The sequence below is a fragment of the Pyxicephalus adspersus genome, chromosome 3, assembly GCF_032062135.1.
Source record: "Pyxicephalus adspersus chromosome 3, UCB_Pads_2.0, whole genome shotgun sequence".
In the NCBI taxonomy this organism is placed as follows: domain Eukaryota; kingdom Metazoa; phylum Chordata; class Amphibia; order Anura; family Pyxicephalidae; genus Pyxicephalus; species Pyxicephalus adspersus.
Genome location: NC_092860.1, coordinates 152,710,693 through 152,782,781, shown reverse-complemented (window position 1 = coordinate 152,782,781; position 72,089 = coordinate 152,710,693). Strand labels below are relative to the sequence as shown.

Below are 72,089 nucleotides of genomic sequence, written 5' to 3'. Positions count from 1 at the left end.
ATTACACTGAATGATGATCTTTTCCTGATAAGAGTGAATGTCTTTATCCTGGAAGGGGGGAGAAATAGACAACCAAGTGATACAGATTATGACTTGAATAGATGAACACACACACATTAGACAATTGGGAAGTTTGGCTCCCATCCATCTTTTCCAGGAACTTCCAGGTTTGGTGGCTTTAAAAGCAATGCACACCATGATACTTTTAGCAAGCAGAGAGGAGACAGCGACTGAGAAGATGACACCGAAAGACGTAACACGCAGCATGCAAGTTACATCTAATGGACGGCCAAGGAACAAGAACACACAGAGGAAGCTCAGCATGATGGAGGCCAGGAGAACATAGCTCAGGTTACGGTTATTAGCTTTAACAATGGGGGTGTCCTGGTAACAAACAAATATTCCAAATATTATACCAGTCAGAAGACAACATAGAATAGAGAGAGATGTACATGCTGCAGCAATTTTATCAGCAGTGTAGGAGAGAAATTCCACCAGTTTTGGAACACACCGATCTTTCTTCGCATTTGCCCATTCTTCATGAGGACATTTTATGCAGTTTTCACTATCTGAAGAAATTGAAAGAAGATCACAATGGGTTAATTAAGATATTAGTAGAATGTATTGCTTTACACAAACAGAATCTTTCTAAATTAAGACATTTTATCTTAGCCACCACTTATATTGCATGGTAGCACTGCCAAGTTGAAAAAATCTAGTTGCTGTGAATTTGTTTATTTCTTTATTCCCGGCTGCCAGTTTTATTGTAGGAGACATCAAATCATTTTTAGGCACTTGTAATCTGAAAAGCTCATCCATTCCATCTTCCCTTTATGTATTCCAGGATTCGATCTACTATACACTATCATTCAAAATGTTTACACTTTAACAAATTCATCTCAGGAAGGAACATCTTGTAAAGTAGATGGACACTCTGACCTAGAGGAAACCATGAAAATACACAAATATTTGAACTCATATATTAGGAATGGAATCCCTTTATTATTCCAACAGGATCTATCCATCCCAAGAATTACCATGTGAATGAAGACTACAACCGCTGAAAGAAAGACGATGCAGAACTGAAACATTTAAAAAAAATCGATTCGGTATAAAAGAGAGAAAACGATGAATTGGCTATAGGGTCCCACCAATGTCACACAATATTCTGAACCTGAGTTTGACTTGGGACAAGTTCAAACTTTACAAAGGGTTAGGAACATGGCTCTATAATTTTTTGTAGTAATGCAATCCAAGGTGAAAATAAAACCAAAACATTTAATTTAGGGCTATTGGGGATAACAGGGAAACCTAATTAAAAACTTGATTGTTCTCTGCTATGTGTTGTAGGAAATTACCATCTTTAATAGGTACATTTTATTTAGGCTAATAAATGAAGTAAAGCTAAGCTGAAAGAAAAAAATAAAATATAATCTTATTAATTCAATAAAAATCAATTTGTAGGTTCCATGCTCTACTCTTTTAGTAAGTCAACTGTATTGACTGTGTGGGGTAAACACATCATTCACCAAAAAAGCTTTGCCCTATAGACAACGTCTTCCCATTCTCCACCTTTGTGCTAGTTTGTCTTACACACAAGTCAATGTGTACATAAACACATCCATTTATATAGAATAAGTGTAGAGGAGGATGAGAAAATTGGTGTAAATCTTCAGTCGCCTTGGTCTCCTTGGTGGTTTCCTGACTAACTATAAAAAAACAATTTAACACGAAGATTAAACTCTACCAGATGCATTGGATATCTCTCCTTCTGGACATATGACACAGTCATAGCAACATTTATGAAATGAAGATCCAAACATTTTTCTGCTACCAGGAAAACAAGGTCCTGAGCATCGAGATTCCGGAACCTGAAAAAAGATACATACAGTCCATATATGTTAAAATGCAGACCATTATGAGTGTGATTTTTTGCCACATTAGAGTAATGTCATCTATGAAAATGATATCAATCTGGAAAATGAATGCCTCCACTAGGGATGGCCAGTCAATTTTCACTAAGTTGTTTTTCCTTGAAAAAATTGTGGCAACATTTGAATTTGGATGCATCTTGGATTCATCAGTCTAGAAAACTTTTCTCAAGAAAGTAAGATCTTTATCCTCATGTTTCATTTTTATTGCCACTTTGAGCCATGGGTTCTTATTTTCTGAGCAGGCTGTTAGGACATATTGATAGAGGACAGCCATCATGGAACATATAACTATTTTCATGACTCTTTTGTGAAGTATTAAACCGAAAGTAAACCCAAAACTAACCCAAAACAATAAAATCACATTTACATTCATTCCTGCAGATCAGTCTATCTGTCAGGAGGTTTCTTTCATCGGGTCCCGCGTCGTCCTGGTATCCATCTTAGACCCAGAGGGAGAGCCAGGGACCGCCATCTTCTACTGTCTTCTTCCGTGTTATTTTTCCTACATCACCCGATTTTGCACTGCGCTGATGCTCTGAACTCCCATTCATTCCTGATCGCCTAGGCGATCGAGAGTTAAGAGGACAGTGCTGTACGCTTTTTATTGAAAAAAGAAAGGGGGTTGCACTTAAAAAACACTAACAAACAACATTTTTATTCTAAATAAAACGGTTGTCTACCCTTTTATTTAAAGTAAAAATTTTGAGTTTAGGTATGCTTTAACTTTTTCATTTCCATGATACTTCAGTTAGGGATGGACAAGAAATTTTCACAAAGCTATTTGATAGCAAACATACCCAAAATCTCAAAATATAATTCAACTTCTTGTAAATGTGCCATTAAAAGTTTAAACATTTTCAGAAAAAACAGTTCATTACTTTCAACACCTAAAACTTTACCATCTATTGAGGAAAAAACTTTGAAAAATATATGCAGAGCATTATGAGTTTCTATCTATATATAAAAAGTTATATCACAAATATTCTATATATCATCAATATTGAAATAAAGACACGTCTTACTACCAAAGAAAACCTTCCTATTTCCAGGGATACTTGAAAAATTGCTATTAATGGGAACTGATGAATTAGGTTCTGAGTATATTTAATTTCTGTAAACATAAATATTTTTATAGTATTTTATACATTAGGCCAGATTGATCAATAAAATGAGCGTACGCTCGATGCGCGTACATACACGCTGATAGGCAAGTTCTATTCCCGCGATTCTAGCGAACTCGACTGCCAGTTTCCTGCAAGGATGAGCAAAGATCTCGAATATGTCAATTAAGGAGATTAATTTTCAGCTGCACGATTCAGGAGGAGATGTTAAACTCAATGTATATATGTATATATAAATGTATACAAATACATATGCATTTTTATTAGTACTATTTTAACTGGACTGGTTTGTTGGGTGGTGGTGGGGGGGAGTCAGGTAAGTTTGCTTGGATGGTATTCATTGATGTGATTTTTTGTAATCCTCATTATTATTAGTTTCACCTGTTGCTGCAATGTTTTTGTGCCTGGTTTGTAATGCCAGTTTCTGTTGTTTAGCAATTCTTCAGCAATGTGTTGTCATATTTTCCACAAATGTATGCATGGTTTCCACTCCAAAGTACTACTTGACCCCCTTCATTGCCTTTGTCCTATTGTCACATATTTGTATTTGAATGTATTATGTACATAGTCCACACAACTCCTGTGTTCATTTGTAGTTGTGTTATCGGTTTGTTATCATTGTGCTGTGCTGCCTGATCTTAGCACTATTGTATACAAACACACTTGCACTTGCTGTTCAAACTGGTTGTGAATTAGTTGTCCAGCTGAGTTGCATACTCATTCTAACACACCTGATGGTGATGGAAGGAGGTCCAGGTCCAGGAAGGCAGAATTTTGCAATCAAACAATATGGCCACAAAAAAATAACATAGCATAACATTGACTTCAAAATTGCAAAATGGACATTAAAACTTTCAAAGTTAAAAAACAAAAGCAGCGGTTGTGCTAAAGGGTAAGCAAAGTATCAAATGCAGCAACATATAATAATTAGGATAACACACAAAACAACAGCCCCTCCAAGAAGAAAAAAAAAAAGAAGAAAGGAAAAAGCAAGTTAAACAATACCCTTATATATGCTAAAATTTAGGCACATAGGTTTCTAGTTGATAGAAATTTGCTTGCAATTAGCACTTGCGCAGTCTGTCAAAACTGGCTGTTTGATTCCATAATTTATTATTTACATATCATTTATTGATCCTTTAAATTTGTACACTAGTAAACAGATAATAAATAGATGTAATTAAATTGAAATAAAAAAAATAAATAAAATTGATTAGGATTTACTAATTTAGTATTTTCTACATATATATATATATATATATATATATATATAAATATTGAAGTATATAATTATATATATATATTTATACTTATGAAAAAGTTTACATATATATCTGTAGAAGCAAACAAGAACGTGTGTGTGCTTGTGACTTTTATGGGAAAATCTAGTCTGATGGCAAAGCCGAGGTTTAACCTGAGGAAAGTTGCAGTATTTACCCCCAGGCGGCTGCTCCGATCAGGCATTGTAAGCGATTAGATAGGCGCCTATGTAGAGGAGCTGAACTCTGGTAACTTTTGCCTAACTGGAAAATATTAAGTCATTTTAAAACATGCTTATTTCTTAACATTTCTAAACAGTTGAACAGCACAAACATATTTGAGACAAAGATTTCCTGCTTTATGACCTTATATAATAGTTTAATTTCCCCAAACTGAGAACACCCAGTCTCCAATTACCTTACAGTTCAGTACAAGCTAGTGACCAAGCTAAAATGAGGTTGACTCTTGGACAAATTGCTCTGGATTTGGGCTGAATTAATGCTAATATTCATTGTTGCCCAACTTGTGTCCCGAGGACAGCATGCTGCCCTTTTTACACAGCCCTGTAGCCCAAGCAAGCACCAGTCAGTCAGACAGTAAGCAGTGTATTACGTATCTAGGCTCTAATGTATTTGTTGCTCACACCTTATTAGTAAATTTCCAGGTAATGGCTTCATTGTTGATGTGAAGCTGCTTTTCTTCTGGGCCCCAGGGTGTAAAATTTCCAATATCGGTTGTCACTAAAAAGTTAACTTCATTTATTAACCACTGTGTTATTTTGTAGTAATAAACAAATTCTCCATTTTCATTGAAGAATGGCACCAGATTGTTTGATTCAAAGGAATACTTAATTCTTTTCAGTAGATAATACAGCTAAAAAAGAAAGCCAAAGCCAATGGTTTCAAATGATTTTTTAATGACTACATACATATCATCTTTGTTTCTGCTATAGCTACTGTGTAACTGTATCAAAAAGAGGAGATGGCCATGGACTAGGAAAGACAGTAGGAAGAATCAGTTCTGAAAATGGACACAAGCATGCTGAATGTAAGCGGTTTATTGGCCATTTAGGGTTGAGTTGTGCTCATAATCATGGCTAAGTAAGATGGAGGATGTGCAGGACTTACATATGTGAAAAGGAAAAAGGAAAGTGGGAATAAATGGCAAGGAGAGAAAAGTGACATAATAACAGATCAGGAGCTGGCCAGGGCCTATGAAGAATGAAGAGTGATAGGAAGACCCAGAATACACCTCGATTATGGACTTGGATTTTAAAATGGTTTCAGATCAAGAGATGATTATGTTTGAAGATAAAGTAGGAAAAGAAAAACATGACATGACTAGAGATCTAGGAGGGTGGACAGGATTGCATATAAAATTGGCAGTGGAGTGCAAGGTGAACATGGTTGGAGGGAAGCAGACATGGAATTGATTTATAGCTGGTTGAGTAAGCAGTTGTGTTTCCAATCTCAAAAGATGTAATTAAACCTAACGGATGGTCATGGGCATTGTAAGAGAATGTGCAGGTCTGCTTGTATACCTGCAGCATTTGGCACAAAGATTTCCATATGCAAAACCACACTTGCATAGCCTCACTGTCCCTCAGTAGACTATTAAAACCCCACAATTTACTCCTACATTGTTGATGGAATAGTCTTTGGCCTGTGATTTACCTGACTGGAGCCTTGAATCGCTTGAGACTCAGATTTAGCTTCTGACCAGATTTTAGGATTCCCCTTGGTTTTGATGCTTAGATCCCTACTGCCTAATCTGACCTTGGCTTGTTATTCTACCCTGCCCCTGCTTATCGCTTAATTCTGCACCTCCCAGATATTGGTGTCAAGTTTGGGTCAATCTCAAATTCATCCATAATATTAATTTTTTGATCCAGATAGAACAAATGTAAACCTTTTTAAGGGTCATCGATTGGACTTGGCACAGAGCTGCATTTAGAAAAAAAGCCACTCCATATAAAATCCAGGCCCTTCAATAGGCTCAGGACCTTCCTGTATAAGAAGGGGGCAGCGAAATTGTGTGCCCCCTCTTATATCCATAAAAGGTCCTCTGGAAGCTGTTGTTTTCTAAAAAAAAAAAGAAGGGGAGAAAGTATCCCCTTTCCCTTTGGAGAAAAACAGCCCATGTCTGCCCCTAAGAGTGCCAAGGGCCATCATTGGGGGAGGGAGGCTTTTCCCCACAACCTATCCCCAGTGTTGTGGAAGTCTGCAGGTGAGGGGCTCATTTAGAATCTGGAAGCCTCTTTATTATGAAGGACCCAAAATATCTGACCCACATTCAGGGGAATAAGTACAGTGGTATATATTAGCCCTTATCTATTGCCTGAAGGGGTTAAAAAATCCCTAAAAATAACCAAAACCACACTTTTGTAACGAGTGCTTATCTGTTCAGGGTCCTATGCTGCATGGTGTAGTATCCCCCAATCATGATAAATGATCTAAGGGCAGGTGAGGATAAACTTCCACTACCCCAAGAATATGGGTGGGTCATATAGAATCCAACAAATGGATAGGACAGATGCATCTTTGTGGGAAAAGTGAGTTCAGTTCTTTGCTGGATAAAAGAAGCTTCGTAGGACATCAGACCATCAATGGATGGAATATTTTTTATGTGATACTGACAGCCATTGCAGGATGTATCTATCATCACGGCACATGACAGATGCTTATGGATGGATAAATCTTCGGGAGACACTACATATCAGCAAAGGTTCCTACAATGGTAGGCATTAGTTTTAAAAAGAATAAAGAATTGTTTTTGTATGGTGTGGTTATTTAGGAATGGGTAAAGAGCACAATGGGCAGGTGGAATCTAATTTGTTTTCCAAAAATGAAGCAGGCAACATACTTTTTGCTACTTTTTTTTTTGGGAAAACAAGATTTTTAGAGGATCTTTTATGAATAGGAGAGAGGGCACACATGCTCACTACATGCATGCAGAATGGTTGCAAAGCTAATGAAGGGTCTGGTTTTAATATTGTGGGGGTATCCATCTTGTTTTTTATTTGAATTTGAACTTTAAGGCTCAAGTAATCTAACCAGCAGACTATGACAACTTTGCAACCTGCTGGCTGAATTAACTGAGCCATGTACTCTGTGTAATGTCTGTTGAATTTAATCTGCCAATCATTTCAATAGGATTTGAGTTTGGCTACCAATAAATCCATCCGTCATTAGCTAGCAAGTTACTGACTTCATGCCAACCTATCTTCCATATGACATTTGCCTGCCCTCTAGATTGTCCTTTGCCTCACCTCTGGACCTTGGGCTCTCCCTTATGCACAATGTACCTATATATGGTACATCCTTGACACCCATGTATAGCCTTTGGCAATGTCTCTTAACCTGTTTTTTCTCTGTGATTCAGCCTTGAGGTCACTCCTATCTGCCCTTAACCCTGTCTAACTCAGTGGGTACCTGATTCTTTGTTGTTTTTTCCCTCTCAGATGCCATTCTTTGCTCACTTAAGTCTTGGACAGCCAAGGGCAAGGACGACATAACTATGCTCCCAAGGCTTTTTCAGGGAGTTTAGCTGTAAGTGATGAACGCAGGGATTGGTGCATAAGAACATACTGTTGCTTGACATGGATTCCACACTGGTACTAGGAATAATTCCCGCATTCCTGCTCGTGTCTACTCCTTTTTTTAAAAAAAAAAATAAATGATAATACATTTTTTGCATATTATTATTAAAAATGCCAAGGTTTGCTATGTACTCTACCTTATGCTTATAATTAGTGTATTGCTTATCACCAGGTTTTTCTTTAAGTAACATATTCATATGGTGAAGTGCCTTAGCCAAGGCTTCTACAGCGTAATAAATTCGTGGGGAGACTCCTTGATTGAGAAGTCCATCTATAGTTGGAATAATTTCATGGTAGCTCTTGACTATTGTACACCTAAATTCCTTCTCTCCCTTGTGTACAGACCAGCACTTCGCAATTGTTAAGAAATATTGAGAACCTGGTGAGTTATTTGTACTATTCATCTTTTCAACGCCATTAAAAAAATGTTTTTTGCCCGGGAGAAATAAAGGGTATAGTTCTACTGCAAAACTTCCATTAAGTCCAATGAATGAAAAAAAGTGTACTGAAGATTTAGAAACCCAAATCGGAGGAAAAATAACAATTTTATCAGAGAAGGCTGCTTCAAATATGAGGAAAATTGTATTAACATAGAAATAAGATCCACATACTACAATAACCTTGGAAGTGAATTTTTTCGTATGCTGAGTAATTTTTATGTGAAGTTGCTCTGACATTTCATCTGAAATTGTGTCAATGCTAAGTGAAAATGTGTGCTCAATACAAATCCCATTAATACTCATGTACTTGGTTAAAATTTCTGTTTCCTTCTCTCCGGCATCATCATTTGTGGTGAGAATTACAACCCACGTCCAGGCAAAATGTTTTAAAATCCTAATTAGAGCCAAATAATTGATGTGGTCATTCTGGACTGTTCGGAAAACATGCGGATAAAGACGCCTGTCAGTAAGAGAATAGTCTGTAGCTCCATAACTGATCTGTAGAAAAGAAGAATTGTAAGATCTATTATACCTGTCACTACCAGGATTATGGCATACCGTACCAGCTATTGGTAGGTATATCAGATAGGTAGATCAAAATTTAGGTTTCTCAAATTTTTTAATTCTGACCCAGAATTGGAAAAACCTTTGATCCAAATTATAATTGACTCTGATTAGAACTACTGGACCACCACTATAAATAAATAAAATTTTTGTTCACTCTGTGTAAATAATTAGTAATGGCAATTAGCACATGTAAACATTGGGCAGTGTATTTTTACACTTTTGGGAGAAAAAACATTGTTTAATTACAGTTGAACATGGCCAATCGCGTTCAAGCAACACAAATAGTAAACAATTGTCAAAATAAAATTTTTCAGCTTTTTTGATGTTTGGTGGCATCTTAGTGGCATCTAATCCCCTATTGTCTCCATGTATCTAGTTCCCATCTGCATTTATTCCACGAATGATTAAACAGCATTTCTCAGGGTTGGTTTCCTGATGGTGAATCAGAGAATCATGCCTAAATAATTTGTTTTGAAATGACTACTTGTAGTGTCCCATCAGAAACCATTGTAAATCACTGACAATGTAGCAGCATAATTGTCACGCCAAAATAGAAAATGACTAACCAAAGACCTCCACAAAAGGACAATCTGATATTATCTATTTGAAATCTGCATATCTGAAACTAATAAAAAATTATTTATGAAAAAACTTAAAAGACTGTATCAGACTTTAGTAATTGGTTTTAAATTTTCTTAAAATAGTCCTTTTAAGCATTTACATATTCATACTACACTTACGCATCTCCAGCACTATGCAAAGCCCATACACATATCACAAATTTTCTTGCAAAAGGATCTCACAATCTAATCTGGGCAGCATGGTGACTCAGTGGTTAGCACTCTGGCCTTTGCAGTGCTAGGTCCCAGGTTTGAATCTCTGCATGGAGTTTACCGATTCTCCCCGTGTTTGTGTGAGTTTCCAATGGGAACTACGGTTTCCTCCCAAACCAACAAAAACGCAGTTAGGTTAATAGGCTGCCCCCAAAAGTTGCCCTTAGATTATAAATAATGATATATGATTATGGAAGGGACATTAGATTGTGAGCTCCTTTGTGGGACAATTAGTGATATGACTATGAACTTTGTAAAGCGCTGTGTGATGTGTCAGCACTATATAAATACTGGATATTATTAATGCCCCTAGTTCTAAGTCATTAACATAATCTAAACTCAATTTTGGAATGAAGCCGAATAACCTACCAGTATAGTTTTGGGTTATGTCAAAATTTTAATCTTGAACCCTAGCCCTAGTGCTTAAAAGGATTTTTTTTCCTTTTTCCTTTTCTAATCCTTTGCATTAGGCTTAAGTGACTTGATAATAATACCATAATATCAACATCAAATGGTTAATTCGAGGTGTAAAGGGGATAAAGCTGACTGATGTGCATGTGATTTATTCCTATATTATTTTTAATTGGCTTGGGGAACACCTATAGGTATATCTGGAAGTTAGAACTGGGACATTTGTATAGTAAAAAATACTTTTACCAAAATCCTTGTGGGGGTCAGGGGAACCAGTGGGAACAAAAGGTGACAAATTAAAAAATGTCCATTTGAGGATCCACTGAAGATAGTATTGTCACAAACATTTCTGCAGGGGTCTGGGGAACATGTCCCAATTAAAAACAATCTAAAAAAGTGTTTCTTCTAAAAACGTATTTTTTGACTATATTTTATCTTTGAATTATGAAAAATGGCCCCTCCCCAACACCAACAATTGTGGTTAAAACACTTATGTTCAGGGACTTTACATTCATTAAAAATGTGGTGACCATATTTTCTACAAAAAAATGTGAATTTTGAACACTTGTAACCAAAACAATCTTAGTTTCATCCATTTCTAGTTACTATACATATATTGGCATGCTAGGATGAGTTTTTTCATTAAGAACCTACCTGTGTATATCCATAAATCCCCAATATTTGGGCCATTGGAATTGTTGTTGCTGAAAAATGATCACCTATAAAGCCCAGCAGTTTGGCTTTTCCTAAACACGAGTAATTAGGAACTGTCTTCTGTGGCCCAGATAAAATTTCTAGAACATTTCTTACAGCCACTCTGGGTTGTAAAATTGAATCAGTGATATGATATCCCAGTGTAATATTGGGTAAAATGTCCAAGTCCTGATTAATATTGTGTATAGCATGACGAAAAACCAAAATATTTACCAATGACCGGAGATCATCACTGTGGAGGCAAAAATATTTATTTTTACAAAATTGTAATGTAATGATACTTTATTGTGACATTTCTATTTAGTATTGCCACCTTTGCTAAGAACACAGTAAAATGCCACCCATGATTGGCTAGTAATATCAGGATTAGAAGAAAACATTCACATATAATTTAATTTTATTGATGACGGGCTTCAGTATATAAGCTAAAAAACCTAAAATTTTCATTTTTTTCAGTTTTTTTATACTTAGGATACCGTATCTGTAGTTGACACTTGGAGGGTGACTTCTGTTTCTTTGTTAGGTGGAGCCTAATTCTAGGAAAATTGTATTTTAATAAGGAGTGCAAGAAATAATTGTTATTATTTATATCATATCTTTAGATACAAATCCTATGAGCTTTATTAGGGTAAAACACGTAAAAGAGTATTCTTGTCTTGAGATGGATTGGTAACTACTAATTAACTCAATAAATGAACTTTTACATATAACCTGGAGTGCAGCTTCATTTGTGAAATGACCTATAGTTTTCAAGATTTGCTCATCATCTTCCTCCTCTTACACCTCTGTCACGTCATCTTCCTCCTTCTCCAGGAACACTGCATTTACTTTCTCATCCACAGCACCCTTTGTTTAGACCTACAAAGTTTCACGGAGTGTACTGTGATATTCAAGAGAACTCTGCAGGCCCAAACGGATACTTGGTTGACCCCACACAAGCTTCAAACAGGAGAGATTATAACTAATCCTGGGTCAATGATTTGGCAGCCTTTCACCCTATTCATCTGAACCTTGTATGGTTCATGTTATGACCTTGATAGTTCAGCATTTTTTAACCAACTACCCAGGCTTACTGCCACTTCTGGATAAGATCAGAAAAGGTTGCTTTCATTTTCTGCCTTGGTGTTACCCAGGCACCACTACCTAAACAAACTACCCAAAAACAATTTGATTTGTGACATCCCTACACATAGGAATTCAACTGTTTAAATGATAATGAAGCCATTCTATCTGCAACAAAAAACATTCATAGTTTATGTGATGAAATATTTGAACATACTATGCTAGGTAGAGCTTGTGTACTTCATTCATGAGGAATAGCTTCAAATTCACTGTGATAAAGCAACCAAAAATATCAATCATAATCAGATAGTCATCTTTGACAATATCCCAGTAATCTGCATGCTGGAACAGACATTCATGGGCCACGGGACAAGGAAGAGGAGAATAAGAAGAAGGAACAGAAAGATCTGGTATCGTTCCAAAGTCAATAATGGCTGAGTAGTACCCAACAAGGCCGGTTTAGCAACCTTGGAAAATTAGGGAAGGACTCCTCTTTCATGGGATTCTGTGAGTGGAGTAAGAGGAAAAGGCTATGTTAGTGACATGTCTCTAGAACTCCGGAGATGGATGAGGAAAAAGCCAAGGGAAACCATTGTGGTGCCTGATCCATATGAACATCGGTCTATATTGGTAAGAAGTATCAGCCACATGAGTGCCTTCATGTTGCCTTGTTTACAAATGTCTTTGAACACATAAAATCAGAAACATTTATTACTAAGTCACCACCCTCCTGCATCCACACTACATGGCCCAAATCATAGAGCTCATTCCAGCAGTGGGAGAGGTCAACATCCAATAGAAAAGTATGCTTATGCATAGGATTTGCTGCTGGCAGCAAAGATTATTTTACTATGACTGCAGCTCTGTTATCTGTCTAGGACATGTAAAAAACAGCAAACCCAATACCACAAACAGGAATGTGGTCTAATAATATTAATTACAAAATTAGTTGTGCAGGCTCACCTAACAACGCATGTGCTCCTGGCATAGATTCCTCCTCATCTTTCAAACCCATTACCCTCTCCTCTTCTTCGTCTACCCCATCCCCCCTACACAAAAAATACATAAACCACATTTTTTTGGAAACACCCCTCCAAAGTCGTTTTGTCTTTATTATGAAACCTGATTGTTGATTAAGGGTGAACTGAAAACCCTGACAACTGAACCTCGGGTAATGTTTAAAACCAACAAAAACACAAACTCACGGTAAGAGAAAGATGTAGAACTCATCACATGTTTTATGAAAAGTTTAAAAGATTGCAAATCATACAGCAGTGTAAAATTGGTTAGCAGCAGGAGGATTTTAATCAAGGATAACAGGCTAAATTGTCCTCGAGACAAAGAGTACAGGCAAGTGTTTTACTACACAAGATACAGTAGCGTAAAACTAACAAACAACAGGATAATTTTACTGATCAAGACTGGGCCCTAGTTTGCTTGAAAAAAAGTATAAAATAATTATGATACTGCAGAGGACACATAAAAGTAAAATTGGCCAGAACAGTGGGGGAAATAGTCATAAGGGGGTATATGCCTAAAATTTATTTTATCAATAGGAATAAGGGAGTACAATGATTACGACTGATATGATGTGAAGTGAGTAAATACAAGCATTTTAAGGTAAATTGCTGCAGAGATACAGACCTCCACAAACAGATAGTAACAGTAACTTCAAATCCAAAAAATGAAAAGGTTTGACTTTGATTATAGACGGGACAACAGTTAAATCTAACAGCTGACCTCAAATCAACAACAAAAAAACAATCACAAATCAAATACTAATTACCCCAATTTCTATCAGTTTGACAGTTTTTTATGCTTTCCCTACAATAGCTCCCAATAAACCACAGGTGCTCTATGCCCCCTTTTTATAGGAAAGGGACTTTTGATTAGGTGAGCCTCCATATTGAATATTCTACGTCTGCTAGTCATATGTAAGGACATTCTCTGTGACACACAGGTTATTTATTTTCTTACATATAACACACTGTATTTTACAGTATGTAGTGACCATACACAGCCTCATGCAGCTCTGGGGTCAGACAACCTGGGACTTTTTTGTTGAAAGTGAAATTAAAAAAATAAAAAAATAAATGAAAATTAGTTAAAGCAAAACTCCTACTAATACAATTTTCCTAATACATGTCATTGAAAAGGTTGCACCTCATTTCATCCATTGTCAGTGTTATCTGCTATTTGCTGCAAGTGTCACCCAAGCCTTCTCCCCCCTCCTAACAGTTCTGCTAGAGTTCATTCCAACATTGTGGACAAGATGCAACTCAAATGCAAATTCAATACTGTAATAGTAAAAAACTGCAAAAATGAATTTTTATGACATGGCACAGTGATACAATTATTTACCATACTAGCAATGATTTTACTGTTTTAATTTATATTTATCCAGATGCTCCATCAATAGAACAGTTTTGGGTGATCTGATACCCATACTTACTTTTCAAAGGCACAGAGACTTTCTAATCATTAATTCCCTGACTATACAGAATATAAACTTGTAAAGCATAGAACATTACAGTGTAAAACAGTATAGTAGTTCAAATTGTTACTTACTCCACAGAATATTCTCGTTTCAGATAATTCCTCGATGGCAATAAATCTGTAGTACCTGAAATGATAGTGAACACTCCTCCTATAATAAAGTCACCATTTTGAAAAAAAACAAATTCATCATTTCCTCCTTTTAACCTAAGGTCACAGACCGGTGTTAAACATTGATTGTTGTGTGTGCAACATGTCATCCAGAGGATGATCCAACAGAGACCGGCTTCATTTGCAGATAGTGCAGCTGTAGATTTAATTTTTTTATACATTAAGAATTAAAAACAAGAAAAAAACAAAATCACCTTGTTAAGAAGAATACACCTTTGTGATTTTGTGATATGAAACTTCAAATGGGTTAGTTGCATCTTCATAGTATGTGGCAGTACTGTTATCTCAGCTCTTCCCACACTTTTTATACTATTTCGCATCATGTATTTCTCATTGAATGTAGCTACGTCAGCCTAAATCTAAGTTTAGCTGGCTGTTTCTAAACCAATTTTTCGAAGTTATAAATGTGCACATTGATAACAGTAAAGATGGAAATTATTTTTAAGGTACTAAAATAAATCAAACAAATCACAACTAACTCCAAGCAGTACTTTCAACAACCTTTATTGCGTAATCCAGATACAGGCTGAGTTCAAACACCAAAGATCAATCCGATAAGAGAGGTACAGAAGGATGAGGCAGAAGGCGTAATCAGGGGCAATCCGACTTCAGGGCAGGCAGATATCATGCAATAGTAATTAATCAGACTGGGTTGCTGTGGGTAATAAGTCTGAGCTGGTAACAAGACACGAGGGAAAACACGGAAATCCAACAGAAGAATGCACCCTAGCACACTGTAACACAGAGGCTATAATGGGCATGGGTGCAATAGACTGGTTCTCATAAATGGGTCTTATTGCGCCACCTGGCACTATTGGATTGTGGAAACATACTGAATATTGAATCCCCTGTGGCTGATTTGGCCGTAGGAAATTCAAACTGAACATGCCCCGCCTGGCGGCAGAGCAGCTGGCTGCCTTGCTCCCGAGGGGTACAGGAGGCATGCATAGAGCGTGCCTCTTACAACAGGACTCCTGGGCCGTGCTGTGCTGTGCACGCCCACAGGAATGCTGAGAGGTTTGCAGCACTGTGCACATCTGCAGGGATGCTGGGGATGCTACTACTGTTCGGCCAGGGCCAGGGCGGATCTCTCCACCAGAGAGAGGAGACACGCTGGGAGCAGAGCAGCTGCAGCCCCAGTCACGCTGCCTGCTGCAGAGGTCTCCTCTATGCTGCCCGCAATCTCCGGGGTCGTCACGGACAAAATACAAAATTAAGTACACCCTTACCACCTCCATAGGAATTAGAAGGGTAAGTAGCAAACAGTAGCTGGTAATCAAGTACACTTTAATAATTGGTCATCAGTGTGTGACCACCCCTATACTGCTAGGGAACTTTGGCAGTTAACTAGTCAGGAGCATTTTGGTTTGTATATACACAATGATAATGAGGAAAGATAACAGCAATGAGCTTAGATGAAGCAATTGTTGTTGCCCATCAATGTAGGAATAGTTATACGGCCATTTCCAAACAATTCAAAATCCACCATTCTACGGTAAAAAAAAAAATATATATATTTTTACAGTGTGTAGTGGAAAACATTCATGACAGTTGCAGGAATAGATATCCCTGGTAATTCACCCCAGGGCAAGACTGTTCAAGACCTTGTAATGCTCATAAATTGCAAAAAAATCCCAAAAGTTACATTTTAGTTTCCGCAAGTACATTTAGAAAAATACTAATCAAGTATGGCTTGTTTGGAAGAGTTGCCAGGAAAAAAACATCTTCTACCTAAACAGATGAGGATGGCAGTATGATTTAGGTTTGCAAAGTTGCACTTGAACAAATTACACAACTTTTGGAACAATGCCCTTCAGACAGATGAGACCAAGGTTGATATATGTGGTTATAATACACAGCACCACATTTGATGAATACCAGACATAGCAAATCAGCACAAATAACTAATACTAACCATCAAGCATAGCAGCCACAAAACCTATGCATCTTGCATTATTTAGAGTGAGATATAAGGTTATCTGTACAACAGCTAATGCTTTGCCATCGTTGGATCATATCCCACCATCCCAAGTACACCACCAAATCCACAACAGAATGACCAAAAGAAAAATGAGTCAACATTTGAACTTGTGCAAGGGTACATAAGCGGGTGTCACTTATGTGCAAAGTGCTGTGAGAAGGTTAATTTCCCCACATGATGGTGCCTGCTAGAGGCCCTCAGAACTATGAAATCGCAAATTATGCTTTGTAATGGTCCCATAATCCAGTTCCAAGGTAGAAAGTTGGAATTCAGATTTTATAACAAAAATTAAAATACATATTTTGGAAGAAAATGCATTAGGACTAGTTTATTTGCCCATTTATTTACGCTTTAGTAACTCCTACTCAGCATGTTGCTGCTGCTGAATCTGAGATGGCTGGTTCAAACAAAGGGAACTGATTGGAGTGGGAGAAATGAGGAATAGCCTGCTAAAAAGATGAATAACTTACATGGCCCTTAAAGGAAAAGGTTGTCCTGGAGGGCATGAAAGGAGATGTTCCCAGATAGTATTTGTTGAAGATCTACATGCTTATCAACATCAAGATCTTTGGTCAATACTATTTTGTGACCCTGTGTTCTACCATCACTATGGTTTGGATGAACACGTAGGGAGCTGGGTTACTATAGTTAGAGGGAGTGGTAGGGGCTCCCAGAAAAGGAAGGTCAGCCCTTTGTTTGAGAAAATTTGCCCAAATTATGTGAAGATGTGCATGTGGCAGAACCAGAGGTGGCAACTCTAGATGTTACTGCTACCCCTAACAGCCAGGCAATGCAGGAGAAGGCAATGCAGGAAGGTGCAGACAATAGATTGTCATAGAGGATTCTATGATCAGGAGGACTGATAGTTTGAATAGTTTGCTGCCCAGATCTCTTCAACTGGTTTGCTGTCTCCCTGATGTCAGGGTTGGGCATGTGGTGGATGGAGTGGACAAATTACTGGGAGGGACTGGGCAGCTGTCTTTAAAAAATTAGGTTTAAAGTTGAAGGAAAGGACCTCCAAAGTTATATTCTCTGGAATATTGGCTGTGCCATGCACAACACAGAAGAGGGACCTCACACAGCTAAATGCATGGCCTAAGTCCTGGTGTTATAAAGAAAGGTGTGGGTTCGTAGAGCACTGGGCTGACTTTTCATTGGAGTACAACCAGTTTGGAAGGCTTTCTGCTATGCTAGGGGAAAGATTTAGGAGAATGGTGGAGGGATATTTAAATTAGGACAGAGAGGGTGGGACAGTTAAATAAAAGGCAGAAAGGTCAGACAATGGTCAGCCACTGGTGAAGGGTTGATTGGGGATAGTTGGGGGGAGGGTATGGATAAATATAAGGAGTTCCCCATGTTACACACAAACATTTGATTGTGCAGTACTAATTGTACTGAAAAACAAAAGGATTTGGCAAACAGTGCTGGTAAATGCAGCAATGGTTTAAAGAGCCTGTTCACCAACGATAGAAGTCTGGCAAACAAAATAGGGGAGTTGGAAGCCTTAATAAATGAAGAGTTGGTATTGCTGAATCTTGGCTTTGTTCTTCACATGACTGGGTTGTAAATATTCTTGATTATATGATCTTTCGTAATGACAGAGTCAAACGAAAAGGTGGTCTGTGAATGTGAAAGAAGAAAATGTTGGTGGAGCAAGCGATGAGGTTGAGACATTAGAGTAGAGTTGAATGTTGGGATGAATAACACTCAACTAATTATTGGAGTCTGCTCTAGGCCCCCCAGTGCTAAGGAAGAAACTACTAGCACAGATTGAAAATGTTTAAATCATGGGAGATTTCAACTACCCGGACATTGTCTAGAGTAATGGCATTACAGGAACACCAAAAGGGAGGAAATTTATGAATTTACTAAAAGATAATTTTATGGTACAGTTTATTGAAGCCCCAACTAGAAATGATACTCTGCTAGACCTAGTTCTTTCTAACAATGCAGAGCCTATAACAAATGTGCAAATAAAAGAGAATCTGGGTAGCGTTGACAATAATATGATTTAATTTGATGTAAGCTATAAAAACATACAAAAGCTGTAAACAGGAAGCAAAAACCGGAAAGAAAAAAACATTCAGTTTTAAGAGAGAAAATTTTCCATTATTAAGGGTGGCTCTCTGTGACTTAGAGTCGGAGACAATATTGTCCTCAAAGAACACAGAACAGAAATGGGAAATTTTCAAGTCTGTTATACACAAGAACACTGAAAAATATATTCCAATGGGTAATAAGATTTTAGAGGCCAAAATTAAAACCTATGTGGCTCATAGCTGATGTTAAAAAAGCTATAAAGAACAGGTAAAGAGCATTCCAAATAAATAAAAATGAAGGATTACCTTCATCACTTGAAAACTATAAAGAACATAACAAAAGATGTAAAAGGGAGATACAATGTGCAAAATTTCAAAATGAAAGACGGATTTCAAAGGAAAGTAAGGCAAACCCCCACATTTTTGTTAAATATATTAACCCCACAGATGGTTAATATATAGTACCCCACAGATGGTTAATATGTAAGTTAGGGTCAATAGGCTTAGAAAAGCCAATCTGTAAATGGATAGAGAACTGGCTTAAAGATCACTTCCAGAGAGTTGTAATTAATGATTCATACTCTGAAAGATCTAAGGTTATTAGTGGTGTACCCCAGGGTTCAGTGTTTGGGGCCTTTACTGTTTAACATCTTTATAAATTATATAGAGTTTGGGATTAAAAGTACCATTTCTGTGTTTGCAGATGACACCAAACTATGTAATGGAATTAGGTCCATACAGGATGTCATCACAGCTGTTCTGCATCTTTATGTTTACTATTTGCTTTATGTTCTTTGTACTGTTCATATTTTACTCATATTTACTATTTGGCACGTTTTGCTTGTTTTTTCGATACTTTATCGAAAAGAAAAAAATAGCAAAATAGTTTTGTCAAAAAAATTGGATGTGTATAATGTATATGTATACATGGGGCATACTTTTATACTTATGTGGGTAAATCATTATTATTATGAAATTTAGGAGCATATTATTATAACTGCTATGATGACTTATGGAAGTAGATTATTATTTTTATTACTATTAATATTAGGTATGGGGACAGATAATCATATTAAAGTCAAGATGCAGTTTATTATGATGAAGACACATAGAGATAAGGTATTATAAATACGTTTTGGGGCACATCCTGTATAAAACTGTATACAATGTAATGATGCCCAATAGATAAGCATTAGTGCTTCATTCAAACACTACCTACATCCACTACCTATCTTCATTTCCTCTTTTAAATATTTAATATGTTAAAATGATCGTTTCACATCCATCAAGGACACTTTGATGTAATGCAAGACTTATAGCTAAATTGATGACTGCAAGCTGCCCAGACCTTGATGCAGCAAAACAACCTTAAAGTTCTTCTTTTGAAATACCATAATTAGCTAGGAGGCCACAAAGTGGCACAATGACATAGTGTGGAGGTGGCAGCAGCATCAGGAGGCCACAGAGTGGCACAATGACATAGTCTGGAGTTGGCGGCAGCATCAGGAGGCCACAGAGTGGCACAATGACAGAGTGTGGAGGTGGCGGCAGCAGCAGCATTAGGCAGAGACCAGAGAGTGGCACAATGACAGAGTCTGGAGGTGGCGGCAGCATGAGTAGGCCAAAATGACAGAGTGTTGAGTGGCAACAGCATGAGGAGGCCACAAAGTGGCACAATGACATAGTGTGGAGGTGGCAGCAGCATCAGGAGACCACAGAGTGGCACAATGACATAGTGTGGAGGTGGCGGCAGCACCAGGAGGCCACAAAGTGGCACAATGACAGAGCGTAGAGGTGACGGCTGCAGCAGCAGGATCAGGCGGAGGCCACAGAGTGGCACAATGACAGAGTTTGGAGGTGGCAGCAGAATCAGGAGGCCACAGAGTGGCACAATGACTGAGTGTGGAGGTGGCAGCAGCATGAGGAAGCCACAGAGTGGCACAATTACAGAGTGTGGAGTTGGCGACAGCATCAGGAGGCTACAACGTGGCACAATGACAGAGTCCAGAGGTGGCAGCAGCATCAGGCGGAGACCACAGAGTGGCACAAAGACAGAGTGTGGAGGTGGCAGCAGAATCAGGAGGCCACAGAGTGGTACAATGACCGAGTGTGGAGGTGGTAGCAGCACGAGGAAGCCACAGAGTGGCACAATGACCGATCGTGCCGAGTTGGCAACAGCATCAGCAGGCACAATGACAGAGTCTAGAGGTGGCGGCAGCAGCAGCATCAGAAGGAGGCCACATAGTGGCACAATGACAGAGTCTGCAGGTGGCGGCTGCAGCAGCTTTAGGAGAAGGCCACAGAGTGGCACAATGACAGAGACCGGAGGTGGCGGCAGCAGCATCAGGAGGATACCACAGAGTGGCAAGGTGACATAGTGTGTAGATGGCTTGGCTGACATCAAAGTTACACATGGGAGTACTCCTATCTGCTTAGATCATCAAGAAATCGTTGATGACCTTTCTCTGTTCGTATAGTCGGTCCAACATATGGGGGTTGGAATTCCAACGGGTGGAAACGTTGCATTTCAGCCTATGTTGGGGTATGCCGTTTTGCCGCTGCAGCTCAAGGAAGGTGAAGTGGCTGAAGTGCATGCAAAGTTTCCTGGCCATTTTTATGGTGTCTTGCAGATGGATGGAAGACTTCAGGAACCGCTTGACAACCAGATTAAACAGCAGGGCGCATGGCTCAGCCTTCCTTGACGCAACCCCGACACCATGTTCTTCCCGTTGTTGGTCACCATGGTTCCGATTTTGAGTTGTCGCGGAGAAAGCCAGGATTCGATTTCTTGATGAATCACACAGAGCAGTTCCTTCCTTGTGGCACTCTGTTCGCCCAGGCAAACAAGGTGCACAACAGAGTGACACCGCTGAGCCCTGCACATGTGGCATGCTGGAGGAGCATTGAGAATTGTCCCTGCAGTGGAGGCTGAGGACACAGTGGAGGATGAGGAGGCAGAGGCGGACTTTGTCGCAGGACCAGTGGCGTGAGAACGCAGAGGCAGAAGCGGTGTCACCTAGCCAAGTTGCGGGTGTGGCTGTGCTGAAACCAAATTCACCCAGTGGGCCGTAAAGGACATGTATTGTACCTGACTGTAGTTACAGCTTCATACGTCGGCGCTGCCAAATACCTTGGCAAACACCGACAGGCTCAATTACTGGCCCACCTTCTGTTCTACATATTTGTGCAGGGCTGGTACTGCCTTTATCTCAAAGAAATGACCGCTTGGGACTCTCCACCTCGGCTCAGCCATCAGTTCTCTGAAAGGTGCAGAGTCCACCACTTGGAAAGGGAGGGACTTCAGCACCAGCAACTTGGACAGGAGCACATTCAGCTTCTGCGCTGTTGGATGAGTGCACGCATACTGTTGTCTCTTGGCAATCGCTTTGGTGATCCATTGCTGACAAAATGACTGACAAGGAGTAGGAGGAAGGGGGGCAGGAGCGTCTGGACCAGCAGAAGGTGTAAATGACATACAGCTCCCTTCGTCTGAGGTGGTAGAGCCTTGACTGCCTGAAAACCATTGCATGCCACTGGGTGATGCAGCGGTTGCTGCGGCAGGCTAGACCACCACATCGGAGCCACAGTTCTCCCAGGCCACTTTATGGTGATGCTGCATATGTTGACGCAGGGCCGTGGTGCCAACATTGGCACCCTGGCCATGCTTCACCTTCTGCCCACATATTCTACATATGGCCATGTTAACCTCCTCCAGCGGCTTAACAAAAACTACCACACCGTGATTTTTCCTCCAACACTCCACACTGACTGACTGCTACCGCCGCTGCCTCAGTGAACTCCTGCCCCACTACTTCCTGGGCAGGTAGGCTCCTGCAAAGCAGGTGGTCTACCCTGGGCAAGTTTGGCTCCTGATCTCCTACTGCTGCCACCCTGCTGACTCCAAGCCATGCTACCACCTTGCTGGCTCAGCCGCTGCCTCACGAGCAATCTGCCACCCTCTTCTCCTGATGATGATGAAGCCCCTTCTTCACCCGGCTCCCAAGTGTGATCGGTTTCATCATCATCGAGCAGTGTCTGCACGCCACTGATGTCATCCTCAACAGTCTCTGGGTCAGGAGCCTGACCGCTCGCAACACCACCTCCCACGCCACTCTCCTCATAGCGGAGTACTCTCCTGTATAGCGGAGCTGAGCCCACAGCATACAATATTTCTGTGGCTGATGGAACAGCAAAGGACAGAGGCAGGTTGAGGACAGGTAAGGGCACAGGGCCTGCTCCCGGCCATGCCAACTATGGGTTGTGTCTGATGAACCAACCGACTGTTGGCTGGGAGTGTCTGGTGTCACTTGAAGTGGATGACCGAGTTAACCAATCAAGAATAGCTGGGTTGCTGGTCAAGACACGACCGCTAGATGACACCAGGAGCTCAGGCCTCTCTCTGCGGCTCCTTCTGACACGCCCCCTTACTCTGCTGCGACCTCTGCCTGCGCCAGAAACATTTAGGCCTCTGCCACTCCTCTGTGCATGGCCTGCCACTTTCTGTCTGACATACTTTTACTTGAACTAAATAAATGAAAAGCAAATTTAAACACACCTAAAAGCAACGACTATATTTTTATTTTTGTACAGAAGTAGGCCACTGAACGCTTTCACCACAAATAACTGCAACAGTGAAGTGCGTATATATTTTTATTTTTGTTCAGAAATAGACCAATAAAGGCTTTCACCACAAATAACTGCAACAGTGAACTGCGTATATATTTTTCTTTTTGTACTGAAATACGCCACTAAACGATTCTACCTGCAGAAGTGAAATGCGTATAAATTTTTATTTTTCCACAGATATAAGCCAAGGCTTTTCAACATAGCAATTGCACCCCAATAACAAGAACAAATTACTGGAATGACAGAGCTGTATAATGGCTATTTGGATCCCCAAATAACCTTTCCCTGCACTTGTAAATCACTTTTCTAGCACTGCCCCTAGCGCCTTCTGAAATCTCTCACTGCACTAAGATGTTGTGAAATGATTCCCCCCTATCCTTTCCCTGCACTTATAAATCGTTTTTTCAGTTTTTTTTTTTTACAATGAGATTTTTTTCTATCACACTGCCTAGCGCCTGCAGACGTCTCTGCCTGCACTTAGAGTGCTGTAAAATATCTTAATCCAAGATGGCTACGGCTATTTATAGGGCTGTGACATCACAGGGCTGGCTGGCTGCTGATTGGCTGCATGCATGGCATTGTCTCTGTTGTCTCGGGGACAACTCAAAATCGGAACATTACATCATTTTATAAAAAATCATTTCATAAAAAATTGCCATTTGTTATAATGAAGCGTTAGGAAATTTGCATTCGTTGTGAATCTAATTTTTCCTGAAATTCAGATCAAATTCCACTTCATCAGCTTCGATTCGTTCATCTCTAACCATAGTTATAAAACAACAATATATATAAAAACAACAATGTAATTTATAAAAAAAAAAAAAAAAACTATCCAAATTTTTTTCACTGAAATTTTCCAATCAAGGGTGCAATATTATTGATAAATAATAATATAACTTAAATGCAGATTTTAGAAAAAAAAATATTTACATTTTTAGTAGACATCCCGGACAGCAGGGTGCTGCACAAAGTCCAACATCACACTCAGGACAGTAGAACCTGGTTTCCTTGCGTTTCTTCTTTCCTTTGTCATCGGTCTTTGAGCAGCAAACCACGCACATCCTTGTAGGTGCGGCCTTTTTCGGGGTTGGTGGGATGTGTTTAACGAATGGACGACCGGTCAGGAGTTCTGGGTTGACAACGGTGGAAGCACGACGTCCAGGTCTATTCATAGCCACTGATGGTGTTTGGTGGTTCTTGGCTATGGATTCAGAAACTTGCAAAATGAAGTGTGAATGATTCACAGGACTCTGACTATTTTTTTTTTGTACAGTATGTGGGCATTCCGTAGGCACTGCTCAACTAAATGCCTGAAAATCTTCTTGTAGTACTTCCTTTGCTGTTTCCTCATTGCTGGGTAAAATGTCATGGCTTGGTCAGCTCTGCCGACACCTCCCATGGTGTTGTTGTAGTCAATCACCACCTGTGGCTTCATCACGCTTTACCGCGTTTTGTGTGAAACAGAACGGTGGAGGCATCATGGACATTACTCATCAGGCACACATCTTTCTTGTCACGCCATCTCAGGGCCATCATCTTGCCTTTCTGCCAGGCAACAATTTCTCCTGTCTTCAGCTTCCCTTTTGCAAACAGTGCTGGCAGGTTGCGCCGGTTAGCCCTAACGGTTCCATACGCATCTGCTGACCTAGCAATGGCTTAATGAGGGATAGCACTGAAGATGTTGCCAATCCATATTGGCTGTATTTGGGGTTGAATTGTGTCCCTTTTCCAGTGTACAGTACTGTATTCCAAATGTAGCCAAATGAGGATTCGCACAGCATATAGGTCTTCACGCCAAATCGTGCCCTCCTTGACGCAATGTACTGCACCCAGCTGAGCCTCCCCTTGTAAGCCATTAGACTTTCGTCTGCTGACATCTGTTTCTGGACTATAGGTTTGCTGGAAATTTTCTTGTTGTCCAGCGTACCTGCATAAAATAAAAAAAAATGTATTTTAGGATATGTTCTTTTATAGTATGGCGAAGGTTGCAAGTAATATGTTAGCAAACACAGAGCAGCATATATGTTTGCATAAAAAAAAAAATAGCAAAAGATTTTAAAATGTTAGCAAACACAGAGCAGCATACATGTTTGCATAAAGGAATTAGCAAAAAAATTGAAAAATTTCAAAAAGTTAGCAAACAGAGCAGAACATATGTTGGCATAAAAAAATTTAAAAAGTTACCAAACACAGAGGAGGACACATGTTTGCATAAAAAAAAATTAGCAACAAATTACAAAAAGTTAACAAACACAGAGCGGCTTACCTGTTTGTCTCTGCAGCAATTTTTTCGATAACTTCATCAGTCAAAAACAACTTCAGGTATGCCAGGGGGTCTTCGCATTCAGTCTTAATTTTCATCCCCGGTGTGGCGGTGAAAAGAAATCTTGGCGGTGCTGCCTGTCCCACATCAAGGTCAATAGGACATCATGTGCGCACAGCACTGACCTCAAATTTCCTGGTGAATCACTATCGCTCGATTCCACAAGGGAACATTATTTCTTCTTCTGAAATGCCATTATTAGTTTAATAATTTCCTGTACAATTACTTGTGATTTGTGTCCTAGTGATGTGTTGAATCAAAATTGCCCTTTTAGTATATGTAGGATTTTTTGTTTTCATGATGACAAAATGCATTTATAAGCTAAATTTCCCCATTTGGATAACAGATGAAACTTCGTTTTAAATCATTATAGCTTTATAAACTCTTTTTTTATTATAGTTTTATAAACTTTATAGCTGCCAGAATTACTGAGCTGCCAGATTCCACAGCCTGGACTTATATCTGAGCTGCACAGGAAGAAGATTGTGATTGGCTGCATGTCTAAAGAGAGAACTCCGCCCACAGGAAGTGAAAAACGGTTTGAGGAAAAGTATGAAATGAGAGAATGAGGTGGAGGAAAACTTATAAAGTGAAAGGCAAGGGTATGAGGGGACCGGATAAAGTAAGATAAATAGGTATGAGGTATGTCAGTGTGAAGGAGGGTAAAAGGCCTACATATATGGCTGTGGGTGCTGTGTGCTCTATGTGGAAGTTCTGCTGGTGAGGACTCCTCATCTGTGTAAGTAAGACCAGTGACTGAGAGATTGTGTACAGCCCCAAATTGGATTTTCAATTTTTTGTTTGTTTACTTTCTTTGTGTATAACAAATATTACTTTTAGGAGTTTAAATGCTCCAACCAACACCCAGGGCCCTAACACAAGCTTCGCTGGGTCTTGTAGCACCGCTGGCTAGTCAGGTTAGACAGTACATTGTATTCTTTGTCAAATATTAATAATTTGTTGTGCATTGTTGGTGATTTTTAAGACCCGGTGTGTCTGAGGCATAGCATTGTAAAGGTGGTATTGAAAGAAGATACCACCCTTGCTACATATATACCTTTGAGAATTAGTGATTTATAGTTGCCTATTACTACTCACTTTCCCTTTCAGGGCCTGTAGCAGCACGTCATTGTCACATACATACGTAATATCCAACACAATAAAGGGTGTAAGCCCGAATACCTGTTTCTGATTGGTGTTATAATAAGCCTTGTTTTTATGTCACCATAACAGTAAATCAATTCAGAGACAGTGACATCTCCAAGAAAACTTGTAATATGTTCTTTGTCGTGCAATGGAGTATATTTAAACATTACTTGAATCATTTCCAGTTGGGGAAACGGAGTGGCAAAATCACAAGTCCTTAGGCATTCCTACATCTGGGTGTTAGTACTGTAATAGTTGGTATAGAGAAGTTGTGATATCCTAATATATCTTCCTGTAGAGTCCATTGCATACTTTCCTATGGCATGTTGGAGCAGGTTGTTTATTCAATGTTTTCACAGCTACAAAGCTAGAATAAAGAGTCATTGGGAATGTCCTTGAAGGTGAAGTGGTGGATGTGGTGTCTGATAGGTATGATATTGATAGTTATACCATTAAAAGAGTTACCCTTATCTCTAGTATCTAAGTCTAAGTATAAAATCCAGGGTTGTATGTCGCTTTCTGTCTTGTTAACATTAGTAAGCAGAGAACAATAAATCAGGGGCATAGAGGACAATACAAACCCATATGTTTAACCTCCCTGGTTTTATGATTAATCCTCGCACCTCCAACATTTATACGCCAGGATGTGAGGCCAGGGGACACAGATGGTGGGCATCACCAATGTGACACAGATGCTGGATGGGTATTGCCAAGTGGACACAGATGCTGGGCCAGCATCACTGGAGGATGCCGCAGGCTCGTGAGGACCAGGTAAGCCCTAAATTGCACCCCGAGTGTGACTCGGGGTTACCACTTTTGCTAATGAAATTTCACCCCGAGCAGCACTCGGAAGGTTAAACCTTTCCTACTCTATTCAATGTTGGACAAATAATTCAATGTCTGTGTAGCCATTTTATTCATTGTATGAAGGCTACTAGTGTGTAGTGACACTACCTCTGAGGTAATAAGAAGTCAGGGAACATAATACCTGTGGGATCAGGGTGTATTCTCTAAAAACTGCCAGTGCCTCCACTCAAATGGGTCTTGTGGGTAAACAAGTGCACTCCCAATTTGAAAAATATGCAATAGACAACAATCCACTTTGCATTGTTAGAAAGTCCATGTATTGAAAGCAGAAACAGATATCCCCCATCAGTGATAACAAATTTGTTCAAAAGGAGCATAAACACAGTGGACCTGGTTTATTAAAGCTCTCAAAAGTCAAAGAAGATACACAAATTTCATCAGTAAACTGGTGTGATCCATCACACCTGGAATTTCCTAAAAGAAATTTGTTAGCAAATGATTTCAATCCTGGACCAGATCCATTCCAGGTTGCTGGATCACCAAGGTTCACTGATGAAATTGTATCTTCTCTTGTCCTGGAGACCTTTAGTAAATCAGGCCCATTGCATAGTCCTTAGATCATGTCTCAGTGACGGGAATACTGTATAAACGCACAGTCTATTTTCCTCCACATGGACCGCATGCATCCATGACTGTGTCCTCTCTCCTTATCCAGGGCTATCCAGAAATCACACCTCCTATTGACCTCATCACTGACTTCTAAAGGCACAGCAGCCATATTTAAAGATGGCAAAACAAATTACAGATCAATAAATATGGAAATAAATAGGCAGAGTATTCATTGTACTACAGATCTAAAAGTGGTGTAGGTGTGTATTTATTTTTAATTTTTTTAAACGTACATAATTCAAAAGTAAAGAATTTATTTTATTCTATTTCCAAGTAAACATGTTTTTGTATTAAGGTCTGGTCTAAACAGAATTAGATAACATTTTGGAAAAAATATACAGCTTAGAATTCCAGAACTTGATGCCATAATTGCAAATATCTCCACAGCCACCATATATCTTCCTTTAGTGCTCAGATAGGCCGGGATCATGGCAATCCACACACTGCAGAACACCAGCATGCTGAACGTAATGTACTTGGCCTCATTAAAACTGTCCGGTAATGTCCTGGCTAAAAAAGCTGTAATGAAACTCACAGCTGCCAGAAGCCCCATATATCCCAGGACAGAGTAGAAACCAAAAACTGAACCCTCATTACACTGAATGATGATCTTTCCCTGATAGGAATGAGTGTCCTCATCATGGAAGGGAGGAGAAATAGACAACCAAGTGATACAGATTATTACTTGAATAGATGTACACACACACATTACACAATTGGGAAGTGTAACACCAATACATTTTTTCCAGGAATTTCCAGGTCTGGTGGCTTTAAAAGCAATGCACACCATGATACTTTTAGCAAGCAGAGAGGAGACAGCTACCGAGAAGATGACACCAAAAGATGTAACACGCAGCATGCAGGTTATATCTACTGGACGGCCAAGGAACAAGAAGACACAGAGGAAGCTCAGCATGATGGAGGCCAGGAGAACATAGCTGAGGTTACGGTTATTAGCTTTAACAATGGGGGTGTCCTGGTAACAAACAAATATTCCCAATATTATACCAGTCAGAAGACAACATAGAATAGAGAGCGATGTACATGCTGCAGCAATTGTATCATCCTTGTAGGAGAGAAATTCCATCAGTTTTGGAACACACTGGTCTTTCTTCGCATTTGCCCATTCTTCATCGGGACATTTCATGCAGTTTTCACTATCTGATATTTTGAAAGAGTAACACAATGGAATTTTTAAGGTGTTTGTAAAATGATTTGTTTTATACAATCTGAATTTTTTCAAATTAGTTTGTTTACTTGTTTATTCCCAACTGTCAGCTTTATTGTAGCGAACACAACAATCAATTTAACACACTTAAAATTTGAAACTCCCAACCATCCCATCCTCCCTTTGTGTATCCCACTGTTGGATCTGCTATAGGTTTTTTTCTTCATTTAATTGCAACTATCCCTTAAAATCTTTACACTTTCATTCATTACCAAATTGAGCTTAGGAAATAACAATTTGTAGAGTATATATATACTTGCAGCATAGAAAGAAATGGAAATACACAAATAACTATCAAGTAGGAGGAAATAGTAATGGATTCCCTTATTAGCCTAACTAGCCCTCTTCCGAGATGGAGATTAGTAAGCGTTCGTCCTTCTTCATGTACATACAAGGCCTTCTTCCCTCAACAGAAAAGAGAGAAGGTCTCCTTATAGAACCTGTCATTTCAATGGTAAAATCATGAAGCCCCTAGCTGACCCTGCAAAACAGGGGAATTAAAATAGACTCACATTAGTACCATTTACACATTCCTCAAATGGATTAAAATAGAAATAGTAATCACCTGTTAAATAATTACATTATTTTACATATTGGTTATTTTGTCTAAACATTTTCTGCATTGAAATTACCTTTACAACAAAAATGAACCTCATTAATGCAATAAAAATCTAATTATACGTTACATGCTATACTCCTTTTGTAAATCAATCCTATTGGCTGTGTGGGGAAAACACTCACTTACCAAGTAAATGTGTATATAAACACATCCAATTGTGTAGAATAAGTGCAGGGGAAGGGGGAGCTGGTATAAATCTTTAGTCTCTTCAGTTTACTTTCAATGCAGAATAAATAGTGCTCTTTAGTCTCCTGACTGACTAATAATACACAATTTAACACAATGATTAAACTCTACCAGATGTGTTGGATATCTCTCCTTTCGGACATATGACACACTCATAGCAGCATTTATAAATCGAAGATCCAAATTTTTTCCTGCTACCAGGAAAACAAGGTCGTGAGCACCGAGCTTCCGGAACCTGTAAAAAGTTATATACAGTATATTTATATATATATATTTATATATATATATATATATATATATATTGAAAAACAGACCATTATGTGTTTGTTATTTTCCCAATATGTCAATCAAAAGCAACTGTAATATAGTCAATAAAAAGAGAAGTAATCTGAAACTACTTTTTGCCCTGCACAAAGTAGATGTCCTAGTGGTATGCCAATTCTATATTGCTTTCATATAAAATCTTATGAGTGGTATAAAGTGAGCTTTAAATACTAAGAGTCTAAATCACTAAGAGTATGTAAATTTCTGACTTTAACTGAGATGTGTTCTCACTGTGCCAGCTCCACGAAAACTTACTATTCATGGGAACAGATGAATAAACTTCTGAGTATAATCCTGGAAGAATACTAGTTCCACAAGTACCCAAAAAGATCAGATTGTTCATAACTAATTACACTGACTCATCCACTACATCATCCTGGGCAATGAGCCATGTATGTGTGTATATGTATAATACACGCCATGAATTTGTCATTGGCAGTGTCCGTAGCCAGTTCTGATGTAAATGAAGATTAACCCATGCAATTTACAAAGCCTCAGTAGGGTATCTGTAATTTTGGAGCCAAGAGTCAGTAAATTTGTGTTGCTGTCAATTCTTATTGTTAATTCTTATTGCTGACATTGGAAACAGTTGGCATTGATTTACAATTCTGGGTGACATGATTGACAATAAATTACCTTTTGAAAAAATATTTTTTATAGTTTAAGGGTTTAATTATTTATCCAGAAAATGAAAGGATGTCAGCTACTTGGAATATATAAACAAAAACTGTAGGAGAACAGAAAATCAATGAAGTATCTTTCTCAATGGTCTTCTTATTTATTGCAACATTCACTCCATCTTTAAACACATTGATTATTAATAGCCAATATTGAATGTCTACCAATCAAATATGGCTTGGTGTCTGTACATCTACTTTCTTCAAGGGTGACATAATCCTCATTTCCTTTTCCTCCAAAAATAAGATAAATGTTTACAAAAGTGTTTGTGTTAGTTATGTCTTTATGCCTTCTGTGTACATTCTCTTCTAAACAAAAATATGTTTTTTTTTGGGACAAGTTACCCAGTTTAATTTTACTATTTTTTATCATAATCAGTTTTTTTAACAAATGTTAGAAAACTCTGCCTACTTTTACCTTACAGTTTAGTACAAGATAGTGACCATACTAAAGTCTGGGGATATAGGAACAAATTGCTCGGCGTTTGGGATGTATCTATGCTATAACTCATTGTTGCCCCAATCAGCCAGGCAGTAAGCAGTATTTAACTTATACATTTTAACAAACACATAAAAGCCTAGATAAGTTGCTCCCACCTTATTTGTATATTTCCAGGTAATGGCTTCATTGTTGATGTGTAGCTGCTTTTCGCCTGAAGCCCAGGGTGTAAAATTTCCCACATCCTTAGCCACCAATAACTCCCCTTCATTTACTAACTGTGTTATTTTGTAGTGATAAACAAATTCTCCAATGTCATTAAGGAATTGTACTGGCTCCTTTGACTTAATAAAAAACTTAGTAGCTAGTAGGTAATGCAGCTAGAAAATTGAAAAAAAAAAGAAAGTAAATAGAGTAAGAAAATTGAGTAGACAGAATGAGATTTGACAATGGGCAAGGCATGCTGAATGTAAACGGATCATCGACCATTTGGGGAAGAGGTTGGGCTCATAGTGATTGCTGAGTGAAAATTAGGCTTTGCAGGACTTATGGACGTATGGACAAGGGAAAAGGAAAAAAAAAAAAGTGGGGCTAATGGCAACAGAGCTGTGGTAAACCACTGCCGCAATATTGAAACCAGGCCCTTACAATAGGCTTGAGACCTTCCAGAAGAAAGGAGGCAGTAAACTTGTGTGACCCCTCTACTATCTATAAAGGATCCTCTGGAAACTGTTTTTACAAAAAAAGGAGGGGGAAGAAAGTATGTATCCCCTTTCCCTTTGGGAAAAAACAGACCCCTGTCTGCCCTCAGCAGTAGCAAGGCCAGCATTGGGGGAGAGGGCCTCTTTCCCACAATCTATCCCCAGAGTTGTGGAAGTCTGCAGGTGGGGGTTTTCCTAAAAAGGGCCCCAGATATCTGCCAACTCACCCTGGGGAAATAGTACAAGACCCCTTGTAGTACCTCTTACCCATTGCCCAAAGGGTAATAATCCCTAAAAAAAAATAATCCCTAGAAATAACTACATCCACACTATGGTTCTTTTTTTTAAATCAATGCTTTCCTTTTCAGGGTGTTTTGGAATGTGTAGTAACCCCCAGTTATAATAGATGATCCAAGGGCACGCAAGGCCAAACTACCCCACCCCTGGGAATATGGGGGTCATATAGAATACAGCAAGTGGCTTCATGGGACATCAGACTATCACTGGATGAAAGGAGGAGATACCAGCCATAGCAGGATGTATCTTTCTTAATGGGACATGACAGATCCCGTTGGATGGATGAATCATTGGGAAACACTACATTTAGAAAAGCTTTAAGGCTTAAGTAATCTGGTCAGCAGACTAGGATATCTGTCCAGCCTGTTGGCTGAAATAGCTAAGCTATGCTCTCTGTGTAATGTCTGCCGAATTTGCATCTGCCATTGACTTGGCATGGGACGCCCTAGCCTTCCTAACGCCCAAGATTCTCTTCCGATATCAGCCCGATTGTTGGACGAGAACCATCTGACATGTGTAAGTATCCTAAGGCATCCAGTAAAAGTATATACTGGCGCTTGACATGGATCTCATACTGGTACTGGACATTACTCTTGCATTCCTGCACTTATTTACTGTTTTTTCAAAAATGTTCAATACATTTTTTTAAATAAAAAATTGCATTGTAACATACTGACAAAAATGAACATCAAAACCCACAGAAGTGATGTGTCACTTTGTATAATATTCAAAATGCTAAGGTTTGCTATGTACTTACCTTATGTTTATAATTAGTATATTGCTTATCACCAGATTTTCCTTTAAGTAATAAATTCAGGTGGTGAAGTGCCTTAGCCAAGGCTTCTACAGCATAATAAATTCGTGGGGAGACTCCTTGATTGACAAGTTGGTCTATATTTGGAATTTTTTGACTGTGGCCCTTGTTTATTCTACATATATAATACTTCTCTCCCTTGTTGACAGACCAGCACTTTGCAATTGTTAAGAAATATTGAGAACCTGGTGAGTTATTTGTACTATTCATCGTTTCAATGCCATTAAAAAACAGTTCTCTGTCTGGGACAAATAAAGGGTATAGTTCTACAGCAAAACTTCCATCAAGTCTAGTGAATGGGAATAAATAAACTGAAGATTTGGAAATCCAAATAGGAGGAAAAATAATAGTTTTATCAGATATGGCTTGTTCAAAGGCTAAGAAAATTATATTAATATAGAAATAAGATCCACATACTACAACAATTTGAGAATTTGATTTTTGCATAGCATGAACAAGGTTTTTATGAGACTCCTCTGTCAATTTATCTCTAAGTGTGTCAATGCCAAGTGAAATTGTGTGCTCAATACAAATCCCATTAATACTCATGTACTTGGTTAAAATTTCTGTTTCCTTCTCTCCAGCATCATCATTTGTAGTGAGTATTCCTACCCATGTCCAGCCAAAATGTTTTAAAATCCTAATTACAACCAAATAATTGATGTGGTCATTCTGGACTGTTCGAAAAACATGCGGATAAAGACGCCTGTCAGTAAGAGAATAGTCTGTAGAACCATAACTGATCTGTGGAAAAGAAAAATTGTATGAATTGTTAAATCTATTATGCCATACTAACCAGCTATTGATAGATATATATCATTTTATATTTTTATGCATTCAACTACCACACTACCCACTTTCAGTACAATGCAAAGCCCAAATGCATATCACAAAATGTCTCTTTAAAGGGCTCACAATCTATTGCCTCTGCCACAGTTATAAATCATTGACATAATCTAAACCCAATCTGTGTGTGAAGACAATTAACTTACCTGTATGAGTTTGGGTTCTTTGCAGGTAGTGCCTAGGTCAAAATGTTAACCTGGCTGCAACACCAAGAAATAAGACTGACTGGGAACTGAACTCATCTCGGATCAGTGTATCCTAGCCCTAATAATTATAGTATATATTTTTTTTAATATTCATTTGCTTGAGGCTTAAGTGATGTGATATTAATAAACTATAGTACAGGTAGTCCCTGGGTTACATATAAGATAAGGACTGTAGGATTGTTCTTAAGTTGAATTTGTATGTCAGAACAGGTAAATTATTTTAATTATTATTTTAATGTAATTAGGAGAGGTGTTTCATTCAATATATTATAAGGCAGCGTGGTGTCAGTTACTGTACAAAATCCTCATTGTGAGTTAATCACAAACAAAGCAAAAAAAAAAGCAAAAAACTTCATTGAGTTTAGACATTTATTAACGTCTGGAGCAAGCTGTGATTTTATATGCAAACAGAAAACACTGCAGAGTTTGCCTTGGTCATTAAAGAGTTACAACCAAAAGATTTGATTTGCAAGTCATGCAAACTGCCCCCATTCCCCCATCAAGCCTTCATCCTGCACACAAGCAAGCAGGGAAGCCCCCTTCATATCTAGGAGTCGTCCATATGTTGGATGTCCGGAGACTACCTGTATCAACATCAAATGATTATTTACAGAGGTGTAAAGGGGATAAAGCTCACTATGCATGTCATTTATGCCTATATTATTTTTAATTGGCTTAGGAAAACTTAGAACTGGGGCATTTGCATAGTGAAAAAATATTTTTACCATAATTGTTGTTGGGGTCAGGGGGAGCAATGGAACATACAAAAAGTGAGAAGATCAAAAAAATGTCCATTTATGACAGGTAAAGCATGATTGATTTTTAAGCTGCCTGCCAAATTTTAGATTGTGTAAAAATTAACCGAATATAGTAATGTAACAAAAATTGCCATAGAGGTCAGGGGAACATGTCCCTAAAAATTTCCAAAAAGTGCATTTTTCGTAAACAAGTATGTTCTGTCTCTATTTTATCTTTGATTTAGGGTAAAACTGCCCCTCTGTCAAACATTAGCGGTGACAACACTATGTTCAAGAATATTACATTAATTAAAAATGTGGTGACCATATTTTCCATTATAAAATTAATTTTCAAACTATTTGAGGAAAAAAATGTTAACATTATGCATTTATAGTAAGTATATTGCGATGTTAGTTTTTTCATAAAGGACCTACCTGCGTATATCCATAAATCCCCAGTATTTGGGCCATTGGAATTGTAGTTACTGAAAAATGGTCACCAATGAAACCCAGCAGTTTGGCTTTTCCTAAACACGAGTAATTAGGAACTGTCTTCTGTGGCCCAGATAAAATTTGAAGAACATTTCTTACAGCCACTCTGGTTTGTAAAGTTGAATCAGTGATATGATATCCCAGTGTAATATTGGGTAAAATATCTGTGTCCTGGTTAATATTGTGTATAGCATGACGAAAAACCAATATATTTACCAATGACCGGAGATCGTCACTGCGGAGGCAAAGATAATTCTTTTACAGAAAAGTTATGTGATGGAACCTTTGTAGAGACCAAAGTGAAAAATCCCAACTCATCCAGTACAGCTCACTAGAATAAAACACTCACATATATTTGACTAAATATAAAAGCCGAACTTCAGGATACCAACTAAATATAAACACAAGGCTAAAATACATCTATTTGACCAGTCCTAAAATACTCAATTTTTTCCAGTCATTTCTGTATTCCAAATACTTCTGTAGGTGACACTTGGAGGCTGGCTTTAGTTGCTTTGTTAGTTGAAGCTTAACTCCAGGCAACTTTTATTTTAAACAGGACCCCAGAAATGTTATATCATATCTCCAGGTGCAAATTCATCCTATGAGCTTTTTTAGGATGGAACACATTAAAAAAGGGGGATTTATGTCCGGGGATTGATCGGTAACTACTAACTCAATAAGCAAACTTTTAGTTAAAACTTTAGTTTCACCAAGCATACTGCCCCTACTCCACCTCTACCTCATCTTTCTTCATGAACACTGTTTTTTCTTTGTGAACTACAGCATCCTTTGCTTGCACCTACAAAGCATCACTATTGTGCTGTTCAGGGAAAAGGCTCAAACTACTCTACTCTACTCTGCTTTATTGATTAAAGCCACACAGCATAACAGCTCCTGAGAACCCCACAGGCAGAAGCTAACTCTGACCTGACAAAGATAATAACAGCTGAGTAGTGCCAAACAAAGCAGGTGCAGTGGCTTTGGAAAAGGGATTTTCTTTCATGTCTATATCTAAGAAAATTCATGGGTTGAATAACAAAAGGTTATGTTAGTGGCATGTCTTTCGAACTCTAGTTATTGTCCATGAAGGAGGGAAAAGCCAATGGTCACCATTGCATTGCCATGACCCACATGGTGATGAATCTTTAGGGGTAGAAGGTTTGGACCACGTGATTGCCTTCATGTTGATTTGCTTACAAAATGACTATTTTGCACTGCTTCCTGTCTAAGAAATATACTGTAGAAAAAAGCAATTGCATCACCACCAACAGGGAACATATCCAATCAAAAAGGTTGCACACAATAGCATTCTGCAATCATTTTGATTACGAAATCAGTGGTGCAGGGCCACCTATAAACCCATGTGCTCCTGGTATAGCTTACTTCTCCTCCTTTAAACCCATTACCGTCCCCCGCCCCCCAAAAAAACCACATAAACCATATTTTTTAAATGACCCCCCCCCCCAAAGGGGGTTTGCTTTGAATCCTGAATATTTGAAGAAAACTGATTACAACTGAAATCCTGGTGTCATTTATTAAACAACACAAACTCATGGTCAGACAAAAGTAAAGAGCCCATCAAGTGTTTTACTAAAAGGTGTGAGACTGCAAATTATTCCTAGATGCTAATTTCCACGAAATAAAGAACACAGGATGGGCTTTTACTATAATAATTAGGATACTCCAGAAGACACAGAAGACACAAAAATGTAAAATTGGCCAGCACCAGAACAGTTTCAATTTGGGTAATAATCATAAGGGGTAAATGCCTAACATTATTTCACCAAAGAGGATAAGGGAGCACGATGAATGTGTTTGAGTGATATAATGTGAGGTGGCTTAGGTACACAGTGTTTTCCTGCAATTATTTTTAATTTGCTGTGAACAAAACCACCTCCAAAAACAAATGGCCAGTAACAGGTAAATGCTGTGCTTTGGACACCCCAAACTTAAAATGAAAAAGAAATGAAAAACCCTGAAATACCACTCCCTAAAACAAGAGTCTGAAAGGGACAGAGTAGGCTAAAAATAAGGACCTTAATGTTTTGAAATATAGTTTTACATAAACATTTCTGAAATTTGTGTTAAAAAAGTTTGACTTTGACTATTGACAGGACAAAGAAGTAAAAAGCTGACTGAAAAAAATTGAGGGACAATAATGTAATAATAATAAGAACAAAAACAGAACCAAGAGTTTTTGTCCTCAAAGAGCTAGCAATCTAAGTTTTATAAGACTTATGCTAAGTCTCCTTGTCAAACAGCCCCTCTGTAGACGTGGGCTCTGGGCTCAGGCAACCCATAACGTTTTTGAATAAACGTGAAACGAATGAAAATGGAAATCTCCTAATGATATAATTTTTCTAATATATTGAAGAGGTTGTAGTGACATTGTAAATAACATTTCCCCTGATATCTGAATTTTTGACATGACTCAGCATTACAGACAATTTTTTAACACTAACTTTTAATTTTATTTTTATATTTACCAGATGCTGGGTCATGTGAGTTATGTGTACTTAGTGTTCTGATGTCCAAACTTCCCCTTCATGGGATCATTCACACTTTTTAATCATTAATATTTACTCAACTATATACAGAATGTAAAATTGAACTTGTAAAGCATAGAAAGTTACTGTGTAAATTAGTATAGAAGTTCAAAATGTTACTTACTCCTTAGAATAGGAATCTTTCACATAATTCCTTTCTGACTTTATATCTGCAGTACCTGAAATGATAGTGAACACTCCACCAATAATAAAGTCACCGTCTTGAAAAAAACCAAATTCATCATTTCCTTCTTTTAACCTAAGGTCACAGACCGGTGTTAAACACTGATTGTTGTGTGTGCAACATGTCATCCAGAGGACAATCCAACAGAAATGATATTCATATGCAAATGATGCAGCTGTAGATTTAATTTTTTTATACATGGAGAATTAAAAGCAAGAAAAAACAAAGGAAAAAAGTTTACCTTATTAAGAAAAATTATTCCTTTGCAGTTAAAGGATTCTGTGATATGAAACTTCAAATGAGTCTGTTGCATGTTCATAGTATGTGGCAATGCTTCTATCTCAGTTCTTTCCAGAGTTTTTATACTGTTCAGTGTCATCAAAATCTCATTTTCTTGAATGTAGTTACGTCAGCCTAAATCTATATTAGGCTTTTTTACGCTTTTAAACCAACTGCTCAAAGTTATAAATGTGCAAGTTGTTGATAACAGTAACACAGAAATTATTTATAAGGTATATATATATAATCTTGTCCTTAGCAGGTCTTAAAATTAGGTAAGTACAGTCACACATTGACAACTACACACAACAAAGTTAAGTACACCCTTACAAATTCCATGGAAATTAGGGGGGTAAGTAGCAATCTGGAGATGGTAATCAAGTGCACTTTAATATTTGGTCATCAGAAAGTGTGTGTGCTGGAGCATTTGGGTTTGTGTTTACACAAAAGACAAGGAAAGATATCACAATGAGCTTTGATGAAACAATTGTTGTTGCCCATCAATCTAGGAATAGTTATACGGCCATTTTTAAATGATTCAAAGTCCACCATTCTACAGGGAAAAAAATTATCTACAAGTGGAAAACATTCATGACAGTTGCAGGGATGAATGTCCCCAGAATTTCACCCCAGGGCAAGACCTTGCAATGCTCAAAGAAATTGCAAAAAAAACAAAAAACAAAACAAAAGTTACCTCTCAGATTTCATGCATTCTGTGTGTGTTGATTTATCATATTAACTTCTGTTGTGTCATCACCAATAGCGACCTGGTCTGATATCTATTTTGCCTGAACCAACATATGATAAACCAACACACACAGAATGCATGAAAGCACACTGTTACACAGAGGCTTTTACCAGGCAATGGGGAAATGATCTGCTTAAATGGGCAGAATGCCCAATCACCTTGCGCCACCTGCCACTGATTGGGTGGACAACTATACGGAATTCCCTGCAGCCGATTGTCCACAGGAAATTCAAACTAAACATGTCCCGCACAGCGGTGCATCAACCGACTGCCTTGCCCCCAGGGGGGTACAAGAGTCGCGCGCACATCTTCCAACAGCACCCCTGGAACGTCCGTGTCCCTGTCTATGTCCTCAGGGATGCTGGGGATGCCGCCTGGTCGAACAGTGCTGAGACGCGCTGTGAGCAGGGCAGCAACGGCATCCTCCTCACTGCCTGCGAACCCCAGGGACCCCACAGGCTCACTGGACAGGTAAGTACCATACATTACCCACCCCTTCAGGAAGGGCCTCATCTCTGGGTGATTTTGGTGAAACTCCGACACAAGTTCCTCCACATGTACGCAGTAGGCCGGCACCCAGCACTTCACTTCTGGTCCAAAACCCTTCCAATCAATGAGATATTGCAGGGAGTTACGCACCTTACGACAGTCTGAGATTCTCTCTGTCTCGTATTTGGGTGTTACCTGCACCTCAAATGGATGAGGAGATTCTGAAAGGAGACAAGAGTCGTCAGCAGATTTTAATAAAGAAACATGGAAGGTGTCTACCCCTCTCAAGGAACATGAAAGCCTAAACCTATAAGTTACTCTATTTATTCTCTGATATGGGCAATGGACCAATAAACGTGGGTGCTAACTTGGTTGAGGGTTGGCGGAGAGGAATATTGCAGGTAGACACTAGTGTTGGTCGAATAGCTCACTATTCGATTCAACCACTATTCGGTCAAATGATGCATAATCATTCAGGTGATCGACCGTCGAATTCGAACTCCATTAAAGTCAATGAGGGAAAAATTTGGGTTGTTTTTCGGGACTGTGTAGAGTTTCTACAGCCTATAAATATATTTAAAAAGACATGTCAAGACTCCCCCAGCTCTGCACAACACTGTACAAAATATATTTAAAAAGACATGTCAAGACTCCCCCAGCTCTGCACAACACTGTACAAATAAAAAAAAAAAAAAAAAGGAAGTCTTTTTTCTGTTGCTGGCAAGGCCATTTTATGGGGCAGTCAAGGGAACATGCCGGATTTTATACGCCTGCCCACTGCCCAGTACCCAGCTCTAGATGCCAGACTAGACTCAAGCTCAACTGGGTGTTCTTTCCCCGCTGATTCCGCCAAGCCCGTTCCCTTTTTATGTGGTTTCGCTACATAGTAGGTAGGGACAGATTGGAATCTCGTTCATCCATTCATGTCTCCAATAGCTACAGCTTCGACACTGTCCATATAGGTGATCGCCTCAACCTCTAATGCCCTTCTTGCTCCTCATGCTGTTACTGCTGCCACCTGCCCAGTACCCAGCTCTAGATGCCAGTTACCAATGCTGTCCGTGCTCTGTCTCAGAGCCCACCGCCTCCTCTTCCTGCTGTTCCTGCTGCACGCCCCAGGCTTAATCAATATGAGCCATCAGGATGAAGGTATACTCCCAATGAGCCAGCTGATTTGAGTGGGTGGCATCTTTTACCCTGGAGCGCAGCTCGAAGCGTAAGTGGAAGTGCATGTCAATCACATCCAATTGGTGCAAATCTGCACCAATCTGTGGCGCTGTAGAAATTCCCTTCTATGATGTCCCAGCGCACATTAGGAATTGGGTACTCTAGCACTTCACCAGCTTTGAATCCAACAGAAATGGACAAGTTGCATATCACCAGATATTTGGGGCTCAGCATTCCAGTGAGCCGAATAAACAGGTGGTCCAGGTTGGTTTTGCACATTTGCAGTGATTGCTCATGATACCTGATAACATCCTATATACACGAGTTGATGATGACAACTTCAGGCTGAGGTCCATGCTCAAAGTTGGCCAGAATGCTTTCTATGTACTCTGAAGAGACCCGGGTCGGGAAAGTTGGTGGTCAGTTCTGTAATGACGCACTTGGCGGTATATTATAGCTTTGTGCATTTCACCCAGAGATCCCTCAACGTGTTGTTTGCAAATGACATCTCACCCTTCCCTTTCAGCTGCTTCTCAGTCCGAAAGTAATCATTCTGCAGTATTTTCACAAGATGCTTGTTGACGGATCTTTGAATGGAGTCTCCCAGAACGGCCACATACTTGTTGTGGAGAAGTCTCCGGACGGCTGCTGAGGTCAATAACTTCATGGCTCAATGTGGTCATCCAGGACCTCTCAGTTCCTGTTAAATATACCGCTGTCTCCCATCTCATCCCCCCAACATATACAGAGGGACGGCTGTCCCACTTCCCAGTTCTGGGGTAACATACACAAAAATTCAGTCCGATAAAGCGTAGTACCGATGGATGAAGCAGAAGATTTGGCCTTCTACATTCAATCACCAATTTCAGATTACACACTTCAGGGTATCATTAAAGATGCACTACACCTAGCTACTAATGCCTCCCACACTCCGTCTCAGGGCCTGCTATCAAGTGAAAGCACATGAAAGGAAACAGTTCTTGGCAGAATCAGTGGGGAATGAAAATCCTGTTGAGCTTGAGTCTAGTCTGGCATCTAGAGTTGGGTACTGGACAGTGGGCAGGCAGCAGAAGTAATAGCAGTAGGAGTAGGCAGTGGGCCCTAAGTAGTGTGGATGGCATTGTTAACTGGCATCTAAAGATGGGTACTGGGAGGAGGAGGCGGTAGGCCCTGAGACGGAGCAAAGACGGCATTAGTGGTTGAGGCCATCACTTCATATGGACAGTGTAGAAGCTTTAGCTACTGGGGACATTGCTGTGTAGGGGACTGCCTTTTCCTATCTGCTAGCTGTAACTTTGTAAAATGCGACATGGACAGCATTGTTAACTGGCATCTACAGCTGGGCACTGGGTCTTGGGCAGGCAGCAGTAACAGCAGGAGGAAGAGGTGGTGGGCTCTAGAACAAAGTGTGGACGGAATTAGTAACTGGCATCTAGAGTAGGGTACTGGGCAGGCAGCAGCATCAGTGAAAGCAGGAGGAGGAAGCGGTGGGCCCTGAGAAGTGTGGATGGCATTGTTAACTGGCATCTAAAGCTGGATACTGGGAGGAGGAGGAAGTGGGCCCTGAGACGGAGCAAGGACGGCATTAGTGGTTGAGGCCATCACCTATATGGACAGTGTAGAAGCTGTAGCTATTGGAGACATTGCTTTGTATGGGACTGCCTTTTCCTATCTGCTAGCTGTAGCTTTCTAAAATGCGGCATGGAGAGAACTGTTAACTGGCATCTACAGCTGGGTACTGGGCAGGCGGCAGCAGTAAAAGCAGGGGAAAGAGGTGGTGGGCTCTGGAACAAAGTGTGGACGGCATTAGTAACTGGCATCTAGAGTAGGGTAATGGGCAGGTGGCAGCATCAGTAACAGCAGAAGAAGGAGGCAGTGGGCCCTGAGACGAAGTTTGGACAGCATTAGTAACTGGCATCTAGAGTTACGTACTGGGCAGACTGCAGCATCAGTGAGAGCAGGAGAAGGAGGCGGTGGACCCTGAGAAGTGTGGATGGCATTGTTAAACGGAATCCTGAGCTGGGTACTGGGAGGAGGAGGAAGTGGGCCCTGATATGGAGCAAGGACGGCTTTAGTGGTTGAGGCCATCACCTATATGGACAGATATGGACCTATGGGTAGAAGCTGTAGCTAGTGGAGACATTGCTTTGTAAGGGGTTGAATTTTCCTATCTGCTAGCTGTACCTTTCTAAAATGCGGCATGGACAGCCTTGTTAACTGGCATCTACAGCTGGGTACTGGGTACTGGGTGGGGGGCAGCAGTAACAGCAGGAGGAAGAGGTGGTGGGCTCTGGAACAAAGTGTGGACGGCATTAGTACTCTGGCATCTACAGCTTGGTACTGGGCAGGTGGCAGCATCAGTAACAGCAGGAGGAGGAGGCGGTAGGCTCTGAGATGGAGTGTGGATGGCATTAGTATCTGGCATCTAGAGTTTTGTACTGAGCAGGCAGCAGCATCATTTACAGCAGGAGGAGGAGGAGGCGGTGGGCTCTGAGACGGAGTGAGGACGGCATTATTATCTGGCATCTAGAGTTTGGTACTGAGCAGGCGGCAGCATCATTTACAGCAGAAGGAGGAGGCGCTGGGCTCTGAGACGGAGTGTGGACGGCATTAGTTACTGGCATCTAGAGTTGGGTACTGGGCAGCAGCAGTAACAGCATGAGGAGGAGGCATTTAGCACTGAGACGAAGTGTGGACGACATTAGTATTTGGCATCTAGAGTTGGGTACTAGGCAGGCAGGAGCAGTAACATTATGATTCAAAGGTGGTGGGCAGGCGGTGGGCTCTGAGACAGAGTGTGGACGACATTAGTATCTGGCATCTAAAGTTTTGTACTGGGCAGGCAGCAGCATCATTTACAGCAGGAAGAGGAGGAGGCGGTGGGCTCTGAGACAGAGTGTGGACAGCATTAGTACCTGGCATCTAAAGTCAGGTACTGGGCAGGCATCATTTACAGCAGGAGGAGGAGGCGGTGGGCTTTGAGACAGAATGTGGATGGCATAAGTATCTGGCATCTACAGTCGGGTACTGGGCAGGTGGCAGCATCAGTTACAGCAAGAGGAGGAGGAGGAGGCGGTGGGCTCTGAGATGGAGTGTGGACGGCATTAGTATCTGGCATCTATAGTCAGGTACTGGGCTGGCAGCAGCATCATTTACAGCAGGAAGAGGAGGAGGCGATGGGCACTGAGACAGAGTGTGGACGGTATTAGTATCTGGCATCTACATTCAGGTACTGGGCAGGCGGCAGCATCATTTACAGCAGGAGGAGGAGGCGGTGAGCTTTGAGACAGAATGTGGTGGACGACATTAGTAGCTGGCATCTAGAGTTCGGTAATGGGCAGGCGGCAGCATCATTTACTGCAGGAGGAGGAGGAGGCAGTGGGCTTTGAGACAGAATGTGGATGGCATTAGTATCTGGCATCTACAGTCGGGTACTGGGCAGGTGGCAGCATCAGTTACAGCAAGAGGAGGAGAAGGATGTGGTGGGCTCTAAGACGGAGTGTGGACGACATTAGTATCTGGCATCTAGAGTTAGGTACTGGGCAGGCAGCAGCATCATTTACAGTAGAAGGAGGAGGAGGTGGTGGGCTCTGAGACGGCGTGTGGACGGCATTTTTATCTGGCATCTACAGTCGGGTACTGGGCAGGTGGCAGCATCAGTTACAGCAAGAGGAGGAGGAGGAGGCAGTGGGCTCTGAGACAGAGTGTGGACCGCATTAGTATCTGGCATCTAAAGTCAGGTACTGGGCAGGCGGCAGCATCATTTACAGCAGGAGGAGGAGGCGGTGGGCTTTGAGACAGAATGTGGATGGCATTAGTATCTGGCATCTACAGTCGGGTACTGGGCAGGTGGCAGCATCAGTTACAGCAAGAGGATGAGAAGGATGTGGTGGGCTCTAAGACGGAGTGTGGACGACATTAGTATCTGGCATCTAGAGTTAGGTACTGGGCAGGCGGCAGCATCATTTACATCAGGAGGAGGAGGCGGTGGGCTCTGAGACGGAGTGTGGACGACATTAGTATCTGGCAAATAAAGTTGAGTACTTGGCAGGCGGCAGCATCATTTACAGCAGGAGGAGGAGGATATGGTGAGCTCCGAGACAAAGTGTGTACGGCATTAGTATCTTGCATCTAGAGTTGGGTACTGGGAAGGCGTCAGCAGTAACATGCAGTAGGAAGCGGTGGGCCCTGTGACGGAGTGTGGACCGCATTGGAGGTTGAGGCCATAACCTCTATGGACAGTGTAGAAGCTGTAGCTAATTGAGAATGGATGAATGGATTAACGAAAATCACACTTTCCATACCTACTATCTAGTGAAACCACATAAACAGGGAACGAACTTGGTGGAATACGCGGGGAAATTCATAAATTTTTTATCATTTGTGAATATCTAGCAAGTGCTATCAGTTTAATATCTGTATTTTTTTCACATAAATACATACATTTTTATGGGTTTTATGATACATACCAGGTGCTATCAGAATGACATATCTGTATTTTTTGGAGAAAAATATATAATTTTTTATGGCCTTTTGGAAAGATACCAACTACCAAGTGCTATCAGAATTAAATATCTGTATTGTAATACAGCATTTTTATGGATTTAGAGATATATAGCAAAGTGGGATCAGAACCTTTTGTCTGTATTTTCTGTAGAGAAATATAGAATTTTTTATGGTCTTTTGGATCGATACCAAGTGCTATCAGAATTAAATATCTAGATTTTTGGTAGAGAAATATAGAACTTTTTTATGGCTTTGGAGATATATAGCAAAGTGGGATCAGAATGAAATATCTCTATTTTCTGGAGAGAAATACTGAATTTTTTATGGGTTTTAGGATAGATACCAAGTGCTATCATAATAAAATATCTGTTTTTTTTACAGAAATACAGACATTTTTAGTTTTTTTGTGATAGATTGCAAGAGGTATCCTAAATTAGACCTCTTGTAATTTAACAGAAAAGCCAGAAAAATTTCTATATTTATCCATAAAAAATACAGATGTTTCATTCTGATAGCACTTAGTATCTATCCAAAAACCCATAAAATGTTCTTTACTTCTATAAAAAAAAATACAGATATTGAATTCTAATCCCACTTGCTATTTATCTAAATAGCCATACAAATAAAAATATCTGTATTTTTTGAAGAGAAATACATACATTTTTATGGCTTTTTTGATAAATAGCATATTGTAGCCTGAATTAAATATCTGTATTTTTTTAATAAAAATTTTGCTGTTTATTTTGATAGATAGCAAGTGGTATCAGAATGAAATATCTGTATTTTTTTACAGAAATACATACATTTTTCTGTTTATTTTGATAGATAGCAAGTGGTATCAGAATGAAATATCTGTATTTTTTTACAGAAATACATACATTTTTTCTGTTAAATTTGATAGATTGCAAGAGTTATCATAATTTATAATTTATATATCATAATTTAAATGTATTTATGTAAAAAAATACAGATATTTAATTCCCTTGGAGGCGGAACACATGGAACACAAATAAATCGTCCATTTCCTTGGCTGAGGACAACTTGGGTAGTGGTATGAAGTGGGCTTGTTTCCCCATGACCCATGACCCAGACTACTGAAAACCCAGAGGACCATGGGAGGTCGTGATAAAATACATAGGTATGTGGGTCCATGGAGACTGGTTACATCTCTCAGCACTTGGTGGCCCCCAGGACTTGTTGTACAAGGGATGGTGTCAGGCTGGCAGCTGACAACGAGCCAACAAATACAGAGTACCGAATAATCAGGAAATCCAGAAACAAGCCGAAGTCAAAACACAGGAAATCAGTCCACCAAGCAAGGTACAAAGGGAAAGGCAAAAGCAAATTCGGGGTCTCAAGCAAAGGTCTGTCCAGGCAGAGTTCAAATGGAATGTCAGAACAGGCAAAGGTCGGGAACAAAGAAACTCTCAAAATCACAGGTAAGCCCAGCAGGCGCTATAACAGGCACTGGTGACTTGGAGCAGAGATGCTTTAAAGTGCCAGCAGCCAAAAGCAATGCAGGATAGAGTCAGGAGCTGATCAGCCTCTACAATCCGCTTCAGCTGTGCGCAGCCCAACAATGCATGCTGGGGATGCGAAAAATACATCAGGTTGCACAACTAAAGGGATGCATAGGCTGCTGCTATCTTAGTTCTCCTGGCTGCTGCAAATGACATTGCTGGAGAGAACAAACAGGGCTTTATACTGCGATGATGCACAACATGGAGTCGCCGGACAGAGCATTTCCTAACAATCACTGTGACAAAGCAGTCCAACTCATTACACTAAGCTTCCTGCTAGGCCCTTTAGCATCCCTAATTATTATAGGAGGTTCTTGGACATGCACGCATTAGAACATGGAAGCGTTGAAGTTGCATAGTTGCATATTTAGAAACTGGAGGTCCTACTAGATGTAGAGGATAGAGGAACCAAAAATATTTGAGGATGCACAATTAGAACACAGAGGTCTTTGAAGGTGCATAGTTTGAACATGGAGGTCTTGGAGAGGTGCATAGTTTGAACATAGAGGTCTTGGGGATGTAAAGTTAGAACATGAGGTCTGGGGTGTCTATAGTTAGACCATGGACTGTGTAGGGTTAGAAATTGAAAGTTCTGGGGAAGCTAAGTTATCCATATAGATATAGATAACTTGGAGGCATTGGGGCATACATAATCAGAACACAGACATCTTGGAGAATACATTGTTTGAAAAAGCAGGTCCTTGGGCAGCTAGAATGCCCTGAGGGTGTATAGGTAAAACCTGTAAGTTCCAAGGCACATCTTTAAGATACAGAAAGTCTTCAGGGTTACATGGCTATAAAAAGAGAATTGTGGGAAGTGTCTAGTTAGGATATGTTGATCTTTGGTCTTGCATCATTAATACATGAGATCCTGAGTTGTGGATAGTTAGAAGTTAGATTTAAAATTAAAATTAGAAATTTAGGATACAAATTTTCTGGGGCTTTCATAATTAAGTGTGAGGATCCTGAGGCATGGAAAGTTGTGGAACATGGGTATTTATAACAATTCCACAGTTCCAAAACAAGAAAAATTCCTGGAGCATGCATTGTTAGAACACAGATATCTTGACAGGTGCACAATTAGGAGATGGAGATCCTAGATTGTGCATATTTAGTACACTTTAGTGCACATTTAGTACAGTGGTTCTGTAATGTTCATATAAAAATAGGATTCAAGCAAGAAATTCATTTAAGTTGGTAAATACAACTGTAGAGAGATATAGAAGTAAGTCTTAGTGGAGAATTACATGTTACAAGTGTGAACATCACATGATGTGAAATATTAAGAAGCAAGAAAATTTCTTACAAATTGCTCAAGCTATGTGCCTCATTCCAAGAAAGCATATATGTTTATTAAATTCTGAAAAAAAATTTGGACTTTTAGAGGCAAATGAAACACTTTTCTGACAAGGGTGGAAATGTTGTATGGACGTTTCTCAGTACAAGTAAATGTGTTTGAAAATCTTAATGAATCAAGAATGGTATTAGCCAATAACATCTAGCAAAATAAATGAATTTAAAAGTGAATTTGACTACAACATTTTACAAGGCTTAAATAAAGGGATAATAAATAAGAACATTTTTTCAAACTTGACTACCCATCTTCTTCTGTCTTTTAAAACCCTCTTTATTTCCGACCACTACATATCTCCTCTTCTATTGGGTGTTACTTCCCCCACCTCCTAGATTGTAAGATCTTCAGGGCAGGGTCCTCTCCTCCTCCTGTGTCACTATCTGTATCTGTCCATCATCTGCAACCCCTATTTAATTAACAGCACTAATTAATATGTGGGCGCTATATAAATATTCTTTATTATTATTAATAATAAAAATAACCATTTTATGCTCTTAAAAAGTGCACAAAAGTTTAATGAACTCTCTAGGCTTCCAATAATCTCTGGGATTAGAAAGCATATTGACCAGCGCTAGCCACTATATAGACAAAAGATTATGACAATTTGTATATACTATGAATATATATATATATATATATATATACTCTTATTCTTGAAAAATACTCCTGAAATATTAAAAGTGATCTAAGTTTGACTATACCAAAAGGGGTACTACTAGTTGAAACTGATATTGAAGCCCTCTATTTAAGTATTCCCCAAGCAAAAAGGATTGGGAGTGGTTCGGAGGTTCTTGAAGGAGAGGGACCTGGAAAAATGAGTTTATCCTGTTAATTTTACAATATATATTTACAAGGAATACCTTTACTTTTGATGACCAGATCTACCTCCAGGTACAGGGTATGGCAATGGGGAACCAAATGTGCCCCTAACCTTGCCAACCTGTACCTGGGGAGTTGGGAAAATGATTTGTTTTCCAATAATGTACTGTCGATCTACTTTCACCACATGAAATGGCTTTCCCTAAAGAAAGTTAAAAGCCATTTCCTAAATCAGCGAACAAAAGAGAGTAACCCCTTAACAGGTACATTCCCATGCAGTAAATGCAACCACTGCACCATTGCATTTAAAGAAACTCAGATAAATTTCATATTTCTGATACTGATCAAAACAAGAAATAAGTCAAATTGAGTGGTAAATTGCTGTGGACAAAAACTGTGGAAGGTATTACGTTGGGAAAACAAAAAGACAATTCTGAAAAAGAATATACAAACTTCTTTACAACAAGTGGAAGAATATTAACTCCTCTTAGTCATCATATGAGGATGTACCACAAATTTAATCTGGAAGAAATAAGATTTGTTGCTCTGGAAAGGGTTTATCGTGATTCCAGAGGCAGGGATTTGGACAAAAAATTATTACAAAAAGAAACAAAATGGATATTTAGCTTAGAAGCAACAAACTTTCCAGGATTGAGTTTATTAGTTTTAAATCCTTCCTGTAGATTTGCTACTTGTTAAAGAAGGAATATTAGTCATTTACTCGCTATGTTTTTTCCATATTTGCATTATTTTTATTTATAATAAATTGGGTATGTGTTTTTTTCCCCTCTTCATTAAATAAATTGTTATCAACATTTTTTGATAGTAAATTTGACATTAATTAGGACAATTTGAATTGTAAAATCTTTCCCTGGTAATTGCGTATCCTCAATAATCTCAGTAATCTGCTTTTAAATTTCCTGCCCAGCCATGCCCCCCCGGCAGACCGGCGTCCCGGCTTTAAAAGAGGACCATTTGATCGCCGCTGGAGCACGGGACAAAGGTAAGGGGGGCTTCTAAAGTTACCCCGAGTGTGACTCAGGATTACTGCATTTTGCATGTAAAAGCCACCTGAGTCACACTCGGGATTGCTGCTAGGGGGGTTAAATGCAGATTTTAGAAAAAAAAAATGTTTGGTGGTTCTTGACTATGGATTCAGAAACTTGCAAAATGAAGTCTGAATGATTCACAGGCCTCTGACTATTTTTTTTGTACAGAACGTAGGCATTTAATTTGCTGTTTCCTCATCGCTGGGTAGAATGTCATGGCTTGGTCAGCTCTGTCCACACCTCCCATGGTGTTGTTGTAGTCAATCACCACCTGTGGCTTCATCACTTCTTTCCCACGTTTTGTGTGTACCAGCACGGTGGAGGCATCATGGACAGTACTCATCAGGCACACATCTTTCTTGTCACGCCATCTCAGGGCTATCATTTTGCCTTTCTGCCAGGCAACAATTTCTCCTGTCTTCAGCTTCCCTTTTGCAAACAGTGCTGGCAGATTGCGCCGGTTAGCCCTAACGGTTCCATAGGCATCTGTTCTGTGTTGCAGAAGGAACTCATCAAGCTCAGGAGAGGTATAGAAATTGTCATTTGTGACACAATAGCCCTGACCGAGCAATGGCTCTATGAAAGATAGCACTGAAGATGTTGCCAATCCATAATGGCTGTATCTGGGGTTAAACTGTGTCCCTTTTCCAGTGTACAGTACTGTATTCCAGATGTAGCCAGATGTGGATTCGCACAGCATATAGGTCTTCAAGCCAAATCGTGCCCTCTTTGACGCAATGTACTGCACCCAGCTGAGCCTCCCCTTGTAAGCCATTAGACTTTCGTCAATGCTGACATCTCTTTCTGGCACATAGGTTTGCTGGAAATTTTGTAGAATCATCTAAGACACTTCCCAAAATTTTTCTTGAGTTTTGGTGCAAGGTGGGTAGTCTCATCTAATTCTTCATTGTTTGCGAAGTGCAGGTATTTCATGATGAGGGAAAAGCGGTATTCTGGCATGACTTTGCCAAAGAATGGAGTGGCAATCATTTTGTTCTTGGACCAGTACCACTTCTGCACAGGTTTGCCCACAACTCCCTGCAGGATCACCAAGCCCACAAAACAGCCAAATTTCATCCTTGGTCACAGGTTCCCACCTTCTGCTTCTTGCAAACCTCAGGTGTGGATATGTTCTTTTATAGTATGAAGGTTGCAAGTAAAATGTTAGCAAACACAGAGCAGCATAAATGTTTATATAAAAAAAATAGCAAAAAATTTCAAAAACTTAGCAAACACAGAATAGCATACAGGTTGGCATAAAAAATGTAAAATGTTAGCAAAGAGCATAACAAAATTGAAAAGTTAGCACAGAGCAGCATACATGTTGGCATAAAAAAAAATTTGCAAACAATTTTAAAAAATTAGCAAACACAGAGCAGCTTACCTGTTTGTCTCCGCAACAATTTTTTCAATAACTTCATTGGTCAAAAACAACTTCAGGTATGCCAGGGGGTCGTTGCATTCAACCTCAATTTTCATCCCAGGTGAACAGGTAAATGGAAATGTTGGCGGTGCTGCCTGGTCTGCATCAAGGTCAATAGGGCACCATGTGCGCACAGCACTGACCTCAGGTTCAGAATTGTCCAGGTCAACTTCACTTATCATCACAATCAATATTCAACAATCCGTTAAAACTCCTGGCTGACTCACCAATAGCATTTGAAAGAGTACATAGGGCTTTGCGACCAAGAAGCAGGGAGAGTGACCCTCCTAGAGATTTTATTTGCTGCTTACTAAGTTTCTCACCAAAAAGAAGAAATCATGAGACAAGTACGTGCCAGAGATCACATCTGCTTAAACGATGTAGATGTTCAACTATATCAAGACCTATCAGCCGTCACCCTTCAGCAACGCAGAGCTCTACGGCCTCTTCCCTCTATACTGAGGGACCGTCGTATCCAATCATACAGGTGTAGATTCCCTTTTGGCCTCTCAGCTACTCTAGATGGGAGAACGTACTATCTACGCACACCTGATAATCTTCCCATGTTCTTGCAACATCTTCGTTTGCCCTAGATGGATTTAACAGATTGGCATGTAGAACTGAACTTACCCAGGCAAAGATCTACGCCTCCGGACAAGATCTTCCTCAAGCAGCAAATAGATGGAGACGCAGTCCAAGAAGAAATAGAAGGCGCTAGTACCACCTTCTGATGCTTTTCCCACTTCCTATCATCTCTGAAGGCATCTTGAACTCTGCCTTAGTGGCTCCCATTAGGAGTATTTGATAACAGTTTTTTTTGTTTTGTTTTTGCTTACCTTATTTATTTTTTTTGCACAGATTTTGAATGAGCCCTCAACTATCCAATCTTAACAAATATTCCCACAGATTCTGAACAGACTTCGATTTAGTAAAATGGTTAACTAACTTTTAAGTGATGATTTTTCTAGATCATGGTCATGTCAGGCCATTCTTAAAACTGTGGAGACTAAAACAATGGGTGTTGGTGGTGGTCTTAGTAGATAAATGTTCTCAGAGAACTAAGTGCCAACCCTTAGTAAGTAAAGTATCTAATAATATGAAGAAAGGTGAGAAAAACAGAGTTTTTGGCACAAAAACTGTATTGGTATACAATGAAATAATGATACAAAACAAAGACAGGTTCAACATATGCCAATTAAAGCATTTGCAGATGACATCCTTCTTACCTTGACAAACTCTGAATCATCCCTACCAGCACTGCTACTGACTTTGGATAATTTCCAGTCTCTCTCTCATTTCAAAATGAACTACATGAAATCCTCAGCCTTAATCATCTCACTTCCCCCACAGGTTGTTACAGACTGCCAAGCTATGTTCCCATTGCTATGGAAAAATAAATAATTCACATATCTTGGTATCCAATTGGCAACATTCATACTCTTCAATTTAAATTTTGTCCCTCTCCTTACCAAGATCTCGTCAGATTTGAAAAAATAGAATAAATCTGCTTTTTTGCGGTTTGAGAGAGCTGCCATCCTTAAATGAATATTTTACAGAGACTCTTATACCTGATGCAAACAATACTGAATAATTTACCAGATTCTTTTTTTAGATCCCTATCTACAATCTTTCAGACCTTTTTAAGGGGTCAAAAACCTCAGAGAATTTCATTCCTCCATCTAGTGGCAGTGAAACACAGAGGAGGAATAGGACTCCTAGATGTCTGCAAGTACTATTGGGCCTGTTATCTCACTAGGATAAATGATTGGCAGGCTAGCGCACAATCAAAAGACTGGATAGCCCTAGAACAAATATATTCCGCCGCTCCTTTGGGCTTTAAGCTACGTACACACTTCCAATTATTATCGTTGGAAAACCAACGACGAACGATCCTGCACGATATCTACGAACGATCGTATAGCACCGATCCTGCACATAGAGATAACGACACGATCAATCGTAGATATTGTACACACAATAGATACGATCGTTTGAGCGATAGAGGAACTATGTGCACGACAGGAAAGTGAACGAACGTTCGTTCATTACGCATGCTCAGACCATGGACGATCAACGAACGATCGTACACACGAACGATGTTCAACGATCGTCGTCCAATCCGATCCGCCGGTCCGGTCGTTCGTTTCCAATGACTTTCCTCGTTCGTCGGCGTTGTTGGTTACTTTTTTTACGAACGATTTTTGCCCAATTGATCGTTCGTTGTTCGTTCGTTTTGAACGATAAAAATTGGAAGTGTGTACGCACCTTAATCCTATGGCTCCAGAGAAGTAAAATGCATGTAAAACTTTTAGCCAACCCCTTTATAGGTGCTTCACTAAGGATTTTTTTAACTGTAGTCCGCAAATTATTTAACATCAGTACCAGGCCCGCTTACCCTAGTCTGGTCCAATCCAGCCTTCCCACTGGGTTTATCTGAAAATTTTCTGAAACATTGGTGTAATGAATGACAAATAACAGCCAGACACTTCTTTGAAGGTGAAAGTTACGCAATAGGCAATCGCTATTGGCAGAAAATGAAGAAACCCCAATGCCTTGGTTGACTTACTTACAACTAAGACATTTTTTATCTACCTTCGATATGAAAGACCCATGCTCTAGACAGCTCACCCTCTTCGAGAAACTGTCTGTAGCCACAGGCCCACTAAGACATACGATTTCGGCTATATGTAGGATCCTCCCCAATCCCCCTGAAAACCTTTTGGATCGTTTTCATAAACAATGGGAATCAGACTTAAACCAGACTTTTACAGATGAGAAATGGGAAGATATCAATGTATTAACAGTAAAAGGATAGCAAAATGTAAACATCCAGGAGAATAACTATAAGATATGTACAGGATGGTACAGAGTACCCCACACTCTACGCAAGCAGTCTTCTGACTATGATGGCAGCTGTTGGGGGTGTGGAGCAGAGGATGGCACATTTCTACATATGTGGTGGAATTGTCCACGTATCCAATATTTCTTGTCCAAGATATTGGACTTGATTCCAATAATCACAGGGGAAAAAAACCCCATCTCTCCGGCACAGATTTTGATACATCATACTCATAGCCCATCACACAAATACAAGAAAACTCTTCTGTTTCACGCTTGCCAAAATACTGATCCCGAGGTTCTGGAAATCGACTAAAATTCCCACTGTAAAGGACAGGTTGAATAATATAATATAATATAATATAATATAATATAATATAATATAATTGCAAATAACATATTAGCAGAGATGAAGGAATTTATTTACTCCTCTCGAGACAATAGGGCCAGATATTACACTACATGGGCTGGTGGAACTTTCCAGCATCTGTAGAGTTTCAAACTCTTTGCCATGACAGGCAATACAAGTCCAGTCTGACGGGAGAGTCCCTATTCTTTCATATCTTCCTTCTTTTTCTCTTCTTTCTTCTCCCTTCTAATCTTTCTTAGTCTTAACATTTATCCCGTTAGCAGATACTCCAATACATTACTATGCTAACATAATAGAAGTGAAAGTACAGCTGAACAATTTAGGCGATAATAGGTCTGAATGAACATTTTAATAAATAGGTTTGGTATACCGAACAGTTTTTCTGACACACTTTGATTCCACAACACTCTCTCTATTTGTTTTACATTTTTTTGTTTGTTTTATTTTTGGGTTTTCTTTTACCTTTCTTTTTATTTTAAATCTCAAGGATTTTTAAATGTGTTGTATTTGGCCTACTTACCTATTTCACATTACCTACTCATGTTATTTGTATATGCGTATCCTGTTTAATAATATTGTTTGTATTTCACTCATATTGTTGCAAATTAATGCTAATTTTTTAATAAAGCATATTTTGGAAAAAATAAAATAAAAAAAGGGTTATAGAGTGAAATAATATTTCTTAAGGGGTATACACTATTTTTTCAAGGCCACACTTTTCTTACTGCTAATTTAGTTAATAGGGGCTGGAATAACACTGTCAATAGATGTATTCTATACCAATAGCCACTACTGGAGCCTTAACTCAAACTAAACCTTTTAATTAACAATTCACCAAACTTTGAGGCTTTGCCCCTTGTGGAATAGTTGGCTCATTCATAATCACCAAATAAAACAAGAAGATGAAGAGGTGGGGTACCTCTATAACACAGATTGAGGGTACAGGTTTTGCACAAGTGCGGAGAACAAGAACATTGGCGAAGGTGGTGGTGTATTCCCAAAACCATATCTTCTACCATATCTACCATATCTCATAAACAATTAGTAGAACTTTTTTTGGCATATTCTGGGTTAGTTAAGGTGAGATAATGTTGATGATTATGTTCTAGACAAGACATGGGTACAGGGTTGGGGTATTAAGGAGGACAGTGGTGGGGATGAAGAGAAATGTACTGTGTGGCAACATTCTTTCTCCATTATAGAATGTTTGGCCAATAAACAAAAGTACATTTCCATCCTTTGGCATGCTAGCTGAACACTCTCTTGACCAAACTACTGGTAGCAAAGTCTTGTATAACTTTGTCTCAGATTTTACTTACATGCAGGATGGGAAATCTGTCATAGCGGCAGTAATCGTAGAGCTAGGTTCAACACTTACTGCTTGTTGAGACTTACATGAATTTCCATTGCTAAAAGCCATGATACACAAAAGATTTGTTTCTGGACATAATAATAAAGAATATTGTTGATAAAAAATGGTAAGAATGTTGTGTATTTTTATGGACATGTGTCCATGTTTTAGTGTCTGTACTTATAAGTCCTTTATATATCCTTTTTTTAATGGGCTAAACAAAAAAAAACCTGCCTTGTCCTTCATCCTTGGCACCCAAAAATGAATACAGTGTGATGTAAAATAAAATTGAAGCATACCAATTCCATGTTTATAGGACCACGTGTCCATGGTTATGTATATCCTTCTGCTCACATATACTCTAATCAATAAATCAATATTCTTTCTTTAGCTTAGCTCTGATATTGTTTTACTTTGCATGTGTTTACTCTTACGCATTAATGACCCTGAATGGGTAAATTGGACATTGGTCAGTTTAAATATCACTTAAAACAAAGACCCAGGACCCAGGTTACAAACAAAAACTTTTTCTCCAGTGATGTAGCCAGTTTACCTTTTACCATGGGTATTCTTTGATGGGATGAGGTGCTCTGGCCCTGAGTTTGTGGAAATCCCCTGTATTTACAAACAATAAACATGTGCCTAATAACGCTTTGCAGGTCTGCCTCCGGAGGTAAAGAATAATGTATAATCATATAACTCCTTGGTCATATTGACACCTTCCCAAGCACCTAGATGTAATCTGGTGGCCTTACAGCTGCTCAAACCACATCTATAATTACAACTAGCAGTCCACACAACAAAAGTAAACAATTTCTTGACTACTTTTGAGCCTGGTGCTGCCACCACAATCAGTTGTTTGATGATGGCACCAAAAGGTTTAGCACAGTTTTTCACTTAACTTTGTTGCTATTATAAGGCAACTGACAAGCCCCTTAAGTGATGATAACAAACAGCTCTGAACCCAGAAGTGGTCATATCAGGGTGCTTCTAAGTTAAGATTGAGAAATGGATGCTTCTTGTCTCTACACCTCCTTCCATCCTCAAACTTCTTGTCTCTACACCTCCTTCCATCCTCCAGGTTCTTGGATGTCATTTTCGTATCAAATCCTGAAGCCCATAGTGCTATAGGTATTTTGGTTGGCAGTAAGAAGGGTTTTTACTCCATTTTGGACCCCCTAAATAGGCAGCCACTGACAAAAAGACTTTATCCCGGCTCCCAAACACTTTACTGTGCAAATATGCCCAGCTATAGACAGTCTTGAAGAATGTTCCTACCGTGCATACTAATCCTTCAGACTATGCATTCTGTAGTTACACCACTGATTTGTCTCCTCATTTATTTCTTTCATGACAATTCAAAAATATTTTTGTCTTTTACATATGCATTCAGTTACTTTATTATATTAGAAAAAACACATATATAATTTAGGTGTTTAAAATGTGCTATAGGTGTGGTTATTGGTAATATTAGCAATTATATTATATAATTTATTGTTAAATTATATGAATTAATTAATGCACAATATCTATTTGTAAAAATATTGTTTTGTTCTACTTCCAAGCAAACCTAATTTTGTATTCCGGTCAGGCCTAAACAGTATTAGATAGCATTTTGGAAAAAAAGTACAGCTAAGATGTCCAGCACTTGATGACATTATTGCAAATATCTCCACAGCCACCATGTATTTCCCTTCCCTGTATGTACTTGGCCTCATTAGAACTGCCCGGTAATGTTCAACCATGAAAGCCAGAAAAAAACTTACAGCTGCCAGAAGCCCTGTATAACCCAACACTGAGTAGAACCCAATACCTAACCCTTCATTATACTGAATGATGATCTTTTCATGATAGGAGTGAGTGTCCTCATCCTGGAAAGGGGGAGAAATTGACAACCAAGTGGTACAGATGATTAATTGAATAAAGGGATACACACAAGTTACACAATTGGGCAGTTTGGCACCAATCCATTTCCTTCCAGGAACTCCCAGGTTTTGTGGCTTTAAAAACAATATAAACCATGATACTTTTGGCAAGTAGAGCAGAGACAGCGACTGAGAAGATGACACCAAAAGACGTAACACGCAGCATGCATGTTACATCTAATGGATGGCCAAGAAACAAGAAGACACAGAAGAAGTTTAGCATGATGGAGACCAGGAGAACATAGCTCAGGTTCCTGTTATTGGCTTTAACAATAGGGGTGTCCTGGTAATGTACAAAAATCCCCAATATTATACCAGTCGGAAGGCAACAGAGAACAGCAACAACTGAACACACTGTAGCAATTACGTCATTGGTAAAAGGGAGAAATTCCACCAGTTTGGGAACACACTGATTCTTCTTCTCATTTGGACATTGTTTATCAGGACACTTCCTGCGGTTTTCACTGTCTGAAAATTTCAAAAATTATATAGTAGACTTATTAAGGTATTGCATTGTTTTAAACAGCCTGTAATACATTGTAATAATTGTAATACAAGATTTTTTTCTATTTACAATATATACAATAAATTAAATATATACAACGCTGGCAGCGTCAACATTGTCTGGTTGTTGGCTTTTTTTAACACTTTATTTTTATTTGAACTATATAAAATATGCATTTCCAATAAATAGGAACAACAACAAACAAATCAGATACAAAACTCAGTATGTACGATGCACCAAAATAAAACCTTATAGAGTAATACATACAAACAAAATTTTTATCATTTCAATACAGTTTAGCCAACCCAGATAATATAAGCGCCAGAGCATCCTATTGAACTATCATTGCATAAAGTCCTCGGATGTCAGTGTATCACTAGCGGGCCTCTTACAGCCCGTGGGACCTCCTGGGGTTCCAGCAGGTTCTTGTATTCCACTTTTTCCTGGAACGTAATCCAGGGAGCCCATGTATCTAAAAATCTTTTAGATCTATCATAAATCCCCACAGTTAAATCTTTAAAATTCTGTATCTCATTCACTTTTCAAATCCACATACCTAGGATGGGGGAAGCAATTTTCCTCCAGAGTCTGGGGATGCAAGCCTTGGCCCCCGTCACCAAATATTTCACCAGAGATCTATTATACAGTTGCTGGGGCACTCATTCAGGTTTAGTAAGAAAAAAGACGGGCACAGGTCTTAGTTCCATTTTTTGACACACTTCTCTGACCCCCTCCTAGAAACCTCTTAACTTCGGACATGACCAAAAAGTGTGTAACATATCTCCCTTCTGTACCCCACATCTCCAACAACTATTCGACAGGGAAAATAGCATGCAGCTTTTCAGGTACTCTATACTAACGCAACCTTGTAGCCCACTTCTTGCCTGTTGCTATTTATGAAACCCTTGTGAGCAAACAAAAGCACTCTCTCCCTCTGTGAGGGGGTGAATTGAGTGTCCAGCTCCCTTTCCAAGCTCGTAGGAAGGTTGGAATACGAGGCGGTGCTGAGAAGTTCCAGGCTTTGCCTCCTTCCAGATGAAATAGAAAAATGAGTGTGGGGGCATATGACAGCCTAATATCCTAGTATGTAACTGTGCAAATATCAAGTCTCTGCGATTCCTAAAACAGTTTTTCTTTTAGTGAGAAGCTGTGATAGCAGAGGCACAAGCAAGTTTTCATGTCGTTGGAGTTACGGGCCGTCAAGTTTTTGTTTCTCCAGGGAATGTCAGCAAAGGACATTCACAACAAAGATGTCACAAACACTGGGGGAGAAGTGTCCTTCCTACATCACTGTCAAAACCTGGTGTAAGGCACTTACCTGTCCAGTGTGCCTGCGGCGTCCTTTGGGATCACAGGCAGCAAGGGAGACGCCGTTGCAGCAGGCAGTGTGGCCTAGGCTGATGCTCTGCTCACAGCGCGTCTCTCCCTGCCAGGGGAGGGATCTGTTCTGACTGAACTACTGTTCGGCCAGGCGGCATCCCCAGCATCCCTATGGACCTCAGATTGTTCCTGACCTGCCTTTGCTTTATTTGTCTGTACCACGCTTATTGGACTGATCTTGGGTGAATGACCTTTGCTTGTTTTATGACCACGCAATAAAGCTTAATAAAAGGTTTCCTGGAGTTGGCTGTGGTTTGTGTGCCCAGGCGCATTACATTATAGCGAGCCACTCACTCACCACCCAGCCCTAATGGAGGAAATCCAGTGGGGCCTACAGGAGCTTGCGGTAGGGGTTCCCACCGGTCACCCCACGAAGGTTCGTAAGCGCCTCCTGGAGATGGCAGGTAATTATGGTTGCTCTCAGGGCAAGACCCAGGTCTATTTATTTGTGTTTAATGTGTTCCCACCTTCATGGGTTTCCAGAGAACATTGTTTCAGACCGTGGGATTCAGTTTGTATCTCGGTTGTTGAGGGAGTTCCGTGCCCAACTGGGCATCGAGCTCTCCTTTTTGTCAAGGTTCCACCTGTAAGTTCCAGGTTCTTGAATATTGAGGATTGGCAAATATCTGCTAAAAAGATAGCCCAGATACTTGACATCTCACAGGAACATGTTGGGTTTGTTATAACCACTATCCTAGACATGCACAAACTTTCAGCGAAGTGGGTGCCGAAATGTTTGAAGAGTGATCAGAAGAAGGAACGAGTTGAAGCATCCAAAGCCTTTTTTTCCCATTTTGAAGCTGCACAGGAATTTTTGGCTAGGTTAGTGACTGTGGATGAAACCTGGCTCCACATCTGTGATCCTGAAACCAAGGAACAGTCAAAGGAATAGCGCCACAGCGGGTCCCCGCGGCTGAAGCAATTCAGACCCAGAAATCAGCCAAAAAAGTCATGGTGTCCATTTTCTGGGACAAAGAGGGTATTCTGTTGGTGGACTACCTACCTGAGGGCTTTAGTATCACCCGACAGTATTATGCTAACCTCCTAGACCAACCGAAGAAGGCAATTAAGATGAAACGCCATGTCAAGTTGAGCAAAGGGATCCTTTTTTGCAGGACAATGCAACTGAGCAAAGTGAACACCCTGGATTTCCAATTGGTCCACCATCCCCCCAACTCACCTGACCTGGCCCCTTTGGACTATTATCTGTTCCTGAATTTGAAGAAACACCTGAAGGCGCAACGTTTTGAGGACATTTCTGACATCAAAGATGCTGCTGCTAGCTGGTTTGCGGCCCAACCAAAGGACTTTTATTTGAAGGATCTAGAAAAGCTTCAACTACGCTGTACCAAGTGCATCAGTCTCTGGGGAGAATATGTTGAATAAATGTGTTATTTCATATCTTTTGCTCTCCTCTTTTTGGAGCATAGCCAGGAACTTTTCAGCCCCCCCTCGTATAATCCTCAGGAGGTTCATAGAGCATGGAATAGAGCTTGGAAAATACATGACGGACACCCCCCCCCCCCCCCCACCTACAAACCTCAGAGAGTCGTCTTTTAAACTCCAATGGCCTTTGTTGGGATCTTAAAAAATGGGAGAGCTGGGCTGCCCTCCAAAAGTTTAGTCCAAAATGCATAGCCGAACTCTGAAGTTCAGCAAGTGAATACCAGCCATGACCCTGAACAAAATCTCTGAACCTCATCCTTTCCTCATCACACAGCTTCTGGAAATTGCTCCCTCCCATCCTTGGAGGAAACTTGGGGTTGCCTAACACCAGCATCAAGGTACTAGGTTCAGGAGCAAGAGTTTTGTATGCGCGTCATTTCCCCCAAATCTTCAGAATAGCCTGCAGTAACAGGTGATTCTTATCAATATATTGGCATAGTAAAGCCATCCAAGGCAAATTAGATAGGGGGATGGTATAGGAATTCTGTTCCAGGGCCACCCATTGCTTCAGATCTGAATGAATGCACCAGTCCATCACTCGCATCAGGTGGGATGCAGCATAATAAAGGGCAAAGTTGGGTACCTCCAGTTCTCCATGGCATGCCTTGCATGCCTCCATGCCTTCTTATGGCAAAATAAAAGCTGCCTACACAGTCTCGGCCCTCTGACCCCCCCATATAGGACTAAAAACTTTTGAGTGCAATTGTTTAAAGAAGGTCTGAGGGAGGTGGATGGGTAAGGTGTGGAACAGATATAGGATTCTGGGTAAAAGATTCATTTTGACCACCTGCATATGCCCCAACCACGTGAAGGAGCGCAGCATCCACCGTTCCAAATCACCACATACCCTGGCCAGCATAGGTGAGAAATTCAACCGGGACAGGCTGTCTATGTGAGCAGGGAACATAACCCCTAAATATTTTATTGCCTCTGGCTCCCAGTGAAATTGGAAACTCCCAGCCAGCTGGTTCCGTGTTTCTGGAGCGAGCGTCAGATTAAATGCCACGCTCTTGGATTGATTAATCTGGAAGTTGGAAAGATCCCCAATTTCTTTAGGCGCTCTCAGAAGGTTTGGTGAGGTAACCATAGGTGAAGATATCAAAAACTTTAAATCATCTGCAAAGGCCGCTACCTTCTGTTCCCATCCAGCTATCAGCAAACTCTTATATCAGTGGATGCCCGCACATGACACAAGAAGGGTTCCAAGGTAAGTATGAAAGTTAGGGGTGAAAGGGGGCAGCCCTGATGCGCACCATTTGAGATTGTCAGGGGCTCTGACAAGAACACATTCACCCGCACCGACGGGGACACCCGAGCCCCAGACAATCTTGCTGCAAAAATCCACTCCAAAACCCTGGTGGTGTTGTCTCTTGCTTCTCTAGAGGGGACAAAGCCCACCTGGTCAGGGTGTATAATTTTACAGATAACAGACTGGAGTCTGGTGGCTAATATTTTGGTGAAAAGCTTGAGGTCCTGATTCAATAAGGATATTGGACTATAATTCTTGCAAGATGACCCCCTCTTTCCCCTCCTTAGGGATCACTGATACATTCACCCTAAGGGAGTCTGCAGTAAAAGTCCCCCCTGGGCCAAGCAGTTGTAGGCCTTCAGAAAGTGAGGGACCAGCAGCTCACTCAAAATGTTATAATAGGAAAGGGTAAGACTGTCTGGTCCAGGCGATTTCCCTGAGATGGTGTTCTTAATTGCTGAGGGAAGCTTCATTTCAGTAATAGCGCCTTCTAGAGCTGCTGCTTCATCAGAGATAGAATTGGGGGATACCTGATCGGGCCAGATATTGGTTAATCGTTTGCATTCTGTGCTCCTGAACCCCTGATGTATAAGGACTTATAGTATGGCCTGATACCTTCAGTAATATCTTTCACAAGATGTTTTTTCCTCCCCTTGCTATCAACAATGAAGGGAACAAATGTCCTCTCTCTTCATGCTCTCAAACCGTTGGCCAAGAGCCTACCACTTTTACTACCAAATTCATAGAAACTCCTTTTACATCTCACAAAGGCAGATTTAGCTTAACCAAGGCACAGGGAAGCCAGCTTGTCCCTAGCGGTAATCACCACTTTATGGGCTTCCCACGCCACCATTGGGCTCACGTCTGAGGTTGCATTAGTCAAGAAATAGTGCTTCAGTTCCCTAGTGACCTCAGTTTTGGTTACCACATCTTCCAACAGGGACTTATTAAGTCACCATTGCCACACTTTAGGTATTACATGTTTCAGGGCAATTTGGAGAAGGTCCGAGAATGTTATATCCCCTATTGAACACTGAACTACTTGATCAAGTCAGTATGTCTCACCCAAAAATAATCCAGTCTTGAGTAAGATTGGTGGGACCTGGAGAAGAAAGTATAATCCTTCTCATTGGGATTTATAATCCTCCAATTATCAAAAATTTGGTGGTGCTGGAGAACACAAAAAGGGCGACCTTCAACAAGTTTAACCCTGCCAAAGGGGCTCTTGAAGTCCATGTTGGAATCTGGTGCAAAGTTGAAGTCCCCTCCAAGAATCCAGGAATTTGCCAGGGTATCTAGTGCTTGAGAAAGAAATGTGGATTGTGCTGTGTTTGTGGCATAAACTGTGGCTAACATCACCATCTGATTATTTAACTGACCTTTTACAAACACATAACGCCTTTCTGCACACTCTCAACCCCCTTCAGATCCCATGCTACTGAATTAGCAAAAAGTATGCTCACACCTTTGGATCTAGAATTACTAGAACAACTATGGTATGCAGTGGGAAATCTCCTGTTCCCCAATTTAGGCAATTTGTCTTGTTTGAAGTGAGTCTCCTGTATATATGAAGGAGAGCTGACCTCTTCTCTGGTATATTCAAACCTTTAACACTTAGAGTGATAACTTCAATTGTATCCAATAAATAACAACCTGGAATTCAAAGTTGGTCACACCAACTAATCAAATAACCACTAACTCAAATGAACCTGGGTTAGGTATGACAAAAAAAAAATCAGGTGAGGAAGGGCAGTAAGGGGTTGGGACACACCTAGGACTCTGGGATGGGAAGGTTAGGTTTAACTGGTGTCCTCTCCTGAAAAAAAGTGACACCAATCTTTGTGGGGTCTAAGGGGAGCTGGTCTATCATCCAATCACCTCTCACTACCTGAGTGAGGGACCCAATGTAGAGACTACGAGGGCCAGATCCAAGCAAAAGCCACCAATCCCTAGCAAAATAGCACACAAACATTATTCAGAAACCACATTACCCAAACATTAATGTCCAGCTTGTATAAACAGTCTTCACTGTTGAGGAAACTTTTGAGCGTAAACTAACCAAAGGTCAGTAAATTACTTTAACCTTCCCAGCGTTAATCCTGAGTGTTAATCGGGGTGGATTTTACCTGCAAAAAGGTAATCCAAAATCACACTCAGGGTAGCTTTAACTTAAAAAAAAACCCCACTTACCTTGCTCTGTTGTCATCCCTCGTTGTCCTGCTGGTCCCCGCACGTCCTGGGGACATGTTCGTTTTCTTCATTCTCCAGCCGCGCAATGCAGAGACATTCCCGGGGTTTCCCGGTGACATCAGTGCATGCGTCGGTGCTGACAGGCGGATCGGCAGGAAATTTAAATAAATTTGGATTGGATTCATTACAAAACTGGGTTAAAGACTGAAGAAACCAAACAAGCAGGTATACTGCACAAGACGAATGCTAATCCCTCAGGCTTGAGAATTTTGCTCCGTCTTGGAACGCTTCCTGTTACGCCTTTATCTGTAGACCTACCAAGCAGCCCTCAAGAGGCCATCCAAGAAACCTGGGCCCTTTAGCCAATCAGGGCCAATCAGAGATACTTGTGGCAAAGCAAGTGTTGCTAGTAGTGATGGTAAATTTAGGCAGATCATGAAAAACTGCCGTTTCACAGTCTTTATTCGCCACCAAGTGGAAGGGGAAGCCCCAACGGTATCGGATTCCATGCTGCCCCTATTACTTCCAAAAGGGGGCGCAGCGCCCTGCAAAGCCCCGAAGTGTGGTGGGACAAGTCCTGTAAGAGTATGACCTCAGGCCCATTAAATAAAATCTCTGATTGCATACATGCAGCCCGCAGGATCTCCTCTTTCAACGGGAAGAACGCTAGCTTGCAAATGACATCTCTATGTTTCGCCAAATTGTTTGGTCTAGGCCCCAATGTCTAATGGATTTGTTCCATTACTATGAGTGAGTCCTCAGGTACGCCTAGGATCTAATTAAAGCACAGTGATGTCTTGTGACAGGTCCTGGGCCTCAACCGACTCCCGGAGACCCCTTATACATATGTTGTTTGAACGATTCCTATTTTCAAGATCATCTTGCAGCAGCACCAGCCCCTGCAGCAGCTAAGAATGCTCATTAAGAATCTCCCTGTCCTGTTCATCAGTATTAAATAGTACAGTGGTGGTCTCCTCTATGGCAAGCACACGTGCTCCCAGGTCATTTTTGTGTTTGGCCAGTTCACTACATACTGTGGTTTCTATTTTGTTCATACAGACTTCCAAATAAGCCTTCGTGATTATTATTATTATTATTATTAAACAGGATTTATATAGCGCCAACATATTACGCAGCGCTGTGATCCCCATAGAGTGAGATACATGGCCAGCTTGAGTATCTAGGGGCCTTGGATGTGAACAAGGGGGGCTGGAGGTAACCAGAGAAAGATTGTCCTGGCCCATATCCAGCGAGGGCGATTCTGGAGGGGGAGATGTACTCACTTATGCAGCACTGCTCGTTTTCCGCCCCGTGTTTCCCCTCGGCGGCATCTTAGATTCACTGCGGCCTGGCAGAGTATGCGTCTTTAATTGACAGTGTCTCCGGTTTCTGGTGTGTGTGCAGTCTGCCCGCGACCCATTCTGACCGGGAGGCAGCCTGTTGTGCTCTTAATCAGTGCCATTTAGCTGGTCGGATCAGGAGCTCCCTGCAACGCGACTCACTCTGTCCAGGGTATGAGCAGTCTCTTGGCTGTTGGCTTTTAAAAAATTGTAATGTAGTAATCCCCCATCTAACCCCCCCCAATATGACCTGGGCTTATCTTTCCCCCCATCCTGTCAGGTATTAGCATATCATTAGGTATTAGGATATCAGCAAACATCCATTTAATGATGTTTCTTGCAAAGTATAAACCTGAAAACACTCAGATTCTCGATTCAAAACCTGTCCATTGCAGACAAAAAGTTCTCTCTGGTCAAGAAGCCTGGATGGCCAGCAAAAGCAGAAAGCCAACTTAAGTCCATTTCCTCTCCAAACCCAGCCCCATGCCTTTCCTTCACAAGAAAAGGTCCCTAGGGGAGGGACATCCCCTCTTCCACACAATCTATCCTTGTTCTCATGGTATATACTATGGTGGACAGTGATAAAAGTTCATATACCATAGGTATGGGAAAGAGCCTCCTTATCACACAGACACTACTGATGGAAATTGTAATGCAATGTGATTTATTTTACTTTCACAGGTCAACAGGTATTTTTGCAATTGTCATACATATATACTAAAGTGCTTTTAATGACACGTTTCATAAAGAAAAGGGGAGCAGATAAGAAACATTAATTATTTTGGTTTACATGCACCTAAATATTGATTAAGATATACCCAAAGTTGAGTGTTCTCTCACACAGATTAATACATATATTATTTTTGTGAACTCCTAGGGAAACAGCAATTGAGCTAAAGTTTTTGAACTAACTTTAAAAAATGGATTCAAAAAGCGGGCTATTTTGGCAACAAAAATCTGATAAAAAAAAGGTAAAGTATGGACATTGGTGTTATCAGTTCCCCTAGTTCACCTTCTATTCAAAATGTTATGAATGGGCTTTGTTTCCCTGAATATCTTTTGCTAAACAATTTAAAAGCAAATTTAAACTGTACCAAAAATGTCAGACATCTCTTCTTCTGGGCATGCAACACATTGGTAGCAACATTTAAAAAATGAAGATCCAAACTTTTTTCTGCTACCAGGAAAACAGGGTCTGGAACATCGAGATACCAGAACCTGCAAAAACATGTACAATAAATAAACATATAAGAACAGGAAATAAATCATGCCAAACCACCAAACCTGTGCAAATAAATGATTTGAAACAAATTTGTTGGGATGCTTTGACATGTTCACTGACCAATCCTTTATGATATATAAAATAGTGCAGCTAAAGTACCTCTTTTGATTTGTAAGATCGGACAGGTCATTATCGCAGAAAGGCAACGTCATCCCGGCACACCCAATTAAGTTGGCTGAAGATTGTCCAGAGGATGAAGAAGATAATTAGGATAGCGGGGTCATTCGCGGGATAGATGAGTTAACCTGGGCTTAGTTCCTCTTTAAATTGAAGGTTTTGCTACAATGTTTTCATGTGAGCTGGAGTCAAATGATTGAATAAATGATTGTGAACAGTGACCTTGTCAACAAATTCTAACCTTCAAAATATTTATACTTTTTAAAATATCAGGTCAGAAAGTTTGGGTGTTAGTTGTTTGTTAGACATCATTAGTCATAACAAATGTAGAAATGTTTTTAATTAACAAAAAAAAACCTTTTTTAAAATCAATGCTTTGTTTATGTTTATATAAATCCCCTGCCCACTTCCAAATTATTATTTCAGACTAGAGAAATAATCTAAATTTAATTGATACTGAATGATACAGTCAAGAAAATTCTGTTGGAATTCATACTTTTTTTGCATAGAAAGCTTTGAAATTATTATTTTTGGTGTGCAAAATCACCTGCAATGGTTTCCTTAGCCAATTTTTTTAACCAATTTTAGGAACAGCATAGGGGCATAATGCATTATTTTTTTCTGTTCCATTCACCTTTAGGGCATGTTGAACTTTGGCATTTACTGATCCAGGGTGCCTACTGGTAATTGCTAAGTGCCCAGGAGATGTGACAGGCGGTGCTTGCTAGGTCTGTGAAGGTTCACAAAAATCAAAGATGATTGTATAGCTAAGGGTAGGTAGTAAGAGACTAGAGTAGCTAGACGGCATGAGGTAATCAAATATGCAATGATTAGTAAACACATAAACATAAAATGGACAAAAACATCAAATTTACATAGAAAGAACAATAAATTACCCATTTTAGACTGCATGTTGGATGATATTTATTTGGAGTAGCTACAAGTGAGCAGGTAGACCCCAGATGCTTCTAAAAATGTCTATGAGCTCCACATAGAAAGTTCTTGTTGAGGGTTCATTATTCCATATAAAAATGAATTTTATGGATTGATTTTTTTATGCTGGTTGCCCTTTTACTTTTGAAAATGACTATCCAGGAAATGAATTAGGTAGGATCATCCAGTATCCTATGTATTCATAGAATTCATCTAGTGGTGGAAAGTTGTATATGTTCAAAAAATTTTATGTTTTGGTAGTGCAAATTAAGGTGCAAATAAACATCAAAAAATGGTATGCGCACCCTAAAATGTTTCCTTTTTTGTTCTTTTTTTATTTCATATGGTAGGGAGTTGATCTGTAGTCTTTACAGTTTTAGGAACCTTAGGGACAGTGTGAATCAATTTTTTGAATCAACCCCAGTTTACCCTAAAATGGTCTTGGGCAGTAATGCCGCTGCTCAATATATACAGTACAGTGAGTGAGAATTATCACCCTTGGACAGAAAGGGCCGAATTTATCAAAGTTCTTCAGGTTGACTCATAATGAGCTATCACACCACAGTAAAGCTGCAAAATGTTATGTTTTTTGGTGTAAAATACAATTTATGCCACTTTTTAATCTTTTTTATATCAGGAATATAAAAGTTGCTCCCACTTTGATATTAAATGTCCATGTAATGGCGTCATTGTTGATATGAAGCTGCCGTTCCTCTGGAGCCCAGGGTGTAAAATTTTCCACATCCTTATAAGTCACTAATAAGTCTTCATTTATGAACCACTGTGTTATTTTGTAGTGATAAACAAATTCTCTGTTTTCATTAAAGAATGGTACTGGCTCCTTTGACTCAAAGGAATACTTAATTCTTTTTAGTTGGTTATACACCTAGAAAAAATAATAAAAGGAAAGAAAATGAACCGCATATCCAAACATTTAGTAGTATTACATATCTTTTAACTCTTTGTGTTTTTACTGATGTCCTTTTCCAGTACATTTTATGTATTTGTGAAATTTGACAATATTGTAGTTGTAACAGGGTAACAATTTTGTAGTTCCTCACTCAGCCAATATATACTGAGCTTTCTCCTAAAGAGCAACAACATTTTAAATTTATAATGGGACTTCCACTAGAATTGAACATTGTCTTTCACTTTCTGGAGTCCTCCTCCATGCACCCGTCAACCACTAGAGGTGCTTGCAATTGATAAATTCTGAGTTGACAGTAATGCGACAGAATGGTTGGCATCGAAATTCCAAGTTGAAATTCATATTGTTTTAGGAAGCCTCTAGATTTGGAGCTCTTTATTTATTCATAATTTAGCTTGGCCAATCAAGCCGGGGGAAAAAAATCTCATAGTAACATAGCTAAAAACTCTTACAAAGATTCTTGCAACACACGTACATACAACCTGTCTAACACAGTTATGTAGACAAACAGATCCCCATGAAGCCTATGTCATGGAAACATCCCCTCTTGGATTGTAAGCTCTTTTGGACAGGGTCCTCTGCTTCTCCAATGAGATTGTTTATATCTGTCTGTTATTTGCAAACCCTAAATATTGTACAGAGCTGTGTAATATGTTGGCTCTATATCAATACAGTTTAGTAATAATAATATAAATGATGTGGATTCATCAGTGCCAGAAATATCTCTTTGCCACAGAATACTTCTGTTTTATACCCTCAAACCTCTGGTTATCATGGATTCAAAATACGAAATACTACGAAACACTACCCTTATGCAGTGTTCTCTCCAGTGCTCCCAGTTGCTTGTGCCTTAGGTATCCAGTAACCCCTTCTATTGTGTCAGTGTTCTACCTACCCTTATAGTTTGTTCAAACTTTCTAAAACTTGCCCTTACCAATCTTAGGTGCCTAGCAATTGCCAGTAGACCCTTGGGAGTGCTAAATGGCAGTTTTTTGCTGCTAATGTGAACTAGTATGTAATGTGGACCAGTATGTCCAATTTTTCCATTTTTGTATTATGCCCCAATTGTCCAGAGCTTGTGTACTGTGACTTAACTTCCTAGTGTTTTATGTTTTCGGAGCGTAATCCCATGTTGTGTAATAGTGTAATCATTATGGTATAAGAAGTTAGGTTTAGTTCACACTAGAAGCAAAAAACTGTGCCATGTGCCTCTGTGCCTCTCCCAAGGGTCTACTGGCAATTGCCAGGCACCTAAGATTGATACAAACCTAGCAAAAGTATATGGTCAGACAAAAGTACAGAACTCATCAACTGTTTTACCAAGAGGTGTGAGAGACTGCAAATTATGCCTAGATGCTAATTTCCATGAAATAAAGAACACAGCATGGGCTTTTACTATGATAACTAGGATACTTCAGAAGACACAAAAATTTAGATTGACGAAGGTATAGCAGCCTATTAATAACTAAATGTCTAATTTGTGTTGTGCGCAACTGACTCTGGCATTTATTCACGTGATTCTATACTTATCTACTGGTTTTCTCTAAATCAATAATTCATTTTTTTGTGTTTGTATTTCATTGTTCTCAGTGTAATATATTTGGGGAAAATGGACCTCATTGCCACATAAGTAAAAATGTATTCATTGCCCTAAATGCTAAAGTTTGCTGTGTACCCTACCTGATGTTTAAAATAGTAAAGCTTATCAGCAGAATTTTCTTTAAGGAATAGATTCATATTATGAAGTGCCTTAGCCAAGGCCTCTACTGCGTAATAAATTCTTGGGGAGACCCCTTGATTCACAAAATTATCAATATTCGGAATGGTTTGTTCCAATGATTTTTTTACTTTGCACACATTTTCCTTCTTGCCCTTATTTGCAGACATGCACTTTACAATTTTTAATAAATATTGGGATCCTGATGAATTATTGGTGCAATTCATCTTGTCAATGCCATCAAAAAATTGTTCTTTATGTGGGAGAAATAAAGGGTATAGTTCTACTGCTAGGCTTCCATTATGTCCACTGAATGGAAATAAATATACTGAAGATCTGGAAACCCAAATAGGTGGAAAAATAAGAACTTTATCAGAGATGGCTGCTTCAAAGATAAAGAAAATAATATTGATATAGAAATAGGATCCACAAACTACAACAACTTTAGAAGTGGACTTTTGCATATCATGAACAATTTTGGCAGCAGCCCTAAATTAGCGTCATTAAATGTTTTAGCTGTGATTAAAGTTGTATACTCAACGCAAATCCCATTATTACTCATGTACTGGGTTACTATTTCTGTTTCCTTCTCTCCGGCATCATCATTTGTTGTTAATATGCCAACCCACGTCCAGCCAAAATGTTTTAAAAGCTTACCTACAACCAA

At 39.8% G+C, this 72,089-nt stretch overlaps 2 protein-coding genes and 1 long non-coding RNA gene across 3 annotated transcripts in view; all 3 read right to left on the bottom strand.

Moving 5' to 3' along the window:
* The window catches only part of LOC140327538 (vomeronasal type-2 receptor 26-like), an 8,166-nt gene extending 339 nt beyond the window's left edge, over positions 1-7,827 (bottom strand). The window contains exons 1-3 of the mRNA XM_072406927.1: positions 7,747-7,827; positions 1,748-1,871; positions 1-569 (exon numbers count right to left, since the gene is read on the bottom strand). The exon at positions 1-569 is cut by the window's left edge and continues 339 nt beyond it. Coding sequence (XP_072263028.1) covers positions 1-569; positions 1,748-1,871; positions 7,747-7,827 — 774 coding nt within the window. The remainder of the gene's footprint in view (positions 570-1,747; positions 1,872-7,746) is intronic.
* Positions 7,828-28,451: 20,624 nt separating this feature from the next.
* Positions 28,452-59,308, bottom strand: LOC140327537 (vomeronasal type-2 receptor 26-like). Its single transcript, XM_072406926.1, has 6 exons — positions 59,233-59,308; positions 58,703-58,803; positions 58,224-58,281; positions 39,831-40,234; positions 30,343-30,466; positions 28,452-29,359 (listed from the first exon to the last, which is right to left on the bottom strand). The coding sequence occupies exons 1-6, from the start codon at positions 59,306-59,308 to the stop codon at positions 28,452-28,454; spliced, it is 1,671 nt and encodes a 556-aa protein (XP_072263027.1).
* Positions 59,309-69,089: 9,781 nt separating this feature from the next.
* The window catches only part of LOC140327329 (uncharacterized), a 6,627-nt gene continuing 3,627 nt past the window's right edge, over positions 69,090-72,089 (bottom strand). The window contains exons 2-3 of the long non-coding RNA XR_011920022.1: positions 72,080-72,089; positions 69,090-69,663 (exon numbers count right to left, since the gene is read on the bottom strand). The exon at positions 72,080-72,089 is cut by the window's right edge and continues 87 nt beyond it. This is a non-coding gene — a long non-coding RNA (uncharacterized lncRNA). The remainder of the gene's footprint in view (positions 69,664-72,079) is intronic.

What these genes read in the sequence shown, in the direction of transcription:
- LOC140327537 (XM_072406926.1), bottom strand. Translation starts at nt 59,308, where the DNA reads ATGGGCTCCCTGGATTACGTTCCAGGAAAAAGTGGAATACAAGAACCT. An exon ending in TTCTCCCTTTTACCAATGAC is followed by an intron (nt 58,282 to 58,702) that starts GTAATTGCTACA and finishes CCCCCTTTCCAG; the next exon opens with GATGAGGACACTCACTCCTA. An exon ending in AGAGATATCCAACACATCTG is followed by an intron (nt 29,360 to 30,342) that starts GTAGAGTTTAAT and finishes TCAAAATATCAG; the next exon opens with ATAGTGAAAACTGCATGAAA.